The sequence below is a fragment of the Cyprinus carpio genome, chromosome A13 (assembly GCF_018340385.1).
Source record: "Cyprinus carpio isolate SPL01 chromosome A13, ASM1834038v1, whole genome shotgun sequence".
Lineage (NCBI taxonomy): Eukaryota > Metazoa > Chordata > Actinopteri > Cypriniformes > Cyprinidae > Cyprinus > Cyprinus carpio.
In genome coordinates this window covers 19,901,865-19,973,953 of record NC_056584.1, presented here as the reverse complement: position 1 = coordinate 19,973,953, position 72,089 = coordinate 19,901,865, and the positions used below count along the sequence as shown (strand labels likewise).

The 72,089-nt window shown below is 35.8% G+C and overlaps 2 protein-coding genes across 4 annotated transcripts; both read left to right on the top strand.

Moving 5' to 3' along the window:
* Positions 1 to 20,635: 20,635 nt before the first annotated feature.
* Positions 20,636 to 47,904, top strand: LOC109050252 (serine palmitoyltransferase 3-like). Of its 3 annotated transcripts, none has more exons than XR_006161535.1 (13): positions 20,636 to 20,974; positions 21,566 to 21,766; positions 24,838 to 24,992; positions 26,105 to 26,253; positions 30,463 to 30,587; positions 31,872 to 31,965; positions 37,883 to 37,988; positions 38,565 to 38,784; positions 41,336 to 41,462; positions 44,917 to 45,052; positions 46,360 to 46,489; positions 47,054 to 47,224; positions 47,451 to 47,904. XR_006161535.1 is itself a non-coding variant. In XM_042769220.1 (13 exons), the coding sequence occupies exons 1-12, from the start codon at positions 20,867 to 20,869 to the stop codon at positions 47,165 to 47,167; spliced, it is 1,665 nt and encodes a 554-aa protein (XP_042625154.1). In that variant the 5' UTR covers positions 20,636 to 20,866; the 3' UTR covers positions 47,168 to 47,185; positions 47,451 to 47,904. The 3 variants fall into 3 exon arrangements, 2 of the variants coding, with proteins under 2 accessions (XP_042625154.1, XP_042625153.1); XM_042769220.1 differs by having other exon boundaries at positions 47,054 to 47,185; XM_042769219.1 differs by having other exon boundaries at positions 47,054 to 47,904.
* A 3,005-nt stretch (positions 47,905 to 50,909) lies between these two features.
* Positions 50,910 to 63,494, top strand: LOC109050253 (isthmin-1-like). Its single transcript, XM_042769228.1, has 6 exons — positions 50,910 to 52,112; positions 57,199 to 57,414; positions 60,174 to 60,447; positions 61,653 to 61,796; positions 61,936 to 62,025; positions 62,502 to 63,494. The coding sequence occupies exons 1-6, from the start codon at positions 51,975 to 51,977 to the stop codon at positions 63,017 to 63,019; spliced, it is 1,380 nt and encodes a 459-aa protein (XP_042625162.1). The 5' UTR covers positions 50,910 to 51,974; the 3' UTR covers positions 63,020 to 63,494.
* The last annotated feature ends 8,595 nt before the right edge of the window (positions 63,495 to 72,089 follow it).

Below are 72,089 nucleotides of genomic sequence, written 5' to 3'. Positions count from 1 at the left end.
TTTGAGATAAAACATAACACACTCTGGGGACATGAGAAAACAATTTAAAATATTGTATCAATGCATTCTATGGCAACTTTAATATTAATCAAACAGCAACAACAATGAAATCACTCAGTGCTCTTGATTTATCTTTTGTAATTTTAATAAAGATTTGTCTTTAATTTACACAGTCAAATATGCAATGCTGTTTTACATTTCATTACATTATTCAATTTCTGTACCTAAAAACTAATGTTAGCTACCTAAAAAAAAAAAAAAAAAAAAAAAAAAAACTGAAAATCACTGTTTATTTTATTTGTATCTTTACTCTGTTGTATTTATTTGTGCTGTTGCTTGTAGTTCGATAGATTATTCTTATTTTATTTATTTTTATTTGACAGTATAGTTTTTCCTTAAACATAGCACATACCGAACCATACTGAAAGCGTGACACTAAAACCGTGATACAAACCGAACCATAAGTTGAACCGTTCCACCCTTAGTTACAAGCTCACTTGAAATGAGGTAAGTGAGTAACATCTTAAATTTAAGTTTGTTCCTTGCACAAAGCTATCACTTCTTCAGAAGACTTGGAATATAAAGCACACTATAATACCGAAAAGTTACCCAAAAACTTTGTTATGCTCTGCAAAAATGATAATAATTTGTCTGCACACTAGCTGGTTAGACCTTGAGATTTAGATCATGACTAGGAGCTTCAAAGCCAAGAGAGGAAAATATTGCCTGGGAGGATTGACACATTCATCCTGAATATTTGCCATTTATTTCTCTCCAGGATGTGCCTTATCTCTAGCTCCAGCAAAGCAGTGTACTTGTAGGTAAACATTATGCGGTCTGTGTAAGCGAGTGAATATGCAAAAGCATCATCAGTGTGTGCCACTAACACCTTTGCTCATGTGTGACGTCCTCTCTCTGCTCTCTCCTTGTGTTCTGCTGGCAGGGTTGATTATGCCGCTTGTCCTGTTAACCCTGTGGCTTTGAGTTAGTGTCATCTCAGGTCTCTCATTAGTATCTTTTTCCCATTAAACATTCATGATCTGTGTTTCCATGTCAACAATGCACAAAGGTCACTGAAGAATGATAACTCGGGACGGTTATGGTTTTTGCATCGTATATAAACTGTAGCGCTAGCGTACTTTATTTCTCAAATAAAATCTCTGCCTTCCACCAGCTGTGGCTGCCTCTTTGAGCTTTCATAAACCAGGAAAAATCATTGGGGTGCCACATAGTTACTGGGCTCAGACTGTCAGAGGTGAACGAATTGCAATTTCTATAGGTAAAATAAAAATTGGATGGTTCCTTCCATCTCCCATATGTGTCAAGGATCTAGTTTTAATATATTTTCTGTCCCCTGGAATGATTGTTTGCTTGCTGTGACTGCTCACGATTCTTTCCTGCTGCATGGCTGCAATTATCAATTACTCATTGACACTGATGTCTCCTTTATCTTTGTTACGCCTCTGCATGTGGTTTTCACGTGGTACAAGCCAGTGCTATTATAGGCATGCGGTCTGTGTGATATGAAACTTTTAATGATTTTAAACAGCTTGTTTTGCAGTTTACCCTCAATAAGGAGTTTGTTGCCTCAGAAAATCCTCAGAGAGGAAGCAAGCTAAAAAAAATAAAATAAACAAAAAAGCTGTGGAGAGCACTTGGTATGGCCTCAGAATGAAATGATACATAAAATGAGAACAGTGAAGTTCATGACTGTGCACATTTGAGTGTTTTATCAAGCACTTTTATGTCCCAGGAGTTGGAAAAAAAACATTAACATTTTAAAAAACATATTTAATAACAATTTTTTATTTTTATTTTTTACAAAAATTAAAAGTTATAGAGCTAATAATCTATGAAGTTAACCTTAGCAAATGAAAGAAGTCAGCAGGGTTATATTTGTATCACACACACACACACACACACACACACACATACATATATATATATAAATATATATGTGTGTGTGTGTGTGTGTGTGTGTGTGTGTGTGATACAAAAATAACCCTGCTGACTCCTTTCATATAACAAGGTGCGATTTGTAATAAAAAACCAGAGGGAGGGATGCTTTTAAAGGGGTCCTATTATGCTCTTTTACAAAGTCTTGATTTTGTTTTGGGGGTGTACTAGAACAGGCTCTCACACTAGGTTGTTCGAAAAACACATTATTTTTCACATATTTTACATTATTAAAACAACTCTCTCTCCAGTCTGGCATGAAAGGCTCGAATAGTTCCTGTTTCAAATAAAGGCCCACCTTCTGCAATATGAAATGTGCTGTGATTGGTTAGCTGGGCCAGTGTGTGTTGTGATTGGCTCCACTCGGCACCTGGTTGGGAAATGTCATGCCCCTTACCATAGCGGCCTGCAAGCTTCAGTTTAAATATTGCGTCAAAATCAAATCAACTTGAGTGCGATTTAAACCCGGATGATTGTAACCACTCTAAGTTCGTCTGCCTTGGGAAAGCTATCGTGTCTCTGACGTAGTGATAACACTCGTTGCCTTCTCTAGTGCAGCTCAACCAGGCCTTGTCCCATTCGTAGAAATTTGTGATATCACAAATCCCGGAAAATATGTGTTGTAGTCCAAACGAGTCGTTCGTTGTAGTTTTTAAAAAATGATTTCTGTTAAATAAAATATCTCCTTCTGAAGTGGACTTTGAGCTTTGTAACTTTGCAGATCTTTTTTATGCTCAAACAGCAACATTACAGACTAACTAAAATTGAAAAAGTTAAAAAGCATAACTGGACCCCTTTAAAAACTTTTTATAGGCGTATAAAATTACAGAGGCGGAGGCTGACCCAACTACACATCTTTTTAGGCAAGTAGATAATAGGTGACATGTCATGAAATGTTTTTAATATGACGGAAACTGTATTTAACATGATCACAATTTAATAAAAAATGTTTAAGTTAGGCCTATTCATTGTAATGATTTAATTTCCACAGTTATTCAAACAACGAATTGATTATATAGAGAAAGTGAGCAAAGAACACAGCATCAACGGAGCTTTATGAAACTCTGTATTGTGTCGCAAAATGATTCACAGTTTCGAAACACTACAGTTGGATTGCATATCGCGAATCATTTCATTCAGATCGGGACTTCAAAGTTGATTCTGTGCTTACTTGATCTAATATTTTATGTTTTTTAAAATGTTGTAGATTTAAGTAGCAAATAAGAATTGCTCAAATTAATGCATATGTTTTGAGACAAAGGTCTTCTTTATGATTTTCAGTTTTGTTTAAGATAATTAAAGCAACAGTTTTTAAATAACAAAATAATATGTAAAAGTATGGTATTTGGGGTAAAAAGCACCCCTGCTGTTGGGGCTAAAGGTGCACAGTAATTGACATCATAATTAACAGATGGCTGACTTTTCCATTTGTTGACATTACATGGTTAGATTCAGATGGTAAATATCATATATTATGTTGGGTGTCCATATTAGAGATAATCATCATGTTTAGAATGAAACCATCATATTTAAAACATGATATTAATCATATCATATAATAAAACATCATTTGTTGTTTCTATTGTAAATATATATTCAATTATTATTGGACTCCTTCAATACTTTCACAATCTTTACTTATTAAAACGATTTTGTTTCTATATTTTAAAAACTATTTATATTAACATATTTTTATGAAAGTACAGTATATTTAAATTATATACCGTGTGAGGGGTAAAAGGCCCCTCTTGCCACCTCATACATTAATAAGATTTTTTAACAAAATAAAGAACTTGAATTATTTATTTTCACACAAAATCTGTTGCTCCATTAATGTGCAATACAACGTACTTATATTTTTTTCTGCAATTATAGGCGCAGTGAAAGGAACATTTTTTCTTAAGGAGGGCCTTTAGCCCCGTTGTACCGTTGTATATATATATATAAAGTTTAATTAGTTTTTTTTTTTTTTTTTTTTTATATCTCCATTTAGCCTTATTTTTATTTCAGTTTTAGCTTTATGTTTAAGAATCAGATGAAGTACTAAAATTACTATTTATTTAATTTTACTATTTTATGTTTTTATTTAAATTTTTCAAATTTCACGTTTTTAAGTTTAAGTTTAATATTTCAGGTGAATTTCATTTAATAAGAACAAATTTTAATAGCTTAAGTAAACAATAACAACACTGGGTGTGGGTCACTGTATTCCAAATATATTTGAACATTGTTAGTGGACAACTTAAATAAACTAATCAAAGAATGCAACGTTTTTTTTTAAAGAGATTATTTTCTAAAAATTCAAAGGGCCAAATGTTTTTATAGCTAAAGAAATTATTGTCTAATCAAAACAACAACAACCAAGCACAACACCGTCAAAAATGCTTAGGAGTTATTGGCAACCTTACCAAGTTAGAGGTTTAGAATAAAAACACCAGTTTTCAGAAGGGATCTTATTTAAAAAAATGAATAAATATATACATACATACATGTTAATACATTACATCCTGTGGACAAGAAAGATGGTAAGTTTTGTGCAGCACAGAAAACACTGTTGCTACCAACAACCCAGAGTCGCCACATGACTACAACCAATTACACACCTGCTGGATAAGGCTGGGTAATCATGCTGAAGTAGCTACTAGATTGTTTTTTGACTTAGGTGTTATAGAAATGAGGATCTCTCAAAGACACTTACTTTAAGCCACTGGACCCAACAGTCACTGTTTCAAGGGCATCAATGACCTCCAGAGACATTCAGCCAGGAATTTGAATAATCCCAACCGTTGAGTGCTGAATTTGGCCATTATAAAACCATTAAAATGATAAAGGAATGGAAACTGGCTTTTTTTCCCCTTGCTTTGTGACACACACACTTTCAAATGATTTTGCTAGGTAAGACCAACCAATAAAAACTGCAAAATAATCTCTACTTTCCTGCTACATGCATTATGACCAATGACCTTAAAATGAGAGCTATTATTTGCGGCATCAAGCACTTCCTATGCAGCTCATATCCACAGCTGTGGTGAAGAGCAGTTAAGGCTAATAAAGCTATACTGCAGCACTAAAAAGCTTCTAAACCGTATTCATTTGTCCTGTCTGTTATGCAACCAATCACATATGACTGTTTTCCAGGGGCAGCAGGCAGGTCTTTTAAATCACATAGCGTATTTAATGTTGTGCTCCACTCTGTTAATTTTAACTGGGTTATTTCATACAGGAGGCCACCAAGGGGTTTCAGTGTACTGCAGCAAACAAATAAAGGTCAAAGAAAACCCCACAGTAAGTGTAGTAAAAAAAAAAACTGATCTGTTATAACTTGTGTTGAGCCTCATGTTATCAGTGCTCTTAGTAGTCCCTGAGCTGAATTTCAATTTCTACTAAAAATGCTTAAAAGACATGAATAACAATGAGATAAAAGTGGAATTTATTTCTACGACTTTCACATTTCACCATAAAAACAGTGACACTGCTACTGTAATTTTAACAAGTTTTAACAAGTAAGTTTTTTCAGTAGAGTGACATTAGTTCATTTGTTTTCAAATTTAGTAGCTTTAGTAGTAATTATTTGTTCCAACATCTTTAGTATAGTGTAGATTATTTACAACAAAATAATTTTAAACACCACTGATTCCACACATGTGGTGTTTTAGTTGTATTCAGTGTGAAATATATATTTGAGGTGAACTAGTCCTTTAAGACTAAAATTTCTGAGAAAACAAACCCTCCTGAAAACTAAGCACATCAATGTTTAAACAGTTTAAACAAAGTGCTTCTCTTCTGTGAGCGTCTGGTATGATGAAAAGTCTTAACTGTACTCATTTGTTATATTGATCATATCTGATGCAGAACAAGGCAGGGCCATTAACTTCCCCTCAGTTTCGGAGAGCTTTTCCTGCATTGATTGTTCTGTGTGGGTCTCTGTGGAACTGACGCCACATGAAACATTGCACTAAAGGGCAGTCTGCTTGTCCAAATGCACACTAGGACAAAGATTAAATAAGATCGGGCTCCTCAGGGTCACCTACTGGCACTTCTTTTGGCCCAGCACTGTTCCGCATGGATAAAACTCAAATAAATATGAACTACTTTAATTGATCAGAACTATGAATAGGCTTGTGTGATAAACTCCATTGTTTTGTTTTTTTTCCTGGTCAAAGAACTTTCATACAAAACCACAAAAACGTATGTAGTATCTTAGATAAGAATTTACTATTCAAGCATGTCTTTAATGTTGAATAGGCTATGTGTATTTCTCGAAGGTCCCCAAACCCGACTGCTTCAAATCAAATCAAAGTATAACCTGCTCCCACTCAGCCAGTTATATTTATGTGGTTATTCCTCTATTCATCATATGCATGTATATTAAAGGGACAGTTCACCAAAAAAAAAAAAAAAATACAAATTCTTATTCATTTACCCTCATGTCATTCCAAACCAACATGACTTTCTTTCTTCTGTGGAACACAATGAAGAACATTTAAGAATATGACAGACATATGCTTATGATTTATGCATATTGAGGGAATATTGTTTTGTTAATATTGTTTTTGTTAATTGTTAACATAATTCTCCAATGGCATGTTCACAAACAACGCCCAGTCTGTCCACTGGAAAATATTATGAAAAAAAAAAAAAAAAAAAAACGAGCAAGACATGGCTGGAATCACCAGTTCCAAACTGACTGGCTGTTGCAATATGCAACTTACAGGATTTATCTCAATTTCCCAAGTAAGTGGCAAATAGTTGTCTTTCTATTCAGATAAACCCACAATTCAACAGCAAATAAACACAAAACAACCTGTGATTGGTCAGTTTATGTCAAGTAGACAGACATTCTTGACAGTTCTTGGCAAAAATAAGCTGCACACCAGATTTTGATGGCAATAGTCAAAAGAACATTTGCTGGCCTGCTGACATGTTCAATGAATTCAGCCATCTTTCTGACATTTATGAGATTTCCTGTCTTCTCTGCATTGTTTTCTTTGTCTCGTTGGATGACTTCCATGGTGGTTTTATGATGGTTTCAGAGGAACAGAATTGGCTGTTACATTTTTTTAAATGTGTACTCTGGAATTTGTAGACAATAATCTAATCGTGGTCAGAAAATATTTCTTTGTGGTTCTGCCTGCCTTTCCTGCATGTGTTTTAAAAGGATTTCCATTAGCATCAGATGAAACACTCCCAAAATATTTATGACAGAAACCACACTTTTTCTGAAAAAAAAAAAAACAAAAAAAAAAAAAAGAAGACTGGAGCTTGGATGCAAATGTTTAGTTGAAAGCGAGGGAATATGTTGCTGGATTGGAGACAGATATGCTTCTACATCAAGGACAGGTCTCACAGGCAAAGCTTAATCCATGTTTTTTTTTTTTTATCTATATTTTTTAAACTTGTGCACAAACACAGTTGTTGGAGTAACATGATGGTGAAACAGAGCCACTGAGACATTGATGTCTTACATTCTAACTTAATATTACGTGATAGGCTTACACCACAGTAAAGTCAGACACTTCTGAAGGCTATTTTTTGCTGATGAAATTGTTAGAAAGGGTTGATGTGATGTTCTTTGACACCTCTTTTGTTGAGATGATAAATGACAAGATATGCAAATGAGGCCTGGCTTTCAGTAAACATCTTTGCTTCCAAAGGGATTTATGAGAAAGATGAGGTGTGGGATGACATTATCTGATTTCTCCTGGTGATTTGTTATCAAAAAAACAGAATCATTTGCATGTACCTCTTTGTCATTAATGTGCATTTTCTAAAGCCAGCAGATTCCCCATTAACAAGTTCTCAATTTATTCTCATTAATAATCACAATTCTGATTATATTATGATATATGCAGTATATTTAAATGAATATACAAGAACCACAACTTTTTGCAAAGTATTGCCCCAGATATTAAAAATGTGAGGAAAAAGTGCCGTCACACTGAACTCAATTTATACTTAAGCATATTGCAATGATAGCAATGATTTCTGAAAGATCATGGAATTGAATTTGTTATTAAGCATATTGCAATGATAGCAATGATTTCTGAAAGATCATGTGACACTGAAGACTGCGATAATCACTGCTGAAAGGAATTGTTGGTGGGGGGACTGCAGTTCTCTCTAACCTTCAATATGACTATAACCCACAACTGCTCCCCGGGCGCCGCACTAAAAAATGGCTGCCCACTGCTCCGGGTGTGTTTTTGTGTGTGTTCACTCTGTGTGTATGCACTTGATGGGTTAAATGCAGAGCACGAATGTCTGAGTATGGGTCCCATACTTGGCTGAATGTCACGTTTCACTTTCACTTTCACTGTATATTGCAATGATAGCAATGATTTATTATAGTTTATGTGTAATTTAAGTATTTTTTAATGTATTTTGATTTTTAATATTGTTATTGTGTGGATTATGTTTGTTTTTTAATATATTCTTTTTATTATGCTATATAAATTTTTAAATAATCTTACTGTCTCTATGGTAAAAAAAAATGCCCTAGAAAATCGGTTTCAGCAGGCAAATCTTATCCTTTTATAAAGAAAAGGTTTGTTTCCAGCACTGTTCATGACCTTCATATACTTATTTCAGCAAAATCATCTCCTCTCTCTCTCTCTCTCTCTCCCCAAACGGCTCCTGTTACACTTCTGACCGTGCGGCACCTAAACCTGCTGTTTCTCTATTGCATTTTCCCCATCTCTCTTTAAGACACCTTCCCAGCAGACTGAAACGCTGATCCATCCTGTCTGCAGCTCCACTGGCCTCTGCAAACAGCCATCTATCTCCTGAAAGCCATGGTACACTCTGCCTGCCAACAGTAATACATTACAACCAGACATCGAGGTGGGTTTCCTGGAGTTCATGCATCAATACCCTGATGGCAGGCACCATCACAGGAGTGTTGTTGCGGAGAAGGGCAGTCTTCCAATCCCAATAGTTTATAGATGTCTGCAGCCTTGGATGCACTACAGGAAGGGGCATCAGAGCTCAGCATCACTCACTAGACCCCAAAGATGTTGTGTGATACAGGCCATGAAGCAAGCAGGCAGTCAAAATGAATAGTTTCTGTTTTAAGTAAAAAAAAAAAAAAAAGAATTTGGAGAGAATGTGAGTGAACCTGCCAAAAAAACAACAACAACAAAAAAACCCCACATCAAATAATAATGGAGAGATCTGGTCAGACATGATAAAGAATGAAGTTTCCATAGATAGTCAAATACACATTATAATCTCTGAGAGCCAAAACATCAAGATAAAACAAAATTACATTTTGCTGCAATTTAGCTTTTTCTTTTCTTTTCTTTTCTTTTCTTTTCTTTTCTTTTCTTTTCTTTTCTTTTCTTTTCTTTTGTCAGTTTTTGAACTCTGTTCACACTAAACAAAAATTGTTCCACTAGTCTACACCATCTTATAGAAAGCAGTGGTTGTTTTTCGGTTTCTTCATGTCTTAACTTGCCTAGTTCACCAAAGTGAGACAGCACTGCAAATGGTGTCCCTCAAAAATAAAAATAAAAATGGCACATGAACTCCTACTTGCATCCAAACACATTTTTGTATGCTTTGGTAAAGGTTTTATATATATATATATATATATATATATATATATATATATATATATATATATATATATATAATATATATATAGATATATATATTGGTTCTCAACCAATCAGATTCAATATATATATATATATATATATATATATATATATCACACACACACACAAAACCTTGAATCTGATTTGTTGAGAACCGTGAGATATTGTACTGGTATCGCTACAGGAACGGCCTTAAAATTATTAGTCACTTGTTACTTCATCCAAAAAAGACTTTGAGATAGCAAATCTTAAAGTTGTAGATACATAATGCAGTTTACATTTTAGAAGGGATCTATACATTGGTATTGCATGTATGAGCGGCTATACAAAAAGTAGCAGTGCAAGTAACTCTTCATACGCCCTAAAAATACTAACGAAATCGCATTGGGAAAACAGATAGAAGCAAACCATAGCCATTCTGATTTTGTATAGCTTCACTTGCTTTCATAATCTGGGGTACGGACTGAAAACTTCCAACTATTTTTATCTATAGAGTAACAGAAACAGGCATCAAAGCATGGCTGCCTTAACACAGACGTTCCTCACCATTTAGTCAAACTGAGACGGACTTGCTGCAGAAGCAGGTTGGAGGAGATAAAACAGCAAAGCAAAGGAAGAGAGGGGCGGAGAAGATGCTGTCTGATTGACAGCAAGAGAACAAAAAGATATGAGAAAGAGAGAACTAAATGGGACAGCGAGAAAAACTGTGAGAGGAAGCGCCCCAGGATATTGCCTGGAACTTTCATTAGTCGATGCAGTTTTTTCCTCAATAATAAACGCCTGCTTCATCATTATTGAGTCGTGTGCTTTGGAGATCTTAATTAGAGCTGCTGGGAAAGAAACAATGGCCAAGAGACTTTTCTGACCCTCTGACCATGTAAAGAGCTGTGAGACGATAATCCCCCTTTTCACTTCCGCTCTTGTTATTTCATTTGTTCTACATTTTCTATCATATTCTGCTCAGCATCTCAGAATTCTTCCTTCTCCACCTTTCTTTCTCTTACTCTAATCATAAGACTACAGCAAGCTGCCAGTGCTACTTGAGATCCTTCTTTGAACCATCGCTTACAGCAGTTCTTAACTGGTTTTGCTTCAAGACCTAGATTTTATAGTGAACATCAAAAGGTGACTGTACCAAAATCATACAAAAATGTCCTTAAAACCAAAAATTTGAAATTTAATACTACCATGAAAAACTACAGTAGTTTAGGGTTTCCTGTCTTAAATTTAATAGTTTCACATTTTCAGCTGCTAATAATTCACTGTACAATTTTGTAGTCAGAACAAATCATGTTTATAAAAATAAATTCAATTATAAATTCATAAGTGAATATAGGCTTCACAACAATGTACAGTATAGAAATTGATATTTTGATATTTGTTAAAGATTACAGTGTTATTAAATTATATTAATTATTTTACATTATCACTGCAACTGAATATAATATTACAGCAAATGTAATTTAAATAATATCTAAGGGAAATGAGCAATACAAAAAAAATCTAATTAAATAAAAAATATATACAATATGTCTAATATAGGCCAATTATCTAACATGGGTTGGTTATCTAATATAACTAACATGGTACAAATATAACATGTGTCCCTACTAATTTGGCTAGCTTTTACCAAGCACCAGATGAATTTATGCCAAAATACCAACAATCAGCCACTTTTTTGTCATCCATTTTAAAATTTGTCTATTTAAAGTTTAATAATGTCTATTTAATTTGCCATTCTAACTATGCACAATTGAATTAGTTGAATGTTATTGTTTGCATTCACAATTGCTTTGTTCCTGCAATCAAAACAGACCTATGACCCAATTTGAGTCATGACCTACCACTGGCTTACAACACCTCTCTTTTCTCTTACCATCTGTTTTTCTCTCTCTGACAGGCAGAGGGTGCTTTCTTTACTGCCCCTCCCTCACCGGCAGTGGCAGGAATGTTATATGGCCGCCACCACCCCCTGGAGCTCACCTGTCCAATTCAAGGTTGGATAAGCAGTCATGACCTCTCTGCACACTTCACAACACCTCAGGGATGGCGCCCTATTCTACACACCTGGTGTTTCTGGAGTCACCAATAAAATCATCACAAATGTTGCTTGTTTCAGTCAAATGAGGCCTGACTCCACATGACTCAGGACCATCAATTAACATCTTGTAAAGTGAAAATCTGCATGTTTAATAAAAAAATTCACAAGAAATTTATAACTAGTGGTCGACCGATATTGGGTTTTTTTGACAGCCGATGCTGATGCCAAACTCATTTATTATTATTATTATTATTATTATTATTATTATTATTATTATTATTATTAATATTAAAGAAATTTGAAATCATTTGACAACGAATTAAAAAACAAATGTGTAAAATAAACATACTTATACTTTAGAAGACAAAGTATTTTTTCAATTTTTTTTTGTTTTTTTTTTTTTTTGTATTATTTTTGTTTGATTTTGTTTTTTTTTTATTTTTTATTTTATATATATTAAATATATATATATATATATATACTATGTATTGTAAGTGACCCACAATCAGCCAAATTACTTATAAAAGTAAAATTCTATAGCATTTTCTTTCTCTGCGGGGCAAATAGAAAAATGAAATGCACTATTACACAAATGTATCTACATTTCTGGACCATTTAATTTTTTCCCACATTGCTTGAGAAAGCCATCTAGAAAATTAGGTCAGACCCAGCTGATGAAGAAATTATGTGATTTAATGGCCCCTGAGGGTCAACACAAATATAGCACTGCATTAACTCTGGCCCCTCCTAGAACAGAGTAGCAAGGATATCACCCATAAACATCAAGAGAGAGACACGACACAAACGAAGCGCTGCTTACAATGAACGGATAGTGAAATGATAATGAACAAAATTACATTATGCCAATCATTTTAATTCACATATTTAATTTCTTTATGCATACTATCATAAATGTTAATTTCATTATCTGATTAAGTGCAGCTCTTGAAATAATCCTATTAATTAAAAAATGCACTTTTATTTCCATGACTACTTTTCTTATATTCTTTTGAACAGTGCCTTACTTACTTATTTTGATTTGACCACTAGATGGAGGAAAATGTCTTTTGCAGCAGGTGTGCTCACCTTTCCAGGGTATTTTATCTCATTTTACCATCATCACTAAGAAATACAAAGAACACGCTACAAAACCTGGAAGAAAACACAACATGAGTCACATTGCGCAGAATTAAAAACGATTGTGCTGAATAGAAAACATTCTCATTCAAGATCAAAAGGAATGAGAAAGCCATGCCTTCATTTGATATAAACCTAGCTAGGAAGAGACTTTGTACCCAAAACATTTAAATAAAGCAATGCTGGATTAACTCTCCCACTGTTTTCCATTAAGAATAGACACAAACACACCCAGACATGCAGTCTTGTTAAATGAGGTCAGGAGTGTTCTAAACAACAAAGTTTCCTGAAGTGTAAAAGTGATAATCTTCTTCTTTTATCTTTACTCAACATGTCACCTTACTTAAGAAATACTGCCAAGAAGGGTTTGGTTAGCCGGCAGATATGCGGCTCAGAGGGTATTCTTGTTAAACCATCACAAAGATTCTATCGAAATGCATCTGGAGAAATACAGAACTTTGTATTGCAAGTGAGGTGTGGTCCAAAAGTATGAGACCATGTTGTAAATCTAAAGCATTGTATCTTTAGATGAGGAAACCCACATAGGTTCTTTCCATGTGGGAAAAGAAGCACTTTCTAGGATTTGGGGGTAAAAATGTGAAATATTATGACAAAATTAAGAAATATTTTAGATTCTGCACTATTTTAAACCCTCTAATCATAAAAAAAAACTTGGTACTTTGATTGTATTATCATTATATATTATGGTCTTTTTTAAATATACAATGGTATAGCATTGATTATTACTCTCATTTACTGCGGTATTTACATGGTAATCCAAGGTACATATAAAAACAAGTTATGATTATTAACGTTACATATGTATTGTCAGTGGCTTGATGCTAGCTGAAAACTGTTGTTATCTGCAATACAGAGTCATCACAAGTTGCACGTGCAGCTGTACTCGCCGATCTTTTTGCTTGTCTGTAAACTGTGTTGTAAAGTAGACAAGTAAGCATTAAGTAAAACAATTTTCCAAAAAATTCAGTAAGCGAGTGAGCAACTGCTCAAAACATACAGTTTGTAAAGTTAGCTGATTCAAACTAATTCATACTCGCATGCAAAATCTCGAACCGATTCAGACAGTTCTGCTAACCGCAATGGACAGAAACACTGCAAACATCATAGACATATAAATACCTAGACGCCTCATTGGCCGCTCGAACGCACGTCAATGTCGCCGCCATATTGGAGCCGGCAACTCTCCATAACTCTCATATCGGGACAGAGAGTCACACCACAAACATTCCTATGTATTAACATATATGGAAAAATAAACAACTGTTTAAAAAATTGTGTTTTCTGCATGGGTGTGTATATTTGCATTGTAGAACAAAATGTCAAGCATCGTTAAGTTGTTTACATTATTTTACTCATTAATTGAATAAAATATAGGAAAATCTTGAGGGAAGCGGTGTAGAATTAGTCGTTATTAGTCAGGTTTTTTCATCACAACTAAATCACTCTATTCCCAGGGAAAGCTTGAACTGAAAACTGAAATAAAATTGATTCAGAGGATTTTGTATTATATATATACAGTACAGGTCAAAAGTTTGGAAACATTACTATTTTTAATGTTTTTGAAAGAAGTCTCTTCTGCTCATCAAGCCTGCATTTATTTGATCAAAAATACAGAAAAAAAAGTAATATTGTGAAATATTATTACAACTTAAAATAATATTTCTATTTGAATACACTTTAAAAAAATAATTTATTCCTGTGATGCAAAGCTGAATTTTCAGCATCATTACTCCAGCCTTCAGTGTCACATGTAACATCCAGTCTATCACATTATAATTTAGAAATCATTCTAATATTCTGATTTATTATGAGTGTTGGAAACAGTTCTGCTGTCTAATATATTTGATGAATAAAAGGTTAAAAAGAACTGCATTTATTCAAAATAAAAAAAAATTCTAATAATATATATTCTAATAATATATTTTCTTTACTATCACTTTTTATCAATTTAACACACACTTGCTGAATAAAAGTATTGATTTTATTTTTTAAAAAAAAAGAAAAAAAAATACTGACCCCAAATTACTGACCAGTAGTGTATATTGTTATTACAAAATATTTATATTTTAAAAACATAGCTTCTTTTTTTTTTTTTTTTTTTTACTTTTTATTCATCAAAGTATCCTAAAAAAGTATCACATATTCTGAAAAAATATTAAGCAGCAGAACTGTTTCGAACTTTGATAATGAATCATATTTCCAACTTTGATAATGAATCATCATATTATATAATGATTTCTAAAGTATCATGTGATAATGATCCTAAAAATTCAGCTTTGCATCATAGAAATAAATGATAATTTAAAGTATAATAAATTTAAAAAAATTATTTTTAAATGTAATAATATATCACAATATTACATTTTACATTGTATTTTTGATCAAATAAATGCAGGCTTGATGAGCAGAAGAAACTTCTTTCAAAAACATTAAAAATATTAATGTTTCCAAACTTTTGACCTGTCCTGTGTGTGTGTGTATATATATATATATATATATATATATATATATTATATATATATATATATATATATATATATATATATATAGTGTGTGTGTGGAGCTCATTAATTAAACACAATTTGGAATTCACGTCCACAATTTTTTGTGTTGTGTCATTAGTTGTATCTTAATCTGTTTAATAATTATTACACATAATACTTTTATAAAACTACATTTCACGATTATTTATTTTACTTTATAATTTACTATTAATTTATTCTTTATTTTTGTCTATTCTGTATTATTCTACCCTTGATATTACATATTCTTCTTGCTATTATTCATCTATTGTTATTCATTTATTTATTATTGTATTATACATACATATAATTTGTGCTATTATAAATCTATTATATCACTTATGTTATTGTACTGTTGTACTCGCTTTTTATATTATTCACTTTACTACAAGTTGTACAACATATATATATTTTTTAATATTACATGTCACTTTTACTATATTTTTACTGTGCGCTATATCAGTGCATAATATTTTACCACTGTAACTAAGTTTTACTGGATCCATAATGGCTTATCAGTTGCATTTGTTATTGTTTGTTGTGGAGTTTATCTGTATAGAGTGCTATCAAAATAAAAAGCAAACCATCAGTGTGTCACTTTTTGATTTGTATTCGCTGGTTGTATTCAATTTTCTCAATGATGGTAAATTATTAGTGTTTAAAGATGTATTATTTCGAGAAAAGCTAAAATGTTGGGGTTGAACAAAAAGCAATAAAGCAACTTAATTTAATTTAATGTACATTCAAATTACATTACATGTATATGTCACAGTTAAACTACATTAACATTAGAATTGTAAACCGAAAAAATCAACGAAATCAACAAGTGAGACAAGTGAGCTTTCACAATTTCTTACGAAAATTAATAATTTATCAAACCTAACTAAATAACTGGAGGTTAAGTTATTTTTTTACTGCATGTAGATCACAAACCTCTGAAGTCGGTAGATAAATGTAAACGTTATCGTGTTTTTATCCAGAAAAAAAAAAAAAACCGCAGCTCCCCCCGTTTACTTCCATTTATTTTTAAGGCAGTCTTGCCCTCACAAACATGGCGGACGCGTTGACGTATCACAGCAACGGCTCAAAGCAGCCAATGAGGCGTCTAGGTATTATGTCTGTGGTTCTGGTTCCGATATAAAACCAACAGGAAATAGCAAACATCTTGATTGCTGAAAGAGTGTGAGGGGAAATGTTTCCCATGTTTGTACAAGGTTATTTGCCTCGTCCAGTAAGGATTTTTATTTATTTGGCACTGCACCAGGCCCATTTTTTTATTTTTTTTTATTTGACACATTAATTTTATAAAGAAAAAAAAAAACGTGAACCGATTCAGCCAGTTCAGAGAGATTGCGAAAAAGAACCGACTCAAAAGAGTGATTCATTCTCCAATCGGGCGTTTGTAATTTCTGTTTGTAAACATTTGAAGGAAAATAAGGACACGATTGGGACATGACTTCATTAAAATATCGTCGAGTAAACGTTTCAGGTCGGTATACTGTGATTTCTCATGTCAAAACACTGACTTATTAGTATCATTTTACGCGCAAATAAGTTTGTTAGGGTGTTTTCGTGCTTTCACAATAGCACTTTTGGTGCGCACCTGGGTTCGATTGGTGTGAGCTCGGTACCTTTGGATGTGAACGCTGTCTCTGAACTCGGTTTCGCACCCGCGAACCAAAGGCTACTTGGGGAGTAACGGTACAATACCAGATCGCGGAAGTGAACCGCTAGTAATGGCGAATTGTTTCCAAATGTGTTTGTTTTTGTGTGTGTGTTTCATTCATTTTCCTGTCGAGCGTGACTGACGCGCTGCAAGCAGAGAGCTGTATAATTTCTGTTCGCCTTCAGCGTTCTTTAGAGCATTTCCAGTACATTCGTAAGACAGACCTAAGTGTCGTTATGTACTGAAGCTTCGGAAACAAAACCAACGGTTAAAAACAAATATTAAATTTAAGAGTGAAGTGATAAGTGTTTTGCATTTTTTTGCTTTGTCGTGGTTTGTTGTTAATGGGGTTGTATGCTGCTTGATGACGCAAACGACCCATAGTTCGGACCATAGAGGTTCGGACCCAAATAAAATAATATGAACGCAGTCCAGCGGGGGAAGGGGGAGCAATCGAACTCGGGTTCGGACCAGGCGTTAGAACCATTAGCTTGGCAGAGGGAGATTCACCTACTTTCTGCATATAACGATAAAATAATAAGAGTTTAAAAAATAAAATACGAAATAAAACAACAAGGCATCTCGTGCATCAATAATTTTAAGCCTGGTAATAAGATTAGCGGTCCAGAGGGTGCAAAGAAACACCTGCCATACAAATTTGAGATAAATAATTGGTGCTAATATTAATAAAGCTAATGATGCTTGACAGATCTAGGCTAGCACCGCTCCCTTAGCACGAAGTCTCTGGCAGAGGATTCGGAAGATCATTGGATGTGAAGAAAAGAGGGATAGAGTAGAAGGGACGGTTTAGGGTTTAGTGAGGAGAGATAGAGAGGCCGAGCAAGACAGAGTGGAGCTGTGGTTAATTAGCATTGACAGTTCCACAGTTGCTCCAGCATTGGTTCAGACAGCTGCAGGCTGCTGCCAGCCAGTGCCACACGTTGCCACTCTCATTCTCTCTTCATTTCCATCTAGATAGATCTGTTCCTCCCATTCACTCACCTCCGGTCTCTCTCTCTCTCTCTCTCTCTCTCTCTCTAAGGCTATGTAATTCTAAATAGGTGAATTTTTGTAAATAAAAGCTTTTGTAAATTAAAAAGAAAAAAAAAATCTCTCTCAAGTTGGCATGACATTTGTATTATAGTATTGCCAAAGCATTTTAAATATGTAAAATACAGAATAATTACACCACCAATGTAATAAAGGAGACAATAAATTAGTAATAAATAAGAGAAAAAAGCAAACAGTATCTCTAATACTTATTATAACAATTATAATTAATGTACAATGAAGAAAATGTAAAATAAACCAAATGAATACAATGGATTAACCATTTTGTATGGTGTACACATATTTTGCAGCTAGATTTGGCTGCCCTGTAATCCTCTCCAAATATATAGCACAGTATCATTTAGAGTCATTTAGAGTAAAGAATGAAAAATTCAGTTCTGCAAATTGTGGGAAAAAAAATATGTCCCTTGTAGAGGTGTACTTGGGACAGACAAGAAGAAAGTGTTTCTTGTCCTTTATTTGATTCAGGTCACAGTGTTTGCATTGTCACTGTTCTCTTGGTGTCCAGGATTTTTTATGTTTTCCTTTCTCTATTTCTAAATCGAGTCGATATTTCGAAAAAAAAATTGTCTTTCGTCTTTCTTGTTGCTTCTCTCTCTCTCTCTCTCTCTCTCAAGTTCACGTTAAAGTTCAAGTTCAAGTTGCTTTATTGGCATGACATTTGTGTTACAGTATTGCCAAAGCATTTTAGATGTGTACAATACAGAATATGATTACACCATCAAAGTAAAAAAGGAGACAAAAATGAGTAATAAATAAGAGAAAATAAATACAATAAAATAAAAATGAAAGTATTTCTGTTTTTATTATTTTGATTTTAAGTTTTATAATTTTATGCATTTAAGATTGTGAAATTTAGTTAACAGTTTTGTATGGTGTGTAAGGTCAATAAATATTTTGCAGCTAGTTTGACTACGATCTCATCCTCTCTGAGTATATAGCGTAGTTTCACTGAGTCATCCAGAGAAAAAAATGAACAATTCAATAGTTCAAATTGTGGAAAGAATATTTGCCTTGTAGTGGTGTATTTGGGGCAGACAAAAGAAAGTTTTTCTCATCCTCTATTTGATTCAAGTCACAGTGTTTGTGTAGTCGCTGTTCTCTCGGTATCCAGGATTTGTTATATCTTCCGTTCTCTATTTCTATGTCGTGGGCACTGAGTCGATATTTTGAAAGGATTTGTCTTGTTTGATTGATGAGTAATTTGCTAATTTGGTGGTTCTATTTAGGGTCGAATAACACTGGAGTTTGGTTTGGAGGTCAAATTCGTTTTTTTAATTTTTCAACATAATTATACTTTAGATTTTTGTCAATGTCTTTATGAATGTTAGGGTTGTGGTTGGAATCAGACTCAGCTTGAGTTTCTTTCATTAGTTGAAGCACGAGTGTATTGAGAGGATGAGACACTGTGGGGGATGCATTGTCGAGGAGGGCTTTATATTGAATAGATTGAGTGTCAGATTGACTCAGGTGATGCCAGAATTTAACTCTCTCTCTCTCTCTCGCGCGCGCGCTCTCTCTCTCGACCATCCAAGAGCACAAGGCAATTGAAAAGGACAGGGAAGTGAAAGTCTGGATTCAGACTTTATTCATTTGTGTAATCACAATGACTTCTTGTTCTGTGGTTAAAAAACACATTAAGCTGATTGCAGTTGGAGTGGTAAATGCAAAAGGCAGCAAAAATATTCAAAGAAAGCTCATCTTGGATACCAGAAAGAAAAGCACTTTCGTGTCACTTTTTTTTATAAATCATGAATTGCAATGCGAGAATCATACTGTTATGGAACACAAAAGCACTTAGCTGCAATACATAAATCCTTTCACAAACTTAATATATCTTATTGAGAAAAAAAAAAATAAATAAAGAGAGAGAGAGAGGCAGAGCTCCTCAATGCTGTTATTAAATTAACTTAACATTAATTAAATTAACATTAAATGAGAAATGTTGCCTTGGAATATAAGTTTAAGTAAAATTACTAAACTAAAACTGAAATCAATATAAATTAAAGCAACATATATATATATATATATATATATATATATATATATATATATATATATATATTATATATATATATATATATATATATATATAAATAATTTACGCACATCACAAAATTACTAAAACTTAAAAATAAAAACAGAAAAAAGTTTTGTTCAGATACAGTTAATACAGAATGTGTGATCTGATGCACCAGTGTTATTTTAGTATTATTTAATAATATAACATTTCCGTTTGTATTTCTGAGGGGCCTCACAGATCCAGGACCCTGACAGACAGACTAGGGCCCGGTCCATAAATTATCCTTTGTTACTTGTTCTTTAAACAAATGAACAGTTAAATTATGGTTAATGTAAACTAAATAAACTACGTAAAATATATATTTTTTCATTCTGTTTTATAATAGGACGTTACATTGACATACTGCTTCACATGCATTTTTCTGCAGTGTTTCTATTTTACCACTGACTCGGTTTAAAAATCGGTTTTAGTGGCTGCAGCAGTTTTACTTTTAGTTTTGATTTTTATTTATTATAAAGCACATTCCGACGCATATTCAGAACGACTGTCTCCAAGTTTGAAATTTCCACCGCGCCTGGAACTCCTCCATTGTCACCAACGAAACTGTCATAGGCAGCGCCCAGTCGCGTCGCGTCGCGTCGCGTCGTTCCCGTGTCCGAGAATACTTCCTGGTCCAAAGTTGTGTGTACTCAAATCAAAGTCAGTTGAGCATGAAGTGGGATGGTGAACTCACATCAGGGAAGTACACTTCAACGGACACACACACTTCTCTAAACTGAGGGACAGAGAAGAGAGGTTAAATAATTCATTCCTCGGTACTGACGCTTTGCAAACATGATACGAGCAGATGAACATCATTTACGCAACGGAGCCCTGAAGGCTCATTCCGACCTGAAACAAGGAAGCAACAATTTGAAAAATGGATACCACGTTACTGAAAAGGTAAGTCCAAGTACATCACTTCTGCTCAATACGTCAATTTAAACGTTTTTTAAAAGGAAAGTTAAAATACAAGTGGTGATTCTTAAAGCTGACTCGAGTTGAGGTCCGATTCATTTCAGCGAATCGGTTCGCTCAGTTCATTTAATGAATCCCTTCGAAAGAACAAGCCACCAGTTCGTTAGACTTCACTTAAATATGCTTAAACTCCATGCGCGCTTTTGGTTTATGAAAATAGTTTCATTAGTAACCATATGGTTTAACTGTAAAATTTGTATTTGTAACCACAGGCAAAATTTGGTGGCAAAAAACACTGTTGGCTTGGCTTCTCTCTTAATTTAACTATGGTTTCTATAAAATGCTATATTTATATTCTATGGTATTTGTCACAAGTGTCATATTGGTTATGAAAGATAGATATTACTTAAGCAAACTTAGAAATTACATTTATTATTAAAATTATGTAAATTGAGGCCTTAAGTTTATGTAGTAGTCTGTATGTTTGAATGTCATTTATATATTAAATTGCAGTGTAATTAAAATAATATTTTAATTTAACTTTTGGATTATAATGTTTTGTGAATTATATTTTAGGTGCAGAAAAATGGCAATGGAGACAGTTTTTATCAACCTCGAGTTAGGGGTGAAGATTCGTTTGAGGAGGCCCCCATGTACGTGGCTGTCATGACATACATGGGTTATGGAATCGTCATCCTGTTTGGCTATTTCAGGGATTTCTTAAGAGCTGTTGGCTTAGAGAAGTGCCATCAGGCCCAGGAGAGAGAAGAGCAAAAGGTAGAATCGCTCTCCATCTAACACATTTCTCAAACTGTGGTAACCATTAGTTCCAGCATGTTCCAGTTTGTCTTTTTTCAGTTTACATACACTCTGGGAAGAAAATATTGTTTTATTATTATTATTAGCTTTACCTCATGTAAACCCTCCACTGATTGGTGGAACTTTTTTGGGGGGGTCAGTATAACAACTTTCTGTGTGTCTATAAATGGCAAATATTCAGAGAGTTACATACTTAACATGTGGAAATAATAACAGTACAAAGATGAGTATTTCTTAAGACAAACTTATTGTCAAACACAAAAGTGTTTTGTTTCATGTCATGTAATTTACACATTGTTCACTATGGAAAATCTCTATGATATGTGTGAGGTGATGCCGCGGAGGTTAAAGACCCAATTAAACCCCAAAGGAGAGTGGGTTCATTATTTCTGCTCACAGTCTGTCCGTTGAGAATGCCGCCTTCACAAAGATGCCTCTTTCATGCACATTTCTAACTCAAAGCTGGTGGCATTACGTTAGATGTGATTATTTAAAGGCATAAATTGAGTTTTTTGAAGTGTAGTTGACAAGATTATGAAACGGTAAGCTTTCAGAGGGAGTTGCACCTTTAGCAAACTTAAATGTTACAATTGTGTTACACTGATATGAGTGAACACATTGTGAATTTCTGCTCTGTGCTTGCCATGTTTTCCATGATCAGTGTGAATCACTTCAGCCAAATTGGCAGTGTCTAAATCTTCTGAGCAGTGGTGGATTAATGGTTAGAGAGTCGGACTTGTAACCCAAAGGTCGTGGGTTTGAGTCTCGAGATTGTAGGTGGTGGGAGTGAATGTACAGCACTCTCTTCCACCCTCAATACCACAAATGAGGTGAGGCCCTTGAGCAAAGCACCGAACCCCCAACTGCTCCCCAGCCGCCGTAACAAAAAAGGCTGCCCACTGCTCCGGGTGTGTATGTGTGTTCACTACTCACTGCTGTGTGTGCACACTTGGATGGGTTATATGCAAAGCACAAATTCCAAGTATTTGGCTACACGTCATGTCACTTTCACTTCTAAGCTAGTTCTAATCTGTAAAGTACACAAATCAGTAAGAAGTAAGTGTATCTGACTCTTCAGTGAAGGAATGCTGATATAGCACCAATTAATATCCGATGAAAATAAATATATGAACTGGAAAAGGACTGGTTTTACTTCAGCACTGCACATTTCATAGAGTGTGCTTGATATGTAGGCCTCAACACTACATTAGCATTTAAGAGCAAAATTTACATGTGGTCTCAAATGATCTCACAGCATTTGATTTCTCCCTTTTCCTGTTTAACAGGGGTTTCTACATTGGCGTATGATTCACACACCACCAAAGCTTTAAACTGTGTACTTTGTGTTGAATGAGAACAAAATAAGTCTATGAGAATCAGTAAGAGCACAGTTTTTTAAGCTTTCTTGGTGTCTTAAGAGAATGCTTTGAATGTGTGATCTGAAAAGTTGGGCAGAGATCAGACACCTCCTTAGTGACCAGAAAAAAATATGAGTGGCAGTCATAAACTTAAACAAAACTCAAAACCTTAAGCAATTTGTTGCGCCTTTGTTGTTATTTTCTGCTGTCTTAATTGTCTCTATATCTAGGATTCTGAGCAGCTCAGTGTGGATTCTGATTAGACTCTTCCTTGTTGTTTTGTAGTTTACTTAAGGACAAGATGTGGGTGAGTCTCTTAGGACTCTGATACTCACAGAGCAGATGGTTTTGAAACATTCACCCGGTTATAACTACCCACGTGCAAATAGTGTCTTTTTATGGCTGGTCTTGGGTCAGCCGTGCCTCATTTTTTTAAAGGGGTCATATGATGTTGCTAAAAAGAACATTATTTGGTGTAATGCAATGTGTTTATGCGGATTAAGGTTAAAAAAAACAACAACAAAAAAAAAAACATTATTTTCCACATACTGTACATTATTGTTTCCCCTTTATGCCCCGCTTTTGTGAAACGCATCATTTTTGTTACACCCTTTGCCATACTCTGATGCGTGTCCTGGTCAGAATACCGGCGACAAGACAAAAACAATAAAACCCGTTACAAACGAGCCATTTGTTGCATCCAGTGGGAATTTAATTACTGATTATAATGACTTATACTGTCTTTTTACGCGTTGCGTTGCATCGTGCCGCGTAAACATAAAACCATTCCTTCATTTGTGATCGGAGAAACAACAAGCGCTACTCTACACTGCCTGAAACTCACCTTTGAATCATCGGTGACAAATCCTTTACATATGTAAATGTACTTACAGACTATGAGTCCATACACTCTCAGAAAAAAGGTACAAAAGCTGTCACTGTGGCGGTACCTTTTCAAAAGGTACACTTTTGTAGTTTTTAGGTACTAATATGTGCCTTTAAGGAACCAAAAGTTATGCCTTCTTTCTTTGCGTGAACATTTGGGCAGTGTTATGCAAATCTTCCCACATTGTGATGTAGACGTGGGGCCGTGTTTAAAGGCGTTTTAGGAGGGCGTGGACGAGTCTAAAGTTTTATAAAGAATATCTCTTTGGGTTTGAAACTTTAGTCTTTACAACTTTAGGGATCTTATCTATTCACGAACAGCTTGTACTTACTTAACTTTATTGTCCTTAAAAGGCAATTCTTTGTGTAGACAGCAGTACACATGCACTTACACTTAGCAACACAACACACATATAAAACAAATAAATTTATAATAAATCATTTAAAAACCTAATTGCAGCAGGTACAAAGGTATTTTTACAAAGGGAGTTTAAATCTCCGGCCAGAAGGAAGCAGTTGAAATTCATTACACAATGGATGAGTGACATCAGACAGGACTAACTGGCCTTTCTTAGTCACCTTATATTCATAAATTTGTGTGGTTGTCCTTAAATCTTATCCCCACTATCTTTGTAACACTCCAAAGATAAAGGAGAACTTGGAATTGCATCATATGACCCCTTTAAGAATAGGGCATATTGTGGGAGGAAAGCACAAAATACTAATGTTAGGTTGTTTTAAAAGTGCTTATCATCATTATGTTGTAATTGATTTCTTGTATTTCAGGACTTTGTTCCCCTTTACCAAGATTTTGAAAACTTTTACAAACGGAACCTGTACATGAGAGTCAGGGATAACTGGAACCGGCCTATATGCAGTTTACCCGGTCCGGTTTTTGATGTTATGGAAAGGGTCTCCGATGATTACAACTGGACTTTCAGGTAGGTTTATGCTTTGCATAAAAACAAATAGTCATGACCCTGTTGAAAAGACCAGGATATGATTTAGGTGTAGATTCCTGCAGGATGTTTGTGTCCTTGCAAGGCTTCTTAACTAGCTTAACTAGCAAGCTGGTCAACCAACAATATGATATTATAAACTATTGTTGAAAAGTTTAGGGTCTGTGTTTTTTTGTGTGTGTGTTTTTTTTAAAGAAATAATACCTTTATTCTCTTATAATACTTTCACCAAGTATGCATTACATTAATGAAAAGTGGCAGTAAAGACTGTTACACTGTTACAAAAAAAATAAATAAAAAATCTTTAAGGAAATCATATATATATATATATATATATATATATATATATATATATATATATATATATATATATATATATATATATATATATATATATATATATATATATATATATATCAAATAAATGCTGTTCTTAACTTTCTATTGATCAAAGAATCCTGAAAAAAATCATGATTTCCTCATAAATACAAAGCAGCATAACTGTTTACAACATTGCTGAATAAATGCTGAAAATCATCATATTTAAATGATTTGTGAAAGATCATGTGACACTGAAGACTGGAGTGATGTCTGCTGAAGATTCAAGCTTTGCCATCAAATAAATAAATTGCATTTTAAAATATATTTAAAAAGATTGTAAAACTATTTCAAAATATTAATACCATTTTTACAGTTTTCCAATCCAATAAATGCAGCCTTGGTGAGCATACTGTAAGAGACGACTTATTTCAAAAACATTAGAAAACCTTAACCACCCCAAACCTTTGAATGGTAATGTATATTAAATAATATTAAAGTATCATTTCATAAGGGGAGAAATTTATTAATATTTGTTAAACTAATAAGTTGTGTCAGTTATATGATTATGGCTAATTTTTACCATTTTGTTCTGAAATTTCGAGTTCATGTTATTCACTTTTTCTTTTAATGGTCACACTTACTCACACTAACTGCTGCTTTGTAATACACACTTCTGTTTTACACCCACTTATTTCAGTTCCAGCTTGGAACAAGAAAAATAGTCAAGAAAAATTAATATCAACAACTTGGTTGATGTGTTACTCCTCTGACAGGTTAACAGGGAAAACCATTGAGAACGTCATAAACATGGGCTCCTACAACTATCTGGGTTTTGCTGAAAACAATGTCGACTTCCTGAAAACTGTAGCAGAGGAGACCAGACAGTACGGGGTGGGCGTCTGCAGCACAAGACAGGAACTAGGTATGTGTGTGGTTACACCGCAACCCGAAACACACCTACAAAAACAGAAACAGGTTCAGCAGCACCCAACATTGTTTGCATAAGAACAAGCATAAGTAGGCTGTTGAGCAACTATATCAGTTTAGTTAATACCATCATTAACCTGTCAAAAGCAGTTTTTTTTTCCCGCTGCGATCAGACCCGCTTTGAGCAACGTTCATAGAATTCCTTCTTCACAAATAAATGTGCCAAGCTTTTTTTTCTGGGTGATTTATTAAAGGCCCAACCTGTTTTTGAATTTGCAGTGCAAATTTATGATTGACTGAACTGTTTCATATATCTCTCTACAGGTTGTGTTTAGTCAAATGACCCAGAATGATCTTCCTCATATTTCCATGCTGAAATATATTTTAATCTATTTTAGGTTAAAAGCTAGATTATTTGCACTAAGGATAAAAGGTGAAATGGTTATCTGGGTGAATGTAATTTTTTTTAAAGCACTCATGTTAAGGTTCCCACAGTGATAGAAAACCAGGCTTGTGATTTCCAGGCTTGAAAAAGTCTGTTGTGAATATATATACATATCCATTTATACGTAAATATATATGATTATTGAGTAATCACAAATGTCCATAGAAATTCAGTGGTAAAATGGTGTGGAAATCCTTGCTGGTGGTTTAAAGATTAGACCTGTTCAGGCACAGATGTAAGCACTTTGGTTTTGACTGATGTTCTAGGATCTGGTTATTCTGGTTTGTTGCATATGTCACATTTTTCGGCTGCTTAATGATTGTCGCTACCTGTTCTAACATTAGCATGGCTGTAAAACATCACGTGACCACAGTTGCGTTAAGTACACGTGACAGTAAACCTGGAAATATTTTGGCTAATGTTTTATTTCACTTTTTACTCACATACACAGTTACAGAGTATAAATACACACCCCTCTTAATGATAATTCTGTCATTGGATATCAGATCATTTGCATAGCAAAGCAGGTCATCTGAGATCTTTTATTTTGCGATGCTATGCAGTGACAGTGGTGAATTTAACCCAAATACCACATCAGAAACAGACACAGAAAGAACATGTGATCATGAGGCATGGGAGTATTTGTGTGTAAAGTCTTTTTCGTATCATTCATTATTCATTTGAGAGATTCATAAAAAATTTTTCTGCATCTCTCAGAGGTTGTCGTTGCTTTTGAATATATTTTTGCAGGCCCTGTGTAAAATGAGCAATAACAACTAACCCCACGACTCCTTATTGAGAAGCAGTTCCTACTTAGACGCCTGTGTATGTACAGTATGTGCGTATTACAAATGGGCATTTTTAAATCATTTTGTAGAACTCTAAAACATAAATATGAGTAAATGATTATTTGAAAATTCTTTATTTTATTCATAAACATCACATCACCAATGTTCGAAAAAGTAAAAAATAAAAATATATAAATTATACATTATACATTATGAAAAAGTAAATATATGAAATTTGCAAAATATGCATTAATATAAAAAGGTTATATTTATAGAAATAAAGATATATAAATAACTTCTTTTTTATTCAAATTAATAATAGAAATGAATCTTGTTTTACTAATGGGAAATTTGGATTTCTGAAGATGATGTTGCATCTCGCAGGTTACATTAGATTACTATTTTACAGATAACCCATGTGATGTTGGGTAATATGTTTTTAACTATAACATTACGGTCATAGTTTACAGCACATTTTTGTTCTGACTGCAAGATCAATAAGGTCCATGTTTGTTTTTGGTGACAGGTTGATGCATCAATCATTTACAGAAATTCTGCATGTAGGATATCTTTGTGTCTTTAGAATTCCTTATTGTGTGTGTGTGTGTGTGTGTGTGTTTTCGGTTACCATGGACTATTTAAATGTACAAAGAGTTTATAGATTTAACATTACAGTTGCCAAACACTACTATCACTGAAGCATGTGGCACTCAAGTATGAAAGAGTCCACAAAATAATGGGCCATCTAAGTGTCACATTTATTGTAAGAAGACCTAATGTTTCACCATAATGATGTAGTCACTGTACAACCAGTGAGTGGCAAATGTTGTTTCCTACGCTATTTTCCTATGAGACAAAAGTTGTCTTCCTCTAGAAGTTTCTTAAGTGTCTTGTAAACCAGAATCTTGGAATGTGATATTAATTATCTCAAATGGAAATGTGTCTGTTATTTAAGCTGCGGTGTTGTGTAATCATCTTTTATAGGGTTTGGACTACTGTTTTAGGTGGATAAAACTGTTTACTGGTTTAAAAATGTTGTTTAAAAAAGTACAGTGTTTACCGATTTTAGATAACAGGAGTTAAAAAATTGTATATGACTTTACACAGACAGGATTAATAAACAATTGTATTATATTAGTCTCATGTTAACGTTTAAAATAATGTTACATTATAATATGTTAAATAGTATGTTATTATTTTAAAGTACTTAAGTTTACCTCGATGTAATGTTTATTCCAGCGCAGTGCCTTGTCCCACTTTCACTGTAAGTAGTATTTTCTGACGTTGTTCGGACTTAATTTGGATTTAACACTGAACGTCGATACAGTTTTCAGAGACGTTCCCATTCATTTCAATACAATTAGGTTAAGATGCTTTTGAGAACTTGCTGTTTTATGGGCAGTTTCTGCTTGTGTAGGTGAAAGAGCTCTCCATGAGTCTCGCTCTCATTTCTCACTTCATTAGACTACTACAATACCCTGGTTAGAAGTCAAGACCCTTATGGGTTTCCTCTGTTAAGAGAGCTTATCAGTTATCACATTGAAGTGCAGTGTAGTCGCCCGACCCTGATTCAGGTTTAATCAAACACATCATGCTTCAACTGCCACTGTGAGAGGGAATTATTGGAGGTCTGGAGTAATCAATAGTGTTTTAGAGTACAAAGCTCTCTATAGGAATCATGTAAAAGGAGAGGCGTTTTCTCACGGTACAACCACTCCTGATTGCTGTCTTATTCAGTGGGAAATATATCTTTAGCCAGAATTTCTTCCTTAAAGCTGTTAAACATTTCTAGCCTTCAGACCATTGTGTTTTTTTTTGGCACTTTGATGGGTAAGAGGGGTTCATGGAATCGGGAAATGTTGCACACATAAGTACCGGGGCTGAGCATGCACATTAACATGGCCACTACAACTATATTGTGTTTTAAAATTTGTTAATTTATATTTGCATGTATGTGTGTTTAGAAATTGTGCATGATTTAAATGAATAATGTCATTAACATTCTTGAATTCCAGAATTTTAATGAATTTAAATTTAAAAAGCAAGAACCAATTCAAATCGTTCACCCAAAAATGAAAAGTCACCCTCATTCGCCCAATTAATTGATTCACCATCATGTCGTTCCAAAAGTGTATGACTTATTTTTTTTCTGTGGAACTTTAAAGAAATATTATGAGAAACGTCTTAGTGTTTTTGTCCATACAGTGGAAGTCAACCAATTTGGTTACCAAAATTCTTCAAAATATTTATTCTGCAAAAATGATGACAACTAATTTTTTGAATGAACTCTCCCTTTTGGTCTTCAGATGTAATGACATTTTATAGTAGTAATAAAAACACTTTAGAGATTTATGGCATATATCTATAGCCAATTTCTCTATCTATATTTAACCTTTATTTTATCTTACAGTATCAGATGTTCTTTTTGTTTTTGTCTTCTTGACATTTATGTACCAACATTATGGCAGTATTTTATGTCTGCAGCTATGTCTTTAGTCTCTGAAGGCACCTACTGAGTGATTAATAACCTTTCACCTCACATGTTCTGACAGATCTCATTTGTTTCCTCCATGCTGACCCTGTCTGAGCCTCTAAAACTAGAAAAGCTAAAGGAGGCATGCAGGAAAACCTAATTTCCTTCAAAGCTATTGGAATACCCAATCTGACTGGGAAAGACTGTGGTCTAATTAATTCTTAAAGTGTATATCTGTGCTTTCTGTCAACAGTGGTGTGAGGCATTTTTTCGTTCTTTCTGTGGCCATCATAGCATTTATCTAAGCTAAAGATGTTTTTTTTTTTTTACCATTTTTTTTTATATCCATGTAAATTAAGTAAAATCAACATAAAATAAATAAAAGCAGGGAGGGCTACTTTGATCTTTTGTCAAAATGCTTTTAACTCTTTATCACTGTCCTGAATGCCTTCTTTGTGTGTCAGCTTAATAATATATATCTTTATCTTTTTTTTATAGGCAACTTAAGCATCCATGAGAAACTGGAGCGACTTGTGGCGGAGTTCTTGGGGGTGGAGTCTGCAATGGCGTTTGGAATGGGTTTCGCCACCAATTCCATGAACATTCCGGCACTAGTCGGAAAGGTCAGCGATTAAAAATTAATCTTCAACGGTGCCTCTTTATTTTTTACATCTGTCTTAAATCGCTCCGTTTTATCTGTTGAAGTGAACTCAGAAGTGTGGTATTTATCTGTTATCTCTGGGCACCTGCTATTAATTGCTACTATAAACAGTTTTTCACGCACCACAGAATAACCCAATGAACCAGCACACTAAACAAACCCTTGTTAAAAATAATGCCCAATCAGATTAGCAAGCACCGTTAGAACTGACAATGCTTGTTTAGGGTGTCTCATTGGGGTTTGTTTACGATAGTCTCACTGATGTGGTCGGTCATAACCAGCTCAGATGAGAAGACCTCAGGCTGTAGATGAGATCCAGAGGGCTAAGGGAACAGCAACCAGTTAGACTGCATTAAGGGGGAGATTTTTCCTCAAGGAAAGTCTTCATGATGTTGCACCATGGAGGTAATTGGTTAAGCAGTAGGTCCAACAACTTGTGCCTTCTGGAGGAGGTGTCAACCATTGTTGAAACAGGCCATGCTCTGCAGCTATTGAGACATTATCATCCACTTCACATTAGAAGATCTAAACATTAAGAAGTCCAATTCGTTTGAACAAAAAAGCTTGGCAACACCTAGTAAAACTAAGGATGCAGGTTTTATTCCCAGGGAACATGTTTAGCCATAAAATGCGCTGAAGATACTTTGGGTAAAAGTGACTTCCAAATGCATAAATGTAACTCAGCTGATTAAAGTCATTACTCAGTAGTGTTCCCAGAAGTCCTTGCAAAACATTTATGTCTTCTTTGTAGACTAAATATAAGGACTTAATTCTCTTTTCTTCTTAAATGTATTTTATTACTAATCTTTGTGTAAGTGGTCAAGGACCACCTTACTGGTCACTGCAGGAGGCAATGATCGGGGTCCCAGATAGATCACCTCGTATCTGAGACAGGATTGAACCTGGGGTTCAGATAATTAAACGAGAATTGTCAATTAAGATTCAATGACAGTAAATAAGGGAGAGAAGAGAAAATTTTATAATTTGCAGCTCTATTTTATTCTTTTATTTTCACTCTTTATATTGTATGTCATTTACATTGTAGTTGGACTTTTTTTCTGTAAACAGTGTTTTAAAGGGTGCTATATAAATAACGTGTATGGTTATTGGACTGTATATGACTGTTTGTGGTTATTTGTGATATTTCTGAATGGACCCTAACAACATTATTCCACACATCGTGTTATTGATGGATTCCTGCTTCAAAATGTGTTCAGAGCTGTGCAGTAACAATGTCTGTTTCCAGGGCTGCCTGATCCTTAGCGATGAGCTAAATCACACGTCCCTCATCCTGGGAGCCAGGTTGTCGGGGGCAACCATTCGAGTCTTCAAACACAACAGTGAGTACATATTCAAAATATTATGAAATTCCTATCCAACTAGGTCATGGTGTATTCACCTATGAGATTTGTGTAGATCCGAAGAGGGGGGAGGGGTCGTTGTCGAGGCTGGTCTTGTTTTATTTTCGTTTCAGGTCCAGCACTTGTAAATGCTGAGGTCAATCATCTTTATAGTTTGTGATGGTTAGCAAACTAAATTTAAGCATTAGACTGCAGCAAGGCATATTTTTATAAAAAGCTGTGCTTTAGGGAATCCATAGTGTTGAATGGTGTTCTTGTGTAGCTACTGGAAAAATAGTCTGCATCTTTCTCCCGAGGCTGGATGAGAATACATGATGCATGAACAACGAAAGCTTGAATGTACTCTGACAGTGCCATGTAATAGTTGGTTGTGGGTCCTTACGAAACCTAGGAGATTCCATATGTAACTCTCTGACCTGAAAATAGTCTTGATAAAAGTGACAGAGGAGATATGCAACCCTAATCCATAAGGTTATGCCGGTATCAAATTTTCCTGTTGCGATTAATTGCTAATGCTTTTATCACGGTATATATCTTAGTTCATGTTAGCTCATTAAATAACACAGTTGCACCTTTCGATTTTAACAACGTGTTATTAAATATTGGAAAACCTAAGATTAATGAATGTTCAGAAGAATTTTTCATTGGCAGTTTGTTAACTAATGAATTAACTAATGTTAACTAATGAAGAATCAAAACACTTTCAAACAATATCTAGGGCATGTTGTAGTCCAGATTAAAATGAAAAAAAAAAAAAAAAGTTTGAAAATAAATAGCCTTTTAATTCTAAATATTTAAGTATTTGGCACTGTGACGAATACCATAACGAATGCACAAATCTGAATGCCTATTTAAAATTATTTAAATATGTTTTAGAAAGTAGCACAGCTGCTTTATTTATGGGGTTTCCAGGGTAAAGGCTGCATTTTCTGCAGTTTAGCGCCATCTGCTGTCAGAGAGTGAATGTGAATGTGCATAAGCGTCTTTCAAGCAGCATACAGCGGTGTTGTGCATTTTGACCAGTTGATGGGAATACTGTTCTTAAAATGCATTCTAAATTCTGAATAATTTGTAATATATAATTATTCACGGTATTTAGAAGTGCACATGATAACAATATCATGCATATTCATTACCGTGATATACCGCATTACCGAATACTGGCACATGTCTACTACTACATCACCCTTGGCTAAAGTGTTCAAATTAATCAACAAAAACTGATTAGCTTGATCAGGTATGTTTAATTTTGGTGCGAACTAATGCTGTGTTCAGCATCCTCAGAAAATGCAAAAGAATACCACTTGAAGTTGGACTTTCAACTTGGAAACTCGTGTAGAGATCCCCACTTCTGATTTTGTCAAGATGCGGGTGCATGACGTAACATTAATGGATATGTTGAGTTTAATGATAAACATTTACTTTGAAGCAAATAAAAAGCATAAATGGGTCAAAGTTCATTACATGATAATCTAACCTGTTTTGCAAGCATTTGCAGAGATGGGTGTAAAATCCGTTAAATGTTCTCCTCTGTTGATACCTGCAAATAAATTTTGGCACTGCATAACAATGTTTATCATCCGCATTTTAGTTGTTCGAACATGTTTGTTGACAAATCCCTACCATGTTCCGGTAGCAGTGCCATTTTAATTCCTTATCCATCTTAAAATGGAAAAGAGCTTAAATTCTGCACAAAGTTAGATTCCACAAGCAGGTCTAAGCATTATTTATCTCTGTTTCTCTAGATGATTGCTCATTCAAAAAACGCATTTGAATGCAAACGGACTCAATTTGTACAAACGCCCTGAACATCCTGTTGACATCTGGAATATTTAGGCCTTGTTTTGCTATGTTTTAGCTTTTTTAGTTTATCAGTTATGTAAGGACTTGCTGAAAGACTTGTATTTTCCCAGAGGAAAGATGCCAGCTGTAAATATATTACACTGAATAAAAGAATAGATTTTTGTAGTTTCATCTGAAAGCTTTTGCACAATTTTTTTTTTGTACTACAAACATAATTATTTTGCCTCAAAGTCTCTATAACCTGGTTGCCAATACTGTCATTGTCACCTTGAATATACTAGTGACAGCATAACACACATAAACAAACATCTACAGTATGTCCACACACAGTCTACTTGCCATTCTTCTTTGTATAATTGTTCTTGGCCTGAAACCTTCTGGCGGATCTGTTTAGGTGAGTGTAGTATTTCAAGACTGCATTGATAGTGAAAGCAGGCCGTGTCCACATTGGCCTTCACTGGCCTAAATACGTCCACCTGTTTGAAATGAGGCCACTTTAATGAGAGACTATATGGAACATTCTTTTCTTTGGGCTTTTTGTCACTTTTTATTCAAAGAGACAGCAGAGAAGGCAGTAAGTTAATAGGGTAAAAGAGGAGGAATGGATCAGGATGTAACACAGGCCGGAATCAAACCTTTAATTTTGCAGTTGAACTCTGCCATCTGTTGGCCAGTTTGTAGTGTTGCCATGTCTGGTTATTATAAGACACTTTAGGCTAGCTGTGGTTTTTTCCAGCTTATTTACAGAATACAGTCACACATTTGGGCTTACACAATTAAATATGGCTGACTAATGTAGTTGATATCCCAGTGTGCTTTCAGAACACTTTTACTTAACATTACTATTTATCATTGCAATTCAATTCCCTTTTCTTTGAATGTTTCTGGCTTTTCCATCCCTTCCCCTAGGATGCAATTATTGGAAATGTTTTTTGTTTTTTTTTGCAGTAAAATGCAATTTAGCCTTGGTTAATGTTTGTTTTATGCAAGTTTATGCTGTAATAAATCACATCATTAAATTCAAGCAAATTCTCCTTGATCCATAAAACCCTCACACTCATAGAAACACAAAAACTATTTAGGATTATTTCAGTCCGGTAGGTCACTTATTTTGTGTTTTTTTTTTCCAGACCTTGTTCCTCCTTTTCCTAGTGTCGCAGTAATCTGACGCATTCAAATCTAGTCTTGCAATTCATGCAGCCTGTACTGAGCTGTTGAGATGTGCTTTGCTGGGGCGTCTCTACAGAAAGAGAGTTAAGAAACACTGTTCTGTATATCCAAGAACAAAACTTGTTGGCCACTTCCTATAGAAGCATCTAGATTGAACGTGTTGGGTTGTTCATAATTTGTAAAGGAGCTTAGTGATGTAATATTACAGCCATATATGTGACCCTGGACCACAAAAGCAGTCCTAAGTCCCTGGGGTATATTTGTAGCAAAAGCCAAAAAAAACATTGAATAGGTCAAAATTATTGATTTTTCTTTTACGCCAAAAATCATTAGGATATTAAGTAAAGATCATATTCCATGAAGATATTTTGTACATTTCCTACCATAAATTTAAAAAACTTTATTTTTGATTAGTAATATGCATTGCTAAGAATTCATTTGGTCAACTTCAAAGGTGATTTTCTCAGTATTAAATTTTTTGCCACCTCAGATTCCAGATTTTCAAATAGTTGTATCTCGGCCAAATATTATCGTAATAAACCATACATTAATGCAAAGCTTATTTATTCAGCTTTCAGATGATGTATAAATCTCAATTTCGAAAAAAATTGACACTTAAGACTGGTTTTGTGGTCCAGGGTCACATATTCACATTCTTCTTCTTCTTCTCCGAAATGAAACACATTTTTGAGGGCCTAAACATGCTCTAAAACTCACGAAACTTTGCACACGCATCAGAACTGGCGAAAATTTACATCTGATATAGGTTTCAGAAGTGGGTGTGGCATAATGGATCGATAGCGCCACCTGTTAAATTTCAACAGAGTGCGCCTTGAGCTACGTTTCACGTACATGCATGAAAATCGGTACATACGTGTAAGACACCATTACCTACAAAAAAGTCTCTTGGGACAAAATCCAAAACCCAACAGGAAGTAAGTTATATTGAATTTCCTGTACAATTTTTGTGCAGTTTTTGCCATTTCCATGCCTCGTACTTTGACGAATTCCTCCTACAATTTTAATCGGATTATCTTCAAATTTGGTAAGGGTCACGTTAAATTGCGACGATTTTGAGTTTTCATCAAAGGGTGTGTCCCTGGCGGCCTGACAAAGTTTGATGTTTCGCCTTGAAACAGGAAGTCGCTGTAACTCAGGCAAGCAATGTCCGATCTGCCCCAAACTTCACACGTGTGATAGGGGTTCTGTCCTGAACACATCAACATATTCATATCCGTATTCGGTTAAAGTCATAGCGCCACCTGCTGGCAACAGGTAGTGTTATGTGTAACACTGTTATGGACTCCTAGCAACATATTAAAAAGTGTCAGGAAGTGCTAAATACACTGGCAACACGCTAGAAACATACTAAAACATGCTAGCAACACTTATCTAAATGCTAAAGCATCCTATTAATGAAGTGAAACAGGAAGTTACTGTAATTCGTGCATACAGTGTCCAATCTGCCTCAAATTTCACACGTTTTATAAGAGTCCTGGCCTGAAGACATGTACATGCTCATATTTGGTTATAGTTATAGCGCCACCTACTGGCAACAGGAAGTGACATCTTTTACACTGGTATGCACTATTAGCAACACAGTTAAATATGCCATTGTGTGCTAAACATGCTAGAAATATTCTCAGACATGCTAGCAACACTTACTAAGTGCTAAAGCATGCTATTAATACTATCAAACAGGAAGTTGTTGTAATTCATGCATACAACGCCCAATCTACCCCAAACTTCACACATTTTATAAGAGTCTTGTCCTGAACACATCAACATGCCCGTATTTGGTTATAGTCATAGTGCCACCTGCTGGCAACAGGAAGTGTCATGTGTAACACAATTATGGACTGCTTGCAAAATAATAAAAAGCATCAACAAGTGCTAAATAGGCTGGCAAAATTCTAGAAGCATGCTAAAACATGCTAGCAACACTTAGCTCAGTGTTAAAGCATGCTATTAATGCAGTGTTGCAGAACATTACTGTAACTCGTGCATACAATGTCCAATCTGCCTCAAACTTCACAAGTTTGACTAGAGTCCTGGCCTGGAGATATCTACATGCTCATATTTGGTTATAGTTATAGCGCCACCTACTGGCAACAGAAAGTGACATGTTTTACACTTATGCACTATTAGCAAGACAGTAAAATATGCCACTGTGTGCTAATCATGCTAGAAATATTCTCAGACATGCAAGCAACACTTACTATGTGCTAAAGGATACTATTAATACTATGAAACAGGATGTTGTTGTAACTCATGCATACAATGCCCAATCTGCCCCAAACTTCACCCTGAACACATCTAAAGGCCAATATTAAATTATAATTATAGCGCCACCTGCTGGCAACAGGAAATAACTTATTTTAAACTAACTTAAACATGAAATGTCTGATCTGCCCTAAACTTCCCATGTTTGATAAGATTCCTGGTCTCAACCGATCTTAAGGCCAATATTTTAGTTATAATCATACCGCCACCTGCTGGCGACAGGAAATTACTTGTTTTAAACTAACTTAAACATGCAATATCCGGTCTGCCCAAAGTTCATGTGTTTGATATGGGTCCTGGCCTGAAGACATTTACATGCCGATATTCAGATATAATCATAGCGCCACCTGTTGGCAGCAGGAAATGACACATGGCACAAATATGACACATGGCACAAATATTTACCATTTTCAAAGCATATGGTCCAACGTTCACTGATCTCCTATGGCCACCGGGTGGTGGTGAGCCCGGGTGCGAGGGCCCTTTCATCGCTGCTTGCAGCTTTAATTCTCATTTTGCTTTAGGAAGACCTAAAAATAAGTAGGCTTTTGTTTGGTTAGGGTAAAATATCAACTGACAGTGTGTATTTATTTTAATACCTGATTGTGTCATAATGTGCCTGTTTTGTGTTTGGTTACAGACATGCAGAGTTTAGAAAAGCTGCTGAAGGAGGCGATTTGCTCAGGTCAACCTCGTACCCATCGCGGCTGGAAGAAGATCCTCATCATGGTGGAGGGGATTTACAGGTCAGAACATTTGCAAATATTTACATTTCTGTTCACTCCAGCCTTAGGGTAAGCAGCTTCTGAGGTCATTTCTTACATAAATCTGTGCTCATTATGCTTTGAACTGAACACTTAAGGTTCATTAACTTTATGTATGAAATTCATGCATGATTATAGAAGATTTTGAATGATTCACTAACTCGCAACCACTGTACAGGTAGCAGATAAATACATTTACAGTGCGTATTGCCATCAGTGAGACAGGTGTGATTTCTCAGGACAACTATTTCAGTGATATCTGCCAAGTAGTACGAGACGTTTTATGTTTAACAAATCACTTACAGCACCTATAATATTAAAATACATGTACAGTTGTTGCTTTGTATTTTAAGTTTAAAATATTAAAGTTTATGTATTATGAAGGTTAAAAAGTATTTAAAATATATATTGTTACAATTCTATTATTTGATATCTATGATATTATTTTATGATATAATATTTAATATTATATACAATAGTAATAAATGTCGACATGCTTTGTCCATAATCTAATTTTTAACACATCCTAACTGAAATGTCTTTGACTGTTTCTTTCAGTATGGAAGGCTCTCTAGTCCGGTTGCCGGAGATCTTAGCATTAAAGAAGAAGTACAAGGCTTATCTGTACCTTGATGAGGCCCACAGCATTGGGGCCGTGGGGCCCACAGGTCGAGGAGTTACAGAACATTTTGGCGTGGACCCCAATGAAGTGGACGTTTTGATGGGCACCTTCACTAAGAGCTTCGGGGCTACTGGCGGGTACATCGCAGGGAAAAAGGTAGGCATTATGTAATACCTTACTGTCAGAGCTGTTTTAAAAAGGCATTTCCTGAGGCAAAAAGCAGCTGAAGGTTTTACAGAAATTCAGACTGTTGAGCTGCTATTTGTCGTTTGGTGACGCTCGTGGTACAGAAATGACTTACGTCACCTTTACTCAGCATGCACGTCAATCTCCCTTCCCTTCTCTTTCAAACTCACACACATGGTCTTATTTCATGATGTGAAACTACATATGTTCTCCAAATGTCATTCACGATCCTGTCACACCGCCTTTCTCATCTCATTACTCCATTAAAAAAGACCACTTCACTTCATAACCACATCACGGACATGGCAGTTGATTATAAAAGACTAAAAATGAAAAAGACTGCATGTTTTTTGAATTACACATGCTTTGAAGAACACAGAGGTGGGGGAGAGAGAGAGAGACCCCATGCATGTGTTGTGTAATATTGAGAATTTAATAAGGTGGGACTGTCGGCTGATTGCCAGCTCCGTTTTTATGGGACAAATCAAAATCGCAGGTTTTCACAGGATGCTTCCAAACATGGTACTTGTCTGTAATGTATACTACCATTTAAACGTTTGTGGTGTGTATAATTTTTAAATGTTTTTGAAAGAAGTTTGTTAAGCTTACCAAGACTACATTTGTTGGATCAAAAATACAGTAACATCAGTAATATTATGAAATATTATTACCATTTAAAATAACTATTTTCTATTTGAATACATTGTAATTTATTCTTTTGGTGGTAAATCTGAATTTTCAGCAGCCATTACTCCACTCTTTAGTGTCACATGAACCTTCAGAAATGTTTGTTGAATTGGTGCTTGGAAACATTTTTCATCAGTGATGAAAACAGTTGTGCTGCTTAATATTTTTGTGAAAACTGGGACATGGAATAAATTTTTTTAAGAATAGAAATAAAAAGTTCAAAAGAACTGCCTTTATTTGAATAGGAAATAGAAATCTTCTGTAATATTATAAATGTCTTTTTTAAAATATAAATGTCACTTTTGACCGATTTAATGTGTCACTGTAAGTATTAATTTCTTTTAAAAGAAATTGTACTGACCCCAAACTTTTGAATGATAGTGTAAATCAGTTGTTTTCAGCTGTTTTTGCTTCAGGAGTCAGAATTTTACATCGATCACTTAATGATTATTTAGTTTATTAGAGCAAATACAAATGTTTATAGATAGATAGATAGATAGATAGATCTTTTTGTCAGTCATACTTGTCCTGTTCTCTTCCAGTAGGTTTGCAGTTTTTTATAAAGGTACTCAACAGTAGCAGAGTAAAACACATGCTCTCAGCAGCAGTAAGGACACTGTACACAGGCACAGTGGGAGGTTCGCAAAGTGAGCCGCCAAACGGCTCCAGCCAGTCCCTCACTCCACAGATGTGGGTGGATTTTCGGACACGTTCTCTTAACTGACTTATCTTATGCTGTTTCCACAAAGCTCCCAGGACCTAAAGCACTGCAAATCTTGCACTCTAAGTAGAAGCAGATGTTTGCTTTGCAGGTTTTTCCCCTAAAACCCCCCTCTCCCCCATCCTCAAGTAGAGGACACATCTGGATGCAGAGACCCGTGTGCACTGCGAGGTGTGTCCCCTCCCCTCACCCCTCCACAGTGGATGCAGATGTCTGAGGACAGAGATTAAGAGCTGAATATTGGCCCCGACTTTTGCTCAGAAGCCTTTTCATGGATGCAGAATAGACACAATCTCCAAAACTGCTTGTTTGTAATACACAAAGTATCAATGTTTTGAATGACAGCTGTAATAGTTTGTACAGAAATTCCTGTATTAGTGTCCATATGTGTTTGTTTGCCTCATAGTCAGATCTGCTAGTAGTATAATCAGTTCAGGGACTCCAGTACAAGCAGTTTGTTAACATTCTGTATAAGCAGTAACAAACAAACAGATTTTATACAATGCCAATGAATAGAGCAGCTGTCATTATCACTGGATGTTCAGTGTCTTGGTGTGTGCTGTGTAGTTTCATCTCCCTCTAGTGGTATAATTTGGACAGCACAGCATTTCGGTTCATCTACTCATATATGTAGACATTTTAAATCACTTAATACAGGTTCACCTCTTCGGAACAATCCTGAGGTTAAATATCGTGCTGAAGGGCACAATACACTTTTCATTGACCACCTAATCAGTGTACAAACCCTAACTTTAACCATAACACTACAACAGCTTGTGAAACATTGACTGAGTGTTGACAATAAAATAGTTCAAAGGATAGTTCACCCCAACATTTTTGTCATTAATTTCTCACCGTTACACCAGTGTTGATTTCTTTTTTCAATTTGATGCAATTTATTTTTTAGGAAATGTATTAAATTTAATTAAAGTTTTAATTTGTTTAATTTAATTTAAATTAATGCATTTTTTTTTTTAAACCCACTATTTTTTTTTCTTCTTCTGTGAAGCACTGAAGAAGATCCTAAGCAGAATGCCTGAACTTCAGTGACATAAATATGAGTAAATTATGAAAGTATTCCTTTAATGATGAATGTGTTGTGTTTTTCTTCAGGAGTTGGTGGATTATTTGCGGAGTCATTCTCACAGTGCGGTGTACGCTACTGCCATGTCCCCACCTGTTGTGGAGCAGATCATCAGGGCTATTAAATGCATCATGGGTGTCGATGGCACGACCGAAGGTAAGCAATAAAAGACTGTATATATATAGAAGCAATACTAAGACGTAAAATAATGGAAGGCACTGGCCAACTTTTTTTTTGAAAGTCACAAGACAACAGAAGCACTGCGTTACACTTGATGTGTCAGAGGGATATTGAGACCCAGATTTCAAACCAGTCAGTCATTCTAATATAGAAAGACACTGAAATTCTCCACCCAACACTTCTCCTTAAAGTTAGGAAATTAGATAGGGAAGAGAATCACGTGGATTTAATAACCATATAAAATGAGATTGATGAAACTCATGAAAAACAGATTTCAATAAAGCAATAGGACTGGCTTAAAGAGTCTTTTAGTCAAGGAAAGGTCACATATTTCCAGGTATTAAGAGTCAGCCGAATGGCACCAATGTTAAAAGGGTTTTTCCAAGCTGTCTTCTGTTTTTGATATGCATAAATCCATATATTTATGTTTTTAGAGAATGCATCGTGTTTCATTTTAGTTTCGCTGCAGTTCACACCATGATCAAGAAACATTTCTTATTATCAGTGTTGAGAAGTTGTGCTGCTTAATTTGGAATTGTGCTACTTAAATGTGGAAATTTTATTTTTATTTTTTCAGGATGCTTTAATGAAGAGAAAGTTCAAAAGGACAGCATTTATTAGAAATATAAATCTTTTGTAACATAAAATTATTAACATAAAATAATAATTATTTAGTAATTATTATTTAGAATAAAAGTATTAATTTCTTTAAAAAAAAAAAAAAACTTTTGTACAGTAGTGTAAATCAACAGAAGAGCATTTTTACGCATAAAAAGTAAACATGCATAAAAAATAAAGAGATCAGAGTTGTGGAATCATGCATATATTTATAAGCAGGATTGTTAAAGCAAAACCAAACCTTTTAATTCAAACTGAGACATGGATATAATGCAGAGTTAATTAACTAGCTAGCTGTTTCAAATAAAACTCCTCTGCTTCAGTTGGACTAAGGGTTCTAGTCCAAACCTGTCTGAAGAGAATCTCTCTAGGCTGTTTGAATACTGTGATGTCTATATCAGACTTGGACGAGCCGCCTATGTGTGTCATTACCAGCATGATGTGCAGCTCTGTGGAGGGTGAGTCACACTGATCTGAGAGTTCGCTTTACAATGCTCCATCCCGCTCTGAATACAACACAATAGGCAGCGGAAGACCTGCCACATCTGAACTTGTACCACGTCCATGACTAATTGTTTGGTTTGAGCTTCACCTGCTGTTTCTAGAGTTTGCCAGTGTTCAGCATTTGTGTTGAAGAGTTTCTAATGTAATGAATGTTAAGAGAAGTTGTATTCGTTTTGCTGACATGAGGTCTTATGTGCTTACAGCCCACCTCCTTTTGAAATACCTGCCAATTGGTTCACAGATAATCATATGCAAACATGCTGTTGTTTTCCAAAAGCTCCATAGAGCCAAAGAGAGCTGGAGGTGGACCTGGCCAGCCCACAGAACTGCATGATTCACACAATTAAATATGGAGGAGGGAATGAGAGGTAGACATAAACTAAACAAGACAAGAGAGTGAAAAGTATTGATGTTCATTGAGCTACTGATGTGTCTCCAATCGCATTAAATTGTTAGAATTATCTCTTTGTGCTTCGAACCACCAAAGTTCAGATTATTGGTCCTGAGCAGTAACCGCTACGCTACTGCTAACCACATGGTACCATTTGCAACTGAGTCCATGCTTCTCAGTTTACTCCAGTCTCCAATTGTGTGCCAAATCCATTGTATCCTATGTACAAGCCAAGAGTGTCTTGGCAAAGAATGAAATTTGTCTACCATTCAGCCTGACAAAACAAAACCAGCTGGTACTGTTTTTCACATCGACTGACTCCTCTCTCTCTCTCTCTCTCACACACACACACACACACACACACACACACACACACACACACACACACACACACATATATTATGAGGCGTTTTGAAGAGAGTACAGAAATGAGCCTTAAAATGTACTGAAAACATAACGTATGTAATAATTTATTGTTTTGCTGTTTTTGTTTGTTACTATGTTTTTGGATTATTTTATGAATGGGTCTGCTCTGTCCCTCTTAAATACTTAATGGTCCTAATGAGGGGCTATTAAAAGAGCAATCCTGGGATTTGAACGGCAGAGCAGATGATGTAATTTCCCGCCTCCTCTTTTGGGCCCCTTTCCTAGCCTTTCACATACAATCAGCCTATAATCTAAAGGGAACTAATAGTTGTTTATAAACTCTTCGTGATTATACTTACAGAAAAAAGTTGATTGTATACATTCTAGTATGTCTAGGAAAAGGAAAGTTAAGGAATTGCTAAGACTGATTTGTAACTGTTGGTGTTATGGCTTTATGCCACTCCATTATGTTGCGATTCTTTGGACATTTTCCCAGTGTTTTCAACTATATTGAAGTAGAACAACTATGAAACTTGCAGGCAAAGAGTGTAGTCAAAAAAAATTGGAAAGAAGTGGGCTAAACTTTGTGCCAGCTGTAGTTTGTAGACATATTTGTTCTATGGTTTGCCTGGCATGGTCTGTTTGGCGTTCATGCTACCGCAGAGTGGGCCCAGACTCTCTGAGAGATACAAATTACTGTAGAATCACCGTGACAACAATTCAGTGTATTCCCAAATTACCATAAGATTCAAGCAGCTTATGTTTATGCAAAATATCCTGAATAAATGATAAAATCATCACAGTTGCTGCCTTCAGGTTGTGGGGACAGTTGGGAGGCAGGTGCATAGATGTGCTGCTTGTGATGTCACAAAATGGTAAAGTTTATGAATATTAATAAGGGTTATGCACAAATAAATTTAAGATGATATTTTACTGTTTTGGTAAATAGTCTATATGTTAGGGCTTAAACTTGTCTTACTTTAGTCATCTAAATTTCTTGATTTAGGACTGGTCATAAATTTCAGTGACATAAAGGTAAATTGTTGTTCAGTCAAAACTTAAATGTAAACAATTACATTACAATTAGAAGTGTCTAAAATAATTTACCATTGTACACTTCAGATTGATTATGGCAATATACAATGTATTGTCAGCCACTTGATTATAGATAAAAACTGTTTTATTGACTACCGTGGTCCTTTGTATTTCTGCGGGTTTTCCAATGTTCAAATTTTCTACTAGTGCAAAAATATGCCTATAAAGTTTGATTCTCATATTAGTAATCAGCCTATAAATAATCGCAGAATATATACTGTAACTGTGACTTTCATAGACTGCATCCCTCTCATCCAGAGGACAATCAAATCCTTCAGATACAGTCCCAGTGGAGGAGCCCTTTGAGATTATTTGAACTTTTCCTTTTGACCTATGGTTGCTTTGTTGTAAATCATGACCTTTACTTTATTGTAGACTCGCATTTATGTCTCTCCTTTTCCAATGAAAGCTAACAAATTCTCACTGATGATGCCTCTGTCTGCATTTCCCCCGCAGGCCAGCGAAGAGTTCGGCAGCTGTCTGAGAACACGCGCTACTTAAGATCTCGGCTAAAGGAGATGGGCTTCATCATTTACGGCAACCAGGACTCTCCAGTGGTACCGCTCCTGCTCTATCTACCTGGGAAAGTTGGGTAAGCAGCTCCCCAAGCCAGCGACCCGTACAAACTGCCAATTCTGGCCGCATCCAGTTTGCACAACATATATAAAAGAGCATCAGTTTACACTACAGCATCTCCAGGCTCACATTTACACAAAACCTATTTAGTTCATTTGAAAACCCTCAGCTTAGATCGCTGGGCCAGCAAGAAGCAAAACATTATGTTTCTTTGTGAGCCTTTTTCACATCTGTGCGCCTTCTTTGTGATTAAGGATAGTTTCCACTATCTGGTCACTATAGTAATCCTCCTTTGAACTTGTGAACCTGCCCACATTTCAGGCTGCCAATAAAACAACAATGCAAGGCTTACATTGGGTTACAAAGGTGATGGCTTTGAATGCCATGTGGAAAACGTACTGACTGCTTGAGGACACCCCAATAAAAGCTGCAGTCATCTCCACTGGTCCAAAGAAGGTGATGTGGTCTTTTCAAGAAGACGTTGGACCGTAGCCATCTTGGATGGTCTAGTTGATCCATGAATCAGTGATGAGGAAAAAAACATTAGGCAGAAAGAAAACATGACATGCGAGAGGCTCATCACTGCACAGGCGTTTCAGACTCCTCCAAAGATAACAGATTCCTGGCACACCAACAAAGACAACGGCAGCTGTGAGGCCTTTTAAATCCAGCTTTCACTCTCCGTCGCCGCTCTGTTCTCTCGCTGCTGTCGTCTCTGCTGACAAGGTGGAGGTCTACTCTCCTCCTCTCGCTCTCAGTCTTTTCCTTCTCCATTATACCCTTCCCTTAGCCTTTCTCTCCCTGTCAATCCATTTCTTTTTCTCCCACTTGGCTAATGCAAATGACAGTCCAGCTGTGCGGTTTACAATGGATTTCCCATCACTCAAAAGGTGAGGAAAGGTAGCAGACAGTGCAAACTCCCAGTTAATGGGAATCTCGACAGCTTTACCATGCATAATGTTTCTACTTCAAGTTCTAGTTTGGCGGTGCCTTTGTGTTATCTAATCACAGTCTCAGTTTGTAATGAAGATTGTCATACTAAGAGCACTGATAGCATCTGGAAACTTGAATGCATAAAAAGTTTTTGGAAATGAGCATTTGGGCATGTACTGCTTTCAGGGTTAGGGTGAAAACCTCTGCCTGTTTTATGCCATCAATCATGACATCAATGCTAAACATACCTAAAAAAAAAAAAAAAAAAAAAAAAAAAGTTCCAAGTTCTAGAACATTTGATTGTTTGGCAGTAGAACATTGCTGGCCTTTGTTTGTGTGCGTAAACTTTGCTTAAAATCCGTAACAAAGTTGTTAATCATCTGCACACAGGGCGTTCTCACGGGCCATGCTGAAGAGGAAGATTGGTGTTGTGGTTGTAGGTTTCCCGGCTACACCCATTGCAGAGGCCAGGGCTCGCTTCTGTGTGTCTGCCGCCCACACCAGAGAAATGCTCGATAAGGTAATAAATTACAACACCCAACATCTCACAGACCTATCTTATCTGTTATGGTATTCTTTTGTTTTTTTCTTAAACTGTTAGTGTTAAACAAGTCTAATAAAATGAAAATGGGTGTTCAGGCAAGAAGAAAAATCTAAAAAAAAATGTAAAAGCTAAATCTTGTATATTTCCAAAGATTACTAAATAGGGATGCACAATATAAAAATTCCTTATGATATAGTTTATATATGATATATGATTATATAATATGGCAAGGTGTATGTGATTGGTTCACTAAAAAGAACCGGCTCAAAAAAGTATTAGTCATGATAGAATGGAAATCAGTTGGACTACATGGTTGTGATGCATGAAACTAATTGAACACCTATTCAGTTTCTTTTAAAACCAATTTATTTGATTTAGGGTACTTTTTAATGATGCAAAGGAGGTTTAATGCCTCAAACATGGCACTGGAATGTGCCACAAAAGTGAAGTAACTCATCTCGGATATATTCCCAATAAAATAAAAAAAAATGAAAATAGCAACCTATCTTAGCCTCACATTTCACTCCATGTCCTTCCCAGGTTCTCCAGAGCCTTGATGAACTTGGAGACCACATCAGGGTGAAGTTCTCCCGTCACAGACCTTCTCGTCGGCAGGAGCTGCATAATGAAACAGACTTTGAGCAGGACAGCTAATCACTCATCGTCATCACCGTGAGTGTGATGGCTTGTCCACATTGAGGAACTGCCAAGGTGTGAATACCTTGGTCATTTTTAGAAAAAAAAAGTGTCTTGCTGTTCCGCACAGGACAATTATTTTTTTCAACAAAAAAAAATGCAGTGTTTGTTATTGCTCTTTCAGGTTTTTCCTGCTATGAGGCATGGACTTTTGTATTTATGTTTTGTAAAATCATATTTAATTGTTTTTTAACTGCCGTTTCACAGTTTTGTGAAGTTTTTAAAATTATTTTTTCCTCAGGGGATTGTGGGAAAAAGGGAGGATCCGCGACGGCTGTGTTTACAGAACATATATCAAAAGCTGCTCTAAATAAATCAAACAATTAACTCACTTAACACTGACCTACATCAAAATTCTAGCTGCGGATAAGAAATCCATTGAAGTGGCCCTATTTTTCATCCTGCTGCTGGACTGATGAAAGACCTCCATTTTTGTGCTGGGTTGTGTGTTTGTGTGATCTACAAGTGCATTAATTGAAAGAGAATGAACAAAGATGGGTGTTTAGACCCAGCGCTGCTCATTCACTGTCATTAAACATTCAGGCATTGCATCTCGCAGATCCCAGTCCTGCAAATTTACACTGATAGGCATTTATTTGTATTTTTTGTGCAGGAAACTACTTCTAATTATAAAACAGTAAAAAAACATTTATGGACTGATTGTACTTATAAATCAAATGTTTGCTTGGAAAGTTCGAAATGGTTTTGTGTCATTTGTTTGCAAATTTCAGATGCAGGACTTCTATTCATTTGCACGATTTTTGATTTTATTTCACTTATATTTTCTTCCAAAATCAAAACATCTGGTTAACTAGGACTGAGAACCAAGAATAACTTCTAATTCAAAAACAGTTATACTTTTCAAAAAGAGACTCAAGAGTCAATTTAAGAATCTTTTTGTGAATCGGTACCATACATTACAACCAGTGCAGTCCAACTAATTGCCAAACAAATGTACTTTAATTGAACCATTGAAAAATCTGAATCATTAAGAGGAATCGGACTCAGAACTCAATTTCCATCCTTAATTTTAACATGCGCCTCCACATTCAGATGGTCTCTATAGAAACTGTATTTACCACAATAAACACTAAAGCATATAGTAATTACCTCTTTGACTTTCATTTGCTGCAAAAATATTTGTGCTAACAAAAAGTAGTGTCTGCACATGTTTTACCAAACTCTGTGCTTTGAATAAGACAAAACTTAATCGTTACGTTTGAAAGAGACGCAAAATCGTTGTCTGAGCGCAGGAGCTCAACATGCCAACTATGTTGCACACGGGCCAATATTCACCTTAAACTAGCAATTATTAGAGAGGTGCACATTCCGCAGGTGTGGGGTAACTGCTTGATTAATGCTGGGAGGAATCAAGAAATATAGTAAATGCTACAGACAGATGGGATCTAGTCTGCACTTGTTTGAAACAATGTTTGTTATTTCAAGAATACTAACACCATAGTGATGAAGATTTCTCAAGGTTGAGATGAGAAACTGGTGTCTTGTAGACTAGACTCATTGGACAATGCATGGTTTTTTATTTCAGGGACGCAGTTAATTGTTGTTGCACTGGGAAGCATCTGCAAATAGATGGAAAACAACATTTATCAACCAATGTTGTGTTACTACAAGAAATGTGATGTCCAACACACAGGAATAATTTTTTATTCATTCCATCTCTCATTTTATGTATAGATACACACATTAACAATTAAAACTTGTGAAATATTATTTAAAAAAATATGAAAACATTATTGCAATTTAGAAATTGTTTATTTTATTATATTTTAAAATGTAATTTAATATTTTCAATAGTAAAGCTGAATTTTCTGCAGCCATTACTTCAGTCTTCAGTGTCACATGACCCTTCAGAAATCATTCTAATATGCTGATTGCACAACATTCTTATTATTATAACTGCTGAAAACAGTTGTGCTGCTTAATATTTTTGTGGAAGTCTTTACTGACACTTTTGATAAACTGAATGCATCTTTACTGAATAAAAGTATTAATTTCTTTAAAAATAAAAGAAAAAGAAAGAAAAAACTGACTGACCCCAACATTTTAAATACTTTTGGATATATATACCAATAAATATTAGCTACACATTCATAGTTGGCTAACTATTCTGACAGCTATAGGTAACTGCAATATCTGCAGAGGCACAAAACCATGACTAGATTGACCTTGAAGAATGATATATTCTGAAATATATCAAATATTAGGCAACAGGTTAAAACTCTGGAGACATTTCAATGTCTGTGATATTTTTAGTAGCATTTTCACCCCAAACCCAGGTTAATATCTGACCCTGTTGCAAAGAAATCCTTGTTGAGTATTACAACATCCAGCCTTCACTATAGTCTTTGAGGTGTGTGGTGTAGTAGTAAAATCTGGGTCAGCAACTGAAAAATCTGAACTTTGCAAAGGATGACTCATGAGCTATCACTTCTGCAAGGTATGTAAACCCAGATTAATGATTTATTCTTTAATTATTGACATTCAGAAATTCTAACAGCCCAACTTGGGGGAAAAAAATCCTTGTTGTTTATAGGAAAATCAAGGATGGACACACATTTCAGCAGAAGAGCACAAACACACGCGCAACAGGATGGGCCTCTCTCCATCAGTTTACCCCCACCCTGTGTGTCAGAGGGTCTAGCCGGTCTGGAGAACAGATGTCAAGTGTCTTTCCATCTCCTTTGCTACCAACACAGCAATGTGCTGCTCCAAGAAAACATCTGTCTAAGCACTGACCATCAGCAAAGGGGCCCCACGAATTGGCTCATCCGCCCTTTGAAACTTGCAAGTCTGTGTGCCACTCTAACTGCAAAAGTATTCTGAGCCCTGCCAGATTCCTCTCCCTTTTTCTACTTGATCAACAGCAGTAAATGAGATCATTTTGAAATGTTACTGAGATGTGAAGTGTAAAATAATTATTTAGCTCTGCATACCACCTTTTCATCGATGCAGATTTATTTGCTTAATCAGAAGGTAGACTGTCCAAATAAACATCTTTCAAAGTTCAAGTTTTGTTGGAAAAAAAAACATGAACCCCTTTGAACCACACAAGTTCAGAATACACAAGTTCAGGACAAGAGCTGCAACATTTGTCACACTTTTTTGATGTGGGCTCTCAGACGACCCATGAAGAACAAACAAATGCAAATAGTGACACATCTCGTCCCCTTCATCCTCACATTCTTGAAAGTGAAATTTAGAGGAGGGAAAGAAACCCTCATACTGTTACATCACCTCTCAACTTAGAATCTACAATAAGTTCATTAGCACTATAATTACTAAACAAAAGCAAGCCTATTGGATTTTACAAACTACAACCCATTAATCACTTTTAGTTAAGTGTTTTAAATTTAATTTATCACGCTTAATCACTCAAGTATTTTGCAGAAATGATGTCGAGTTGAGTAGAATACTTCTAAGGTTTTGAGTTGAAAGTCTAATTTCAAAATGCATGTTTTATCCAGCAGTATTCATTAATTATAATATTAAACAGTTTGCTCAAACTTGTCTTAAATTGGTTTAATTTTGTGAATTGTGTAATTTATAGATTCCATATATATGTGTGTGTGTGTGTGTGTGTGTGTGTGTGTGTCATCTAAATTATTTTTTAAAACTATTTCCCACCTCTGTATTCATGAGCAACACAGGACAGATGAAGACATTTGGTGTTCTGTTGATGAGTGCACATGAGGCATGATGGGACATGAAGGGTTAAATCGGTGGGGAGGGGAAGTGACAGCAAACCAAAAGAAGAGGGGGATATAAAAACACCAAAGGCTTCGTGGCCACGAGTCTGGCTGTGTTTGTGCTGGACTAAAGATACAGAACGACAGAAGGGAACACACGGACGCGCGCGCACACACACACTAGTACTGAGCTGTGGTGTCGTGTGTTATTTGACAGCGCGCTTTTACGCAGAAGGTGTATGTGGATACTCTTGCGCAAGAGCAGCTCATACACCCTTTTGAGGAGGACAGAGCTCAGATTAGTTAGTCAGAGGAGGAAAACTGGATCTTGATCACACTGAAGATTGGCTTATAGTGAACTACACTTCATCCCTAAAGACGCAGTGGCATTTGGAGAGGATGACAGCACTTTGCGCAAAGCATAGTAGCGCAACAATGTACCCAAACCAGAAGTTTTATATTAGACGTGGAGGACAGACCACGAGAATTTGAAGTGGTTTGAACTGGGAGACGTTGTGTTTTATTTTCAAACATAAGAATGCTGCAGGGTCTCAGAATTGTGTACTTGTGCCAGTGTCCCTGATTTACCTGCGCACAAGTAAAAGTTTTTCCTCATTGAAAAAGTAAAACTTTATATCTCGACATCTGCTTGCTTTTGCATTTTATACTAATGTTAAAAGAAAAGTAAATACCTCAATGGAACTGGACACAGCTTTGGAGTTTGTGGAACTTACTTTTCTGTTTTTTAAAGGTAATTCAAGTTATTTTTGGACATCAGGATTATCCAACTTTTAAGAACAGGAGCTACAGATCCCTCATTGATCTGGTCCGTTTTCAAACGTGGAGTGATTGGGCTTCTTTGAGATCATTTCTAGCCAGTTAATCTTTTTCCCGTGAGTATTGCTCTTCTGGACCCCGACGTGGCTCCGCAGTGGTGTGGCGGCTCCTCGTCCGCGGCGGATCCGGAGATCGGAGTGTCTGCAGCGGCAGGAGGCGGCAGCGGAAGCCCGGCAGTGGCGGCGGTGGCGCAGGGTACTAAGAGCGCGCGAGTGAAGAGAATGGTGCGGCTGGCGGCGGAGCTGCTGTTGCTGTTGGTACTTCTTCTTCTGACGTTACACATCACGGTGTTGCGGAGCAGCCCACTGCAGCACGGAAATGACACTGTGAGCTCGGAGCAGGACTCTCGGTTGGCGGAGGTGAGTTAATTCCAACTAAATACGGGTAAATTGTATGAAAACACGTCCAGATCATATGTCTCTCCAAAATCAAAAGAAATGTTATTTTTACATTAAGAAAGTAAGACCATCACAAGACAAAACAAAACACTCAATAAAGAAATATATAAATCTATCGTGTCGCCATTACGATAATATAATTTCATTTGACTGATTAGTTTATGTGCCTTACAGTAAATAAATTAAAAACATGACTTTCACCATTTCTGCATTGCATCACTGCATAGATAGATAGACAGATAGATAGAGATGGTCAATCAAAGATAACATCATTATTGGTAATGTTGCACAGATTTATGCAGTGTTTTGTATCTAGTCAGGTTTTGACATATATAGTTCAAACTGAACTGGGGTTCAGCCAAGGTCAGAGATGGTCTCTTTCTCTCTAGTTGACTAGCTGGAGGCTATCGTTTATCACCACTGGTCCATCAGTGTCACTCAAGCATCCTGTTATTATGTTCTTGCTTCAAACTGTGCATTTGCCAAGATTAAAAAAGGAGAAAGCCAAATATAGACCCTATGTGTTGCACAGCATGATTGTGGCCCATTAAAACAGAGCAGGGTGACTTCAGAGCTACAGAAAACATACTCAGTTTAGATTTGCTTTAATGATGTTAGCCGAGATTAGACCTGGTTTTAATGAGTCTGAGCAGTTTTCAGCTAAAAGTGTTCTGCCATCTGTTTACGATGCAAGTGCAATTCTCCCAGAGACCAGACCAAAGGGTCAAGAAGGGTTTGAGATCAACAGGGCTTTGTTGGGTGCATTAAAAACCCTGTGGCTGGCTTTTTGATGTATTTTTAGCTTGACACTGAGATGCCTTTGTCAGTCTGCAAACACTGGCATAACACCTTGATGAATGTGTGTTAATCCACTATGGTGGCTGTCTTGAAGAGGAACATCAGAAGCAATGAGATTCAGCTGATCAATTAAATTGTGTCTTTTTTATTATTATGCAATTATTCCACAGCTGTTTGACTATTAAGAAGCTGAAATCCAAATGTTTGTATTTCAACAGTCTGTTCACTGGTTTTACCGCAGTCAGTGGCTGCTAAAGGAAGTGAATGAATCCCGAGCGAGTCTTCACAGTTTAGCCCCGGAGGTCAAGTGTGTGGTTTTGTGCGGAGTCTTGGGACAGAGCTCACTTTTCTGGGAACACGTTTATGACATACACGGCTGTTGGAAATATGTCTGGAATGTACACAGACTGTGTCAAACATAACCAGGTTTGGTGGAGAGTTGGGGGTAGCAGTGAGGACTGGAGGCAGAAGAGTTTGGTGATGACCAATTAAGCCTCACTGGCAGCTTCTGATCTTGAAGAACATATTGCACAGATGCAGTAAGAGAGCCACCAGCAACAATGCAAATCTTTAAACATTCCCCTTTTTTTCTCTTTTTTTAATGATTTAATCTATAGGATTAATGGTGTCATAGGCAAGAATGTAATATTTGATAATAATATTTGTAATATTTGGATTAAGAAAAAAAAAGATAACAATTACCAGAAATTAAATATATCGTATAGCCTAATACATTTATTATTAATACACTAACACCGTCTCTTTTTTTTTTTTTTTTTGCAAGATATGATTTTTTTGTAGAGCATTCATATTGAGGGAGACATGTCCTAATTAGTAGTCCTAAAATTCAGCAATCAGAGCAGGGTTTTCAATGTCATTTTTTTATTTTTATTTTTTTTTTTTACAAGAAACAATCTTGAAAATTGGGTTAAATAATTGTCCAGACTATAAGAAGGTTTGTATTTCCTCTCAGATAAAGTCAGAAAAACGAATATTTTACTACTTCATATAGGTGTTGCATTGAAAAGCCTTTTGCACTTTGTGTTTAGCCTTCGTTTCCTGTCCAGTCTCCTGGGAAGACCCCCTGAGAGGCTCTTAATTGAAATGCTGTCATGCTCCTTAAGCAAAGGGAATGAAGAGGAAGCAGGAGGTGGAAGTAGTCAGTAATGTGACGGGGGCATCTGTATGTCACCCTTGTGTCTGTATTCCTAGTTAGAAACCCATGCGGTTTGAAGAATGATGTGTAATGTCTTTGTAGGTTTTTGTAGGAACTGTAAAATGTTCTGTCATGACTACAGTTGTTCATGGTACCTTAGGCCCATTTACACCTGATATAAAAAATTAATCTCCAGCAATCTTAAACACCTAATATATTTTGTTCATTATTTAACACTCACATACTCGTGTTGTTTTGGGAAGTTTAGTTAAATGTACCAGACATTGGTTCATTTGTTTAGTTAAATGAACCAGTTTGCAAAGCTATTCACCGGTTTTTTTTTTTTTGGTTTTTTTTTGACCTGAGCAACTTTTTGTTAGTAGTCTATAACTACTTTTTCAAAAGAGTGGCAATACAATAGTTAAACCACTTTAAAATGAAGTAGCTTGGAAAACAATAGTTTCAAAGTAGGTCCCCAAAAACTGTTGGACAACGTTTGTTCCCTTTACCAAAAGCGAAATGCATTCTACTCTATACTACTGCTGTACACAGCACTCAGGCAGCCAAAAAATAAATAAATAAAATGGCTTGAGTGAAAAAGAGGGAAGAGAGAGAGACAAAAGATTGATGGTGCCCTTTGATCTTATTGTCTAGCTCAGTATGCATGATTACAAGCTACTTATAGCTGTCCAATTGTGGAGTAATTGCCCCCTCTGTGTGTATGTGACAGCGAACACATGCCTTGGCAGTCTGAAGAGAAAACAATTACAAACCTCTTTGACAGGGAACAGTGTATTTTTTGTCAGCCAGTGAGGCGCACAACAATTTTGGAATATGGGCTCCGCTCTATATCTATTTCCAGAGTAGAAGAGTGTAGGACTGCAGCCAGAACTGCTCTCTTGAGGGAAGACAGAAACTAGGCTTTGACATCCCTTCAAATTAACTAAAGAACTGTTTTTTTTTTTACTTCATAAAACAGACAGGAGTTTTGTTTTTCAGACAAGTGGCTGCACATATGAAGAGGTCATGGGGTCAATATTATTTGTGGTTACTGCATTTATGTGGTCAATTGTAAATAGCTCACCTAACGATTAATATTCTGTAATGATTTAATGGTATTTTTTACTATATACACATAGGGTTTTTTTGTTTGTTTGTTTTGTTTTTCAGGAAAGACACATTAAATTGATTCAAAGTATAATTATAATGTTTATAATGTTACAAAAGATTATTTCAAATAAATGTGGTTGAACTTTCTATTCATTCCTGAAAATCCTGAAGAAAAAATGTAGCATGGTTTCCACAAAAATATTAAGCAGCACAACCGTTTTCAACATGGATAAAAATAAGAAATATTTCTTAAGCACCATTAGAATGATGTCTGAAGGATCATGTGCCACTGAAGACTGGAGTAGTGAATATAAAACAATTGCAAATATAAAAACAATATAATATACAACAAATACAAAATATAAATGTAAAATACAAGACAATATTTAGTAACTGAGTAATATTGCATATTTTTGTTTAAATAAATGCAGCCTGTGTAAGCATAAGAAACTTCTTTCAAAAACAAATCTTACTGACTCTTTTTTAATGATAGTGCATATTTCCATACTACGAAAGTAATAACCATAAAAAAAGGGGCAAAAAAAAATCATGAAAGTAATACTTATGATCCAAAAGCCTTCTGAAGCAATATTCTAGCTGAAATGACCCCCCCCCCCCAACATTAAAGACAGGAAATAATATTTAAAATAATGATTACAATAAATAATTAATTTAACAGTTTTTTTTTTTTTTTTTAATCCTTTTAAGTGACCTGGTCAGGCTTTTGGTGAATTGTCCCTCTGTAGGCTTTAAATGGTGGGCTATTATCATGGTGCTCTCTCAAGAAAGTCTCTGGTGTGTGTGTTTATACTATGGGGTGATAAGGAGCAATGTAGCACCTGTGGGTAATTAGGCCATTTGAGGTGAGATTGAGTGAGTGGAGCTGCTAATGTCTTTAATCTCTCTCAGTGTAAACAAACAGTTCTGAGCTGAGCCGGGTGAAACCAGTATTGTTTCCATTGATCTCTGTCTGTAAGGTCTCTTTTGTGAACATATGGCTGGTTAAAGGGGTGTTAAAGATGTCTGGGTTGCAATCGCACTTTTCAGGTGAAAAGAAAACGAAGCTGGTGTTTGGGTAGCAATATTTAAAGCGTTTCTGGTCATTGTCAAAGTTTATATCATAAAGTCCTTGGTTTTCCTGTTGATTAACTTCCTGAACAGATTCGATGAACAAACCCTCTCGAAAAACAAACAAACATTGTAGCTGGTTTGTTACTGGTCCAAGGTTGTCTACCAGCACTAACCAGGGGTGCATTTCCCAAAAGTCAGTCATTACCATTAGAGTTCAATGGAACTTGCGACCATAGTTAGCCAATGATGCTTTCTGGGAAACGCACACAAGGATTGCCACGACGGTCAAAACCCAGCTGATAGTCAATTTTATAAAACATCTAGAGCAACTAATGATCATAGATGATTAGCTTGGACTAGCTTACGACCACCATTCCATTCTAATGAGCTCCTTCTGTCAGTGAAATCTGATTGAGACTTGAGCCACTTTTAACCACCCTCATCCATATTTACTATATGTCGGGATGGTGCTTTTTTCTTGCTGGAAAGTTACACAGTGTAAATATACTTCTACACTGAGTCAGACATCAATTGTAGAATGTCCCCTGAGGTCAGGGTGGAAACAAGCTGAAAATTGAGATTAATTTTTGAATCTGTGACAACAAAGAGTCAAGAATTATATACAGAGGGATGATTCACACCCAACAGCTTCCTTTGACATTTATCTTTATTCAGAATGATTCAAGTCTTTGATTATCTGTGAGCCAGCTGGTGGGTCACACAAAAACTGGGTCACAGGTTTGTTCTGATACAGCAGGGAAGAACTATATGCTAAATAAAAACAATAAAATGCATCTTGCATATATAGTTAGCATGATAAAAACGTTTAAAAGGGAAAATAGTTTTCTGAAATGTTGAAGCAAAAACCAACTGATCTAATTTTTCTGTGGTTTCTGTTATTGTTTTATGCAGAATAATGTCAATGCAGAAAGCAGTTCCTCCGTTCAGTTGGGGCCGGGTGACAGACAGTCCCGGGTGCCTCATATTCCAGCGTCTCAGCCCTGGGTTCAGAGTCACGGGACAGGGGGCAGCCTGCAGAGAGATGGACCAGGAGCTTTTCTGCTGGACCTGCAGAACTTCCCTGATCTTTCCAAAGCTGATATAAATGGGCAAAACCCCAACATTCAGGTAGGAAGATGCTCAGAATCCATGTGTTTTCCTCAGATTTACCAAATCACTTGCAATGTTCATTAGTGTCACACATAATATAATATTTAGTATTCACGTATAATAAGGTTTTACTCAGCACGTAATAAACACATTGTGTAGTCTTTGTATATTTTATATGTCTTGGTTTAAAAAATAAAAAAAATAAAAAGACAGTAATAACAGTTTTAACAATTTAAAATAGCATTACTCTATTTTCATATATTTTAAAATGTAATTTTTTTCTGTGATGCAAAACTGACTTTTTAGCATCATTACTCCAGTCTTCAGAGTCACACGACCCCTCAGAAGTTTTTCTATGCTGATTTGCTCAAGAAACATTTCTTATTATTATCAGTGTTGAAAACATTTGCTGCATCATATTTTTATGTAAACTGTGATTCGCTGTTTTTCATCAAAGTATTTTTTAAAGTATTTAATACTTTTATGCAGCAAAGACACATTGAATTAATCAAAAGTGACAGTAAAGACATTTAAATGCTGTTATTTTGTTTTTTTCTATTAATCAAATAATTCTGAAAAAAGGACAACTATTTTCAGCATTGATAACCATAAAAACCATTTTAATACTTTTTAATATATCATAATAATTGAGCAACTATAATAATGGATAAAATTTGAATTCTTAGGAAAAACTTAGAATTGGGTAAATTAAATATATAATAAAATTTAATTAAAACAAAATAATGCAAGATACTTGCAAGATACTGTATATTCTCTAATTATTTTACACATTTTGCTTCTCAAAAAAGGTTCTATGGTTCTAGGTTTTAAGCATGTTTAGATTTTTGTATTAGACAACAAGTAAAAAATAATGAAGAATTTTTTTTTTTTTACTGTGCACAAACACAAAGACTTTTAAAGGAGACATGGCTGACCAAGCACATAAAGTAAAATCTCAGCAAACAGAACGTGTCAGAAAGCACTGATGCACATCAGCACTTCTTTTCAAGAAGAGAGCCTTTTGGTCCCCCCGCTTTCTCTCTCTCTCTTTACACACACACACACACACACACACACACACACACACACACACACACACACACACACACACACACACACACACACACACACAACCTCTAACATTCACCTAGCCAAGTCTTAGTAACCACATACACCTGCACAGCACTGGCTTCCAACTAATCCACCACAGGCTTGATCCACATCAGAAGTAAAAACATGTGAATCTTGAGCAGGAATGGCAGAAAGGATAAAGTGTATCGATGTCTTGAGATGGCACTGTGTGTGTGTGTGTGTGTGTGTGTGTGTGAGAGAGAGAGAGAGAGAGAGAGAGAGAGAGAGAGAGAGAGAGAGAGAGAGAGTGTCTCGGGTGGGGGTGGGGGGTATCTTTGATCCAAAGCATCATCTGGCTTTCATGGTCTTAAGGAGGCTGAGAAGCCCTTTGAACTTGATGTTTAGGTGGAGAGACCGAGGGGAAGAGAGGCTGAAGGAGGGGAAGCCCACCCCTTGCCCCAATCTGGGAGGCACATGTGTTACTGGTGGGGTGTTTGTGGGGTGGGGGGTGTCACTGCAGTATGGCAGCCTCTCAGAGCAAGTCACAGAGCATGACCATGACCTAAGCCAACATCCATCTGGACCTCCACAAGATCATACTACCCCTCACTGTTTGATGTTCCACAAAAACCCTCTCTCAGAACAACAAACACACTTGATCTGTATGATTATTCTCAACATGTGCAAGTAAACAAATTAGATTTGCAATAAAAGGGACCGATGCAGACTGCAGTGTTTGATTTAGTTTTATAGCACAGCATGAAATTACTGTTTTGAAATGTTTCTTACAAAAGGAAATTGTTGGAGGTATGATAGTATCAAATGGTAATACCATAGTACTTTACTGGAACATTAAAATAAATAAATAAATACAAAGTAATTGTATATACAGTGTATATATATATATATACATATATACATATATATATATATATACATATATACATATATATATATATATATACATATATATATATATATATATATATACATATATATATACATATATATATATACATATATATATATACATATATATATATACATATATATATATACATATATATACATATACATATACATATATATATATACATATACATATATATATATATATATATATATATATCAAAATATAAATCAAATATAAATCAAAATTGTTATAGATTTCAAAATATTTCAGATATTTTTAAATATCATGTGAAATATTATCACACATATCAAAAGTACAGTTTTTTCAATTTCAAATATATTTTTCTGTTTTAATATATTTTTAAAAAATTTATTTATTCCTATGAGGTCAAAGATGAATTTTCAGCATTATTACTAAAGAAATCATTCTGATATGCTTGAAACACTTCTTATTATTACCAATGTTGAAAACAGTTGTGCTGCTTAATATTTTTGTAAAAACAGTGATTCTTTTTCTTCTTTTCAGGATTATTTTATGAAAAGAAAGTTCTAAAGAACAGCATATATTTGAAATAGAAATCTTTTGTAGCATTATTAATGTCTTTACTGTACTTTTGATCAATTTAATTTGTCCTTGCTGAATAAAAGTATTCATTTTATTTAGGATTATTTAAGTAAGCATGAATATCTAATTCATATGATATATTTGAGGTATTAAATCCCTGCAATAATAATAATAAGTGATATTTGCCTCATTAAACAGATCTAATGATGGTATCCTTTAAAATCTTTAGGTTACCATAGAAGTGGTGGACAGCCTGGAAAGTTCGGAGCCAGAGAAGGGAATACGCAAAGAAAACAAGCCTGGCTGGGCGGCTTCTAACTGGAGGAACTGGTGGCAGCGTTCGTCTTCCTCATCTTCATCTTCTGCGTCCACCCCAAAAGGGCCTGACGAACAAGAATACCCCTACAACAGCAACACGGAGGACAGCAACTTCGTCAAACCGCTTGGAGACTGGGAGCAAAGAGGGTCTGCTGCCACAGGAAGCAGATCCCAGACTGAATACGGTACGTTGCAGACGAGCGTGTGTATGTCTTAATGAAGGGCTCTGCAAAGCATAAATATGGCTCTGCCGTGAGGTGATGGAATCTGTAATTTGCGCTTCAGAAAATTTACACTGTCACTATAACAAGGACAGCGCTTCTTACAGAGTCTGTGATTGTAGGTTGCTTCCTGTAAGAGACTAAGATTCCTGTGTGGTGGAGCCTGTCTCCATGACAGAAAACACTCCTGAACATCAAAGCAGGAGAGAGAGAATCCAGATCTGTTCCTCCAGTCTAATAGCTCTCTTTCTGTCTTTTTTGGTAAAGTGGAGTTAAATGAGTGAATGTGTGTTGCTGTCAGAGACTGCACTTCCTGTTAAACGCATTCTTACCCTGTCACCACTTGCCTAAACACTTTTGTTTGAGAGGAACTCTCTTTGATTATTGTGTTAAGTTAAGACCAATCCATAGTTAAAAATTCTCCATATAAATGTTCCTCATGACTAACACGTGACTCATTCCTGAGGGTTTGCCATAGCTGCTCTTGATTGGTTTATTCGTTTCCGTTAGCGGTTGTGTGGGGAGCTGTGGCTCATGTGGGTTTCAGACATGTTGTTGCCTGTGAGTTGGCCCTCACTCGACTGTGACCATGCAGTTTAATGGTGCCGAAAGCAATGTTGTCTTTTTAAGACCAAAGGTCTTTGTTTTTCTCTCATCAAGGAATATAGATTGTGGTGGCTTGGTTGGTTTGTGTGTATATACACTGCCAGAAAACCGAACGACCAAACAAAATATTAAACAAATCAAAACTTCCTTATAATTTAGTTTTTTTTTTTCAAAGTAGCCACCCTGGGTTTGTCTGCTTTTCTTTCATTATCTGATTGAAGAAAGAAAAAAGTAGTTTAAGAAGTTCAAAAAGTAGTTGGAAATTGGTTTGGCTCATTCATTCACCCACTCCCATGTGTATGAGCCAATTAGAGAGGTATGCTAATGGTATAGGCCAGCAGACAGAGTTTGAGTGCCTCAGGTATTTGAAACATACGGTCTATATTAGATCTACGCAGTGGGACAGTACAACAACATGACCTGTGCTTGAAATCATGTCATAACACTCAAGTGCCGGTGAATGTGTGAAATATATATATATATATATATATATATATATATATATATATATATATATATATATATATATATATATATATATATATATATTGCCTCTCTTATAGACTACATAGACGGGGACGGTGACTGGAGTGGTTGGACACCATGCAGTGTATCCTGTGGAAACGGCAACCAGAAGCGGACCAGATCATGTGGCTATGCCTGCACAGCCACAGAGTCACGGACATGTGACATGCCCAGCTGCCCAGGTAAGAGAGCCTTTCTTTGAACCATCCTTTGGAAGTTATACAAGCAAACTTCTGTTCCCAGATTATCAAGTGGCATATGCAACCAAAACATACATCTTCAAAAAAAATGGCACTGAATAAATCACTTTCTTATGTACAGGGATTGAAGATGCTTTCAAGACAGCAGCGACGGAAGTCAGCCTTCTTGCTGGCACTGAAGAGTTTAATGCAACTGAGCTCTTTGGAGTTGGTAAGTTTTTTGTAGTTCTTTGCAGCCTCATCATTTGTAAATGACAAAAAAAAAAAAATAATTGTACTTTGTAGAACAAAGAGTATTTATTATTATTAATTTTTTTTTTTGAGACAATGACAATAACATTATTTACCGTGTAAAAATGAAAATGTCTTTGTACTCTTTTAAACTAAAGTTGCTGCTATCTTAAAACTCGTCAATGCTGCTGTCCATTGTTGTTACAGTCTCCGCTATTTTGTTGTTGTGGATGTTCCATCTCTTAGCTTTATTTTTCTACTGTGAAACAACAGCCCAGGCCAGTTCTGTCACCTTGTGGAACAACTGATTAGTACAAAACCACGTCAATATGCATGTGTGACCTGCATATACTTTACAAAAATTACAAAAAATTCCTTTTATCCCTAGCCATCGACAGTAGATTTTAGAGACATAAATATGTGATTCTGATTGAGATGTTGGATACTCCTCCTCAGATACAGACAGTTGTGAACGTTGGATGAACTGCAAGAGTGAGTTCCTCAAGAAATACATGAGCAAAGTGGCCAACGACCTACCCAGTTGCCCCTGCTTTTACCCAACGGAGGTGGCCTACAGCACCGCAGACGTCCACGACGCCACCACAAAGCGCAACTTCCGCTGGAAGGACGCCAGTGGACCAAAGGAGAAGCTGGAGATCTACAAACCCACTGCTCGCTATTGCATCCGCTCCATGCTAACGCTGGAATCCACCACACTGGCGGCCCAGCACTGCTGCTATGAAGACAGCATGAAGCTCATCACACGAGGCAAAGGGGCCGGAACACCCAACCTCATCAGCACAGAGTTCTCCGCTGACCTGCATTACAAAGTGGACATCCTACCATGGATCATCTGCAAGGGTGACTGGAGCCGCTACAACCAGGCTCGACCTCCTAATAACGGACAGAAATGTGCAGAGAACCCTGGGAATGAGGACTACTACAAACAGTTTGAGGAGGCCAGAGAGTTTTGAGCTGAGCTGATGCTATGAACCTTCTAAAACAGAAGCAGAACTCATTTTGAAATCTGGCTGTGTGATTGAACAGGACTTGCTATGAGAAACAGAGGGCACAGCCAACAACAAGCACAGAAGAACTTCATATGGTTTCCCTCAGAACCTCTGGTTGGTCTTTTCATGGAAAGAAAAATACCAAGTAACTCATCGTGGTTCTCTTTGTATTGTTTATCTATATTACTTGGGATATCAGATTTTTTTATAAGTAAAAGGGAAAAAACTAAAGGGAAGTCATATCAGGAATCACCCCACTAATGATCAGCTGACAGCGGGAAAACGTGCAGTGGGAAGCCCTCTCCTCAGGATTCTTGGACAGATTCAAGGATATTGGATACAGTATTCAGGTTCCTGTGTAAACATGCATATATTTGTTTAGCTGGATGAACAGTTCCTATATAATGTCCTGTTGTATCACATTTCATTTTTTGCTAAAGTATTTATTGAGTCATAGTTGTGTGTCGATGGTAGGGGGTTTTGCGTATAGATGTATGGACACATTTTGAGTGCTAAATAAATAGTTCATGTCACATTAAACATTAAATGTCACTGTCTCTAAATGTGTTAAATTAGCAGGAGATGATTCTATAGGAACCGCAGAGGTTGAAGGGTCTTTCACATTCTATGACAGTCAAATAAAACCTGTCCTCAGATATTAAACACTTTAAGCCATTCCACAAGACTCCTATTAGTTCTATCCAGAAACAGACCTAAGCTCAGCTTTTGATGTCTGATGCAAAATACCGCCCCCCCCAAACAGGGATCAAATTCTTTTTTGCAAGCTTGCTCATATTCTCAAATTCCTCAGTAAGTTTTCTGCTACAAGTTTTCTACAAATCTACTTTTTATTAATATAACAATTACCCAACAAGCAATGCATTTTTAGTTTTATCACTGCATATTTTTATTTTTCATTAAATGTTCATTTCTGTTCTGAGTTTGGGGTTGATAATACTTTATTGAAAAAATTTTCCTTAAGCTCACCGAGGCTGCTATATTTTATTTGATAAAATATACAGCAAAACCAGTAATATTATGAAATATTATTACAATTTAAAATACCTTTTCGATGTCCAGCAGTTATTACTCCAGTCTTCAGTGACATGATCCTTCAAAAATCATTCTCATATGCTGATTTGATGCTAAAGAAACATTTCTTCTATTTCTTCTATTTGATGAATGGTAAAATAGAAAGCTCAAAAGAACAGCATTTTTTTAAATGTAATTTTAATGCTTCCTTTGTGAATAAAATTAGTTTAATTAATTGTTTTAAAAAAAAGTAAAAAGTAAACAAAAAAGATATATTATTTAAAATATAAACATGCATATATATGTGTGTGTGTGTGTGTATGTGTGTAAAATCTATATATAAAATATTTTTTTATTAAATAGATTTACAAAAAATTAAATATGCAAAAATATGAAATGTGTAAAATATAAAAAAATTAAAAATAATATTAATAATATTAATAATACATAAAATGATATGGATATAATATAATAATATCCATACATTCATAAACACACATTTATGAATAAAGAAACCATGCATCTGATGCATCTGACTGGTTTGTAGTTTTCAACACATTCTTATTGAATTTAGTATTAACACATATCATAAAGTAATTTTTGCTAATCCAACAATACCTCAGTTATGTTAGTCTGCTAGATGACATTATCTTGGTTTAACATTATCTAGACCACCAAATTCACAGAGTGACTACCACATCCCTGCATTTGGTGCCTGGCAGGTAGCTGAATTTTGATGCATGTTCACAGTAAGTCAAATGATTGTACATAACAGCCCTAACAGGTCAAACTTCATCACAGCAGCGTCATGAGCTCCAGAAGACGCGTTCAGCAGGACGCAGATCAAGAGGGTTTAAAGTATGTCTGCTGGTAGTATCAAGTGAATTCTCATGGTCTTCTCCCATCTCACCTTCATAAAAGCACTTTGGAGTGAAGGCTAAGCTTACAGCAAGGAGTGGGATAAGCAGCAGTGATCTTTATTGAATCAGACCGTCTGCTTCAGAGGCCCCTCAACATCAAAGCCAACAGCCTGCTTTATTTTAAAACATCAGGCCTGTGTTAGAGCGGTGGCAGATCCTGCCCCATACCAGCTCTAGATCTAACACACAATCCTCACGTCCTCCGAGAAGTTAGACCACTTCTACTCACAGCTCTGCTGTGCTTCTGACTTCATAATGGCTGTCGATAATAACAGACTTCTGCCTTTACAGGTGCTGAAGCTGGATGAAGTATTAACACTTAATACTAAGCTTACTTAATTGTAGGCATTATTTTAAACCCTTTAAGAGAAAAGACAAGATGATATTACCATTATATGATATTACTGCTGTATATTGGACATTATTAGCCAAGAGTAACTGTTAGATAATTTTACAATTAAAAGGAACAAACTACTTCAAGGCCTAAAATTTGAAATGCTCTACAAGAAATGCATAAAAAATCTACTATATTAAAAGAATAGTTCACCCAAAGATTTAGCATTACATTTCTTGATCACCAGTGGATACACTGCAGTGAATAGGTGCTGTCAGAACTATTCTTTTCAATAAATAAATAAAAAATTTGTCAAATTGTGCATTTTGTACTCAACTCAAGCATGGAGAAATTTAAGCTCTAACTTGAAATTGCTAATTTGTAAGCATGCATCTACTGTCAACCTGCTTTAGAAATAATATGCATTGTGGAAAGCGCTATAAATATAAACATGAATTGAACTGAATTATCAGTAAATTTGTAATTATATTCAATGATTTACAAATGATATATTTATATTGTGTTCCGAAGAACTGATGGCAAAATACGTATTTCAAAGGTATCATATTCAATCTACTCAACTTTACTGTTTTCCCAGCATGCACATAGGCATGAATCATTATTGAAGTTGCATAAAGTTATAGTTGATTTTAATTGTTTAAAACTTGTGTATCTAAAGTTAATTTCACTCCAAAAAAAAAAAAAAAAAAAAAAAAAAAAAAAAAAAAAACTAAATGTAAATGATTCATTCTTTTGTGCTGAAAACCAGTGTGAATTATTCGTTCAAGAATCACATTTAGTTTTCAATAAACTGGTCACAATTGTTAACAGCTCGCTAAAGTGGAAAATTATACATAGAGACTATAGAAAATTGAGTTTTTGTATGATTTTACTTATTATATTTTATATTTTACTTCTAAATTATTTTTATGCATCTGAAGCTTGAAAGCCAAAGGTAATGGTTAGTCCACTCCACCATTGCAGAGAAGGGGAAAAACAATCAAAAGCTCAGGCATAAAACATTTTGCAATGACGCAGAACCACTATTTGGCTCTTATATAAGAAATCCCACAGTGCAGCTGACCACCCTCTTCTCATGCTATTGGCCCTCCTCTGGTGAGAGGTGTAGAGTGGTGGTTTCAAGCGAGGCTGTTTTTAGAGCAAATCCTATTTGCTTTTGCACTCTTTCTCTCAGCACTGGCACTTTATGGGCGGTGTAGCACATTTCAGGAAGTGTCTGGCCCGCAATGCCGCAAGGGCTGCGGCTGCTTGGCGGGCTTAATTAGAAGGAACCCTGTGCTGCGTGGAACCTGAAATAGCTGATATGGACTGCCAGGTTGCTGTTTGGTGAGGACTAGCTCCAATGCCTGGGCTCATAGGGAGAGTGCTGCAGTCAGTGGTGTATTACCTGGCCCGGTGCCTGACCTAGAGACGGCTTGTTGGCACAGGGTGCACAAAAACTGGGGGAGGGGTTGGGAATGAAGGGCATGCAGCTGAACAAACAGGTCAAGCAGCTGACAAACACCTCAAAAGGCTTAGGGCTCTGATTAACCCTTGCAAGGGTTTACCCATATAAGAACGGCTGAAAATGCACACATGACTTTATGACCTTAGCCGTGACCTCAGCCTTTCACCTAACAAGTGTGCAGCCTTGCAGATAACAGGATAGGAATATGGAAAAAAAAATATATATATATATATATATTTTGCAGCTTTGGGCTTTCTGCAAAAAAATAAATAAATAAATAAATGCTACATTTAAACCTTTATATCTAGAACTGTGCTAATAATTAGAATGTCGATTAAATCAGTTGCATTCATATAATCAATCACTGTAAACAATTAATCAGATGCATCAATATTTGTTGAGAAAGATGCTCAAATAGAGAATACAAAAGACATTAGGACAAACAAAAGCTCGGAATAGATAAAAAGTGGCTTTTGTTGACAATATAATATTAGTTTAATTTTCATATAAGGCAAGGCACTACAGGTGAATAGGTTAAAACGTTTAACTCTTTACTTTCCCCAGTTTTTTTTTTTTTTTCTTTTTATTTTATTATTATTATTATTATTATTATTGCATTACAAAGTTTCTGAAATGTTACATTGAAATATGCAAATGTTATCTAATTAAATATGCACTAATTCGTCTACATCTAACCTAAAAATTAGATAAAGCCAGGCTCAAAATGCTTTCTTCATTTTGTTGACATTAAAAAGTTTTTTTTTTTTTTTTAAAAAGTCTTCATCACTCCATAAATCAGAAAATACTGTCAACAACTAGAAAATAAAATATTTTTTCATCAAATAAATGTACTCGATTGCTTACTTTACTAGTCATTTACAGGTAATTTGTGAGTGCAAATTGTTTCACCCCAATTTTTTTTTGCATGTTGACTGAAATAAGACACTGTTTCACCATCAACCACTGACAATATAGTAAACTAGTCATAGAAGAAAGTTATGCCAAGTTCCCTCTACTTCTGTTCTGCACTGAAGGGGTGTCTGTCAGCACAGAATGTCCTTGTGTGACATGAGCAAAGGAAGACGACCTGTGAGGCTATTTGTATATGACTGTGTAGTAGAGTTCTTGGTGGTGCAGAGCAGTAGCTACCTATTGTGTGAGCTGGTGTGTGCAGAAAGACAGGCCACATGGCAGCGATTCATTCTGACAGGAGAGCTCAGCATGTGTGGACAGCAGGCCAAGCTGGGGCCACGGCCACGTTCTTTGATCTTCACTTGCATTGCCGTCTGTTTTGTGTTTTAGGTCTCACTGAGGATACACCTTGAATGTCGAGGGGCACTCACTTCTGTGCCCTGCCACCACTTAAAGACCAAGTATCTCTTTTCAAAGCTGAAGGGGCCCTCTGGAACCCCACTGCCACAACCTCACAAATAACATTACACTGTGCACCCCATAAAAGTGCCACTGAACTGGAGGACTGAAATGGAAAGTGACACAAGGTATATGCTTGTGTTAAGTGTTCAAGGTGAGCTGTATTGTGTTTGTGCTCATGCTGTAAAAAGCAACAGGTCGAGGACGTCTTCAATAACAAAAATGCAGACATTATTTTGTACACTTTCATTCATGACTTCTACCATTCTTTGAATGCTTGAGTGACATTACTTATTTTTTTCAAATTCACAATAAAAATTTATCAAAGTGCCCCCATAAGGAAGCTCAACTGTACAGTGTTTTAAAAAGCTTTATTACACGGCTAAGTGGAATACTTGATTCTGGAACCGACTCGAAGGAACCTGTGTTATTCATGTGGGGACTCTGTGATTGCAGTGCGCAATCTGCATTTGCATACTTTATTGACAAGCAGTTTTATTAAGCAAACCGATTTATCTCATCCTACAATAGTGTTGTAAAAGATGTCAGTGTTGTACCAAACTCTCTATAAAGGACTAATGTAATTATTTTCATTACTGGAAACAGCACAAAGGACTCTGTGTCAGGCATACACTAAAAAAAAAAAAAAGAGTGAGTCTGTGTCAACCATATAATGCAAAAAATAAATAAATAAATAAATCACTCTTAAAGACTGTGAATAAAACCAAATGTCAATGTGGCACTGACCACAAACAAAGTGGGATGACTATAAATCCAGACACCCTGTAGGACAAATTTCAGGACAACATATGGGATAGCCACAGGATTGTTACTTATGCATCTTAAAGGAAAGCGCTATTAACCCAAATCTTTCAAATACTGACTATAAAACACTATCAATCCACGATTTGCCATCAAACAAACTTTTGTTTTCCAGATTCACTAGAGAGCTTCTATTTTCACCTCTGGGTTATTGTCGAGTGTGTAACTTATTTCTAGACTGTAAATCTTCGGCAGCCCAGAGTTAAATTAGAAGTTATGTGGGGACTAGAAAAGGCAGGGGGAAGACAAGCATAAACTTTTGCTGTCTGCTAGAGCCTCAAAAATAAATATGATGCTACAAATAGAGCAGTGTTTTTGTCTGAAATACAAGGGCATATGGGAGAAGGAGACTAGAGTGAAAACAATAGGCCTCCAGATAAAGATAAAACAAACTGTAGACAATAAATCTGGCCAAAGAAAAAATGACACTTTCTCTTACACAGGAAGCATTCAAATGGTTCAGCATCCAAACCTCACAGTTAATGACTTCTAATGCCAGGAACAGTGTGAATGAAAAGATAATTATTTATTTTTTTTCCCACCAAGCCTCGGTTACGTAACAGAGACGTTACATTGACTTGTTACATTGATGTTTACGTTGAGAAGTTAAGCGCACTTATCCTTGCCAGAGGAATGGTGCTGCAAGCATGACACCAAGCCAGACCTCCTGCAAATTACCTGTTTGAACCCAACACATGGGCAGAAACTGGCTCTACCCAGAGATTATAGAACCTCGCAAAGGTATTAGGTGTCACCCAGCCCATAGTTCTGCAGATATCTGCTAGAGAAGTGCCGTGCGCCAACGCCCAGGAAGAGGCAACACTCCGAGAGGAATTGAGCTCTCACCTCCAGGGGGCATGGCTCACCTTGTGCCTGGTACGCCAAGGCGATGGCATCCACTAGCCAGTGGGCCAACCTCTGCTTGGAGAGAGCCTTCCCCTTCTGCTGTCCTCCAAAACAAACAAAGAGCTGCTCAGAATGTCTCAAGCTCTGAGTGCATTCCAAGTAAATGCACAAAGCGTGAATGGGACACAGCAACATGAGGGCTGGATCTGCCTCCTCCAAGGGCAGCGCGTGCAAGTTCACCACCTGGTTCCGAAAAGGAACGGTGGGAACTTTGGACACATCCAGGCCGGGGTCTCAAAATAATGTGAGAATCAGACCACACTCAAGGCACATTTTGTTGATCGAAAATGCTAGCTGTGAGGAGCAGCACTTCCATAATCCTTAGGTCTCCTTTGTCTAGGGCTGGTCCGAATACCATTTTTTGAGCTTCGAAGCTTCGGTAGTAATCATCACTGAATATTTAAAGCTTTGGAGGGAGGGGGCTGAACATATTCTTCTCTCAACACTGTGTCTACACCGGATGCCTCGCTGCGACAAAATACAATAGAACCTATTATGCTACACTGGATGCGGCGTGGCATTGTGGGATAAATTACAGTAATAAAAAACAGTAATATTGTGAAATGTTATTACAATTCAAAGTGATAGTTTTCTATTTTAATATTCTTTAAAACATTTTTATTCCTGTGGTGGCAAAGCTGAATTTTTAGCATCATTACTCTAGGTTTCAGTGTCAAATGATCCTTCAGAAATTATTCTAATATCAAGATTTATCATTATTTATCGTTTATATATATATATATATATATATATATATATATATATATATATATATATATATATATATATATATATATATGTCCTTGCTACATTTCTGGACCTGGGAACATTGCAGTTGCCTTGCTGTCTATGGAGGGTCAGAGAGCTGTCAGATTTCATCAAAAATATCTTAATTTTTGTTCTGAAGATGAATGTAGGTCTTATGGGTTTGGAACGACATGAGTAATTAATGACACAATTTTCATTTTGGGGGGAACTATCCATTTAAATATAATGATGTGCACAGGCTTCTGTGAGGGTTAGGGATCAGGTTAAGACAGAGAAAATATCATAAACCTGACATAAAACAGTCGAAGCCTATGAGTGATCATACTAACATAGTGAAACAAACCTGTGTATGTGAACTACCTGTAGTTTTACCTGCTTTGTGAGGACTAAATGTCTGCATAATGTATTGTGTATTCATGTTTCTCTCCCCTTAAATCAAATGGCTAAATAAACATACAGTGATTATTAAAAATGTAAATTGTAAAAATGTAGAAGGTTAGGGGTGGGGTTAGGGTATAGAGAATACTGTAGCTCAGTATAAAAATCATTACACCTATAGAAAGTTCTCATAACCCATAATGTCTCTCTCCTTCCTGGGAGTTGGTGGGTTGATATAAACGTTTTATCTGAAATTGGTCACCCTAGCCTTTGCTTAAGCTTTTTTTTAATCATTATTAAATAATATTTAATTTAATAATTCATTATATACATTTTAAAATATTCTGTGTGATTAAATTATCATTACCGAAAAAGAAGTTCTCTCTACCGCAACTGGCCTTAAATTGTTGTGGTAAGTGAGAATGGTGTTGCGGAGGATGAGGTGTCTTAGCAAGTTTTGCTAACAACAGAGAAGCCATGATGATTCAGCCAATTTTTTTACTCAATGTATATAATCAGACATTAATTAAGTATATTTTCATAGAAAATTTTTAATGTAATATTTTTTTAAATGTGTAAAACTACCTGTTTCGGTAATGATAATCATTTTGTCGTGTATGTACATGTTCTGACAAGAGAATTTTTTTCTTTTAACTGGAGCAATATGAAGAGATCTGCCTACCTGGTAGCTATTTTGAAGGTTCTGCCACATGTGTTGCTTAATTTAAAAATCAAGATTTATTTTTTATTTAATTGTGTGTTTGTGTGTGTATATGGAAATGTTGAAGTGTTTGAGAGGATGAGTAATTGATTCTTGGATTTTTCCACTATTGTATCATTATTATTATTATACATGAATATTCAGTCTGTCATTTTTCTGTCATGTGAAAACATCTAGCAGAATATCCATTTACTTTTTTCAGAATATTTTCATTCTTATTTAAATTATAACATAACATAAATTCAGACACAGCTGGACACATTGCGGTAATGAGAATTTCAGCAGAAAATGCAGTAAAATGCAAAAATAATTAA

Excerpts from the sequence above, each read along its gene's own strand:
- LOC109050252 (XM_042769220.1), top strand. The coding sequence starts at position 20,867 with ATGATACGAGCAGATGAACATCATTTACGCAACGGAGCCCTGAAGGCT. Across the intron at positions 31,966-37,882 it reads TCGAGTCTTCAAACACAACA|ACATGCAGAGTTTAGAAAAG; the intron begins GTGAGTACATAT and ends GTTTGGTTACAG. Across the intron at positions 45,053-46,359 it reads TATCTACCTGGGAAAGTTGG|GGCGTTCTCACGGGCCATGC; the intron begins GTAAGCAGCTCC and ends ATCTGCACACAG.
- LOC109050253 (XM_042769228.1), top strand. The coding sequence starts at position 51,975 with ATGGTGCGGCTGGCGGCGGAGCTGCTGTTGCTGTTGGTACTTCTTCTT. Across the intron at positions 52,113-57,198 it reads AGGACTCTCGGTTGGCGGAG|AATAATGTCAATGCAGAAAG; the intron begins GTGAGTTAATTC and ends TGTTTTATGCAG. Across the intron at positions 62,026-62,501 it reads AACTGAGCTCTTTGGAGTTG|ATACAGACAGTTGTGAACGT; the intron begins GTAAGTTTTTTG and ends ACTCCTCCTCAG.